Source organism: Loxodonta africana, chromosome 15 (genome assembly GCF_030014295.1).
Source record: "Loxodonta africana isolate mLoxAfr1 chromosome 15, mLoxAfr1.hap2, whole genome shotgun sequence".
In the NCBI taxonomy this organism is placed as follows: Eukaryota; Metazoa; Chordata; class Mammalia; order Proboscidea; family Elephantidae; genus Loxodonta; species Loxodonta africana.
Genome location: NC_087356.1, coordinates 63757453 through 63829541, shown reverse-complemented (window position 1 = coordinate 63829541; position 72089 = coordinate 63757453). Strand labels below are relative to the sequence as shown.

Genomic DNA, 72089 nt, shown 5'->3' with positions numbered 1-72089 from the left:
CCAACCTAGTCTCAAGTGTCCACCTGATCCAAGAAGCTCACTCCTCACCAGCATCTCTCTCCAACCCATTGTCCAGTCCAATCCATGTCTGAAGAGTTGGCTTCAGAAATGGTTCCTGTCCTGGAGCAACAGAAGGTCTGGGGGCCATGACCACCGGGGTCCCTCCAGTAGCAAGGCATATATGGGTTTTTGTGTGAGAGACTACCTTGACTTGTAAACTTTCACTTAAAGCACAATAAAAATTATTTAAAAAAAATTTATTTGATAGTTAATATTATCAATAATGATACATTTTATAAGCTATATTCTTACCAAAATGCAGAATTTGAAAATAGTATGAGGACATTTAAGACAAACCCCATCTAAGAGACATTCTACAAACATAATTGGAGAGAATTCTTTAAGAGTCAATATCATGCAAGACAAAGAAAGACAAACTAAATCAAATGGGAGAAGATTAAAAAGACATAACATCTAAATACAATGTGTGATCTTAGGTTGCCCTGTGGGTCAAAATTTTTAGTGGTTACCAGTGCTAAAAGGGAGGGGGAGAGAGGTTTAGGGGGCGTGGAGCTTCTGTTAAGGGCGTTGGAAATATTTGGAAGAAGGTAGTGGTGATGGCTGCACAGCGTGATGAATGTCTTTGATGCCACTCAATTTACTGTAAAAAGTCACTGTAAAAAATATTGAAATGACAAAGATTTTGTTTTATACATACAAAAAACCAAAAGCCAAACCAGTTACCACTGAATTAATTCCAACTCATAGTGACCCTATGGGACAACAAGAACCGTCCCAAAGATTTCCAAGAAGTCCCTGGTGGATTCGAACTGCTGACCTTTAAGTTAGCAGCCAAGCCCTTCACCACTGTGCCACCAGGATTCCTTTATACATATACTTACCAAAAAAAAATAAATAAAATAAGAAAAAAATTAGAGGCTATTATTGGGACAATTGCTGATATTTAATAAGGTTTCTTTATTAATTACTAATATTATATCAATATTCTGACTTTGATAATGGTACTGTGGTTATGTAAAAACCTGGGTGAAGACTACAGAGAAATCCTGTAAACTATTTTTTAATTTTGTTATAAAATAAAAAAAAAAAAGTTTAAAATAAAATACTGTAATGGCATTATTTTGGTACCATATTGTTGTTGTTGTTGTTGTCAGGTGCCATCTAGTTACTTCCAACTCTTATTGGTCCTATGTACAACAGAACCATATTAGAGAGTATAAAAGAAAAAGTAAACCTCAGGGTTACTTGTAGTTCAGTTATTACTTGTTTATTTATTACTTATTATCTATAATAACAAATTTATTATTATTGTAATCAAAACAAGAAAATTCTACTCAACAAGTGTTTCCTGGCCTTCCAAAATATCAGGCATTCTAAATACACAAAAGAGGAAATAAAGAAATTACAGGAAAGAGTCTCTATGCTAAAGATGTTTATTGCCTTGGTGGGCATACAAAGTTTAAGTAAGCTCACAGAATGTTTCTAGGAACACAGTTTATTAATATTAATATACATTTTTTTTGTTCCTGATAAACCTCATTGTATAAGTAAGATAATGGCTAAAGTATTTCATCTAACCTAATGTGCAGTGTTTTCCTTTAAGTTATAAATAACAAAAATTCACTATAAGAACTATATGGTCTTTTTCAAAATATTTGCTGTCATCTTAAGTAGTAATAAACACAATTCTATCACATAAACCTTCCTGCACCCTTATTGCAGTACTGAGATATATATATATAATTTCTCTAATCATCCTCTGTTAATGATGTCTTTGATAATAAAAGATGGAATTACAAGGATTCTCCTTAATATTAAATGCACTGGGTTGATAGAGGCTCTACGAAGCCAATAGCATACCACTCTCAAAAGAGAACAACGTAAGTCAGAATAATAATAGAAAGGGGGGATAAGCCAAGTAGAACAAAAGGGAAAGAACAGGAGGACTAGGTTCTATTTTAAACTGCATACACAGTTTTGATAAAGGCATTTCATTAAATCCTACTGCCTATGTTTTTATAACAGTAACAATATTGATAAGAACGAGATTGCTTTTATTGTATTGGGCAATTCAGTGTTTAGGTGAGCAAGCTGTAATGTTATTTGCCTTAGGTTACTTATGGAACTCACCATATTTGTTCAGTTTGGGAATAGACCAGAAGACAGAAGGGGAATGAAACAATAATGAAAATACTCAGTATGTATGTTCCTTTTATAAACACACTATTGATTATTTAGTAAACTTGAGACAGTTGCAGTAGGTAAAAACAAAAGAATGAGACAAGATTAGCTATAAAGGAAGTGACAAAAACAAGTCTAATAAATCATACATAACACAATCTGTAGAATCATCGTGGTTGTAAACAGTCTCCTCATGAAAAGCACCAATAAAAACTTGAGATGCTTGAATTTCTTTACATTACCACTGCTTCTAGTTAGAGTATGTTTCTCCTCTGGATTCTAATCAAGGCTTTCCTCAGGGCTGCTTTGACATTCTTGTTCCTCAAGCTGTAGATCAGAGGGTTAAACATGGGCCCCACGTTAGTATAGAAAACAGATGAAACTTTTCGCTGTTCCATAGATTCAGGAGAAAAATACATAAGATACATAAATGCGGCCGACCCAAAAAAAAGAGAAATAGCAATGATGTGGGAGCTACAGGTGCTGAAAGCTTTTGATCTTCCTTGAGTAGACTTGATATGAAGAATGCTAATGAGGATGAAAATATAAGAAATTAAGATGGTAAAACTGGGTACTGTAATATTGATACCCACCACAATGAGAACTACTACCTCGTTGACATAAGTGCTGGTACAAGAGAGTTGGAGGAGAGGGAGAATGTCACACAAGTAATGGTTGATGATATTAGCATTGCAGAAGGTTAGTCTAAGCATGCAGCCTGTGTGGGCAGTGGCTCCAGCAAATCCCATGGCATATGCAGAAAGTGTCAGCACAGAACATACTTGATGGGACATGGTGACCCTATACAGCAAAGGATTGCAAATGGCCACATAACGATCATAGGCCATCAAGGTCAGCATATAGCTTTCAGAGATGACAAAAAAGAGAAAGAAAAACAGTTGGGTCATGCACCCATCATAGGAGATGACATTCTTCTTTGATACAAAGTTCATCAGCATTTTGGGGGTGAAAACAGAAGAGAAACAGAGGTCAATGAAGGATAGATTAAAAAGGAAATAGTACATGGGGGTGTGGAGGTGAGAATTTATCCCAATAAGAACAATCAAGCAGAGATTGCCCACCATGGTGACAATGTAGATCATTAGAAACAAGTAAAACAGAGGCTGCTGGAGCTCTGGACGATCTGTTAATCCAGCAAAAATAAATTCAGTCACTAATGAGTCATTTCTTGCCAGTATTCTCATATTTGGAAATCTGTGAGGAAAACGGAAAATTTTCATTAGTAAAGGACCCAGATTTCTCTTTATACACACTCACTCATTACAAAGAGACTCAGACTGGCAGAATTTAAGTCTTCCTTTGCTTTGTGGAGTCTGAATGTACTGCCACACACATCACTCAACAATTCAATAACCCTATCTTTTGTCTGCATGAGCTAACTTGTGATGAACAATTCTTCCTGTCTTCACCAGAAGGTACAAAGACGGAGTAGCTGAGGTACAAGTTTACCCTTGAAGTTAAAAGTGTGCCAGGTATTGAGGAGAACCTTAGCAGCCTAACATTTATAACCAGTCATACACCTCAGTGTTTCTACGTGTTCTCCTTCTTTGTCCCATCCCAGCTAGACAGACGATAAGAAAGGAAGGTGGATGTGTTTTCCCAGGCTCCTGCACGAGGGCATAAAAGAGAAACACAATTAATCTGGATGCTGGTTACAGAAGTGGTCAAGTTTGTTAAAATTCATCAAGGTATACACTTATGTAAACACTTCTATATGTATATTGTACCTTGACAAATAAATTTAGGAAAGAGACACAGCTCTTCTTCCTCTGATGTTGCTTTGTACTGGATGTGCCACTTGGAACTGCTACTGTTACTGCTGTCTTACCAACTCAGAGTACACTGAGAATGGTGCAGGCCATAGAGTCAGAGCTGCATGCCTGTGAGTGTCTTGCTATGCCATATATTTCCTCCTTTTTTGGCAACATAGACAGTGAATGAGAACAATAAAAAATTTGATTAACTCACCCTTCCTCAACTGAAGACCTTAGTGTTGACTTTACATGCGTTTCCACCTCCACTGTCCTGGAAGAATTGACTTTGGAGATACCAAAGTTGACCAGATGTAGTAACAGAAACTTCTCTCTATACCGATAAGAGGATCACAGCACAGATCTCACAGCCTGAATGTTCCAAGAGTCATTCTGAGATATATATATCAAAGTTGTAATTAGAAATTTGACAAGAGGTTGTGTGCAGGGAAACCACAGACTTGACACCAGAGCCAGCATGTCATAGAGCACACGGCATTCACCTAGAGCATATAATTCTTTTGTTCTGGTTAGAAATCCAGCATAGCTGTCCCTTAGGACCCCCCACTCATGACCAGTTCTGCAGGGAAGAAATTATGGTGTTTGCGTTTACGCCCTAAATTGAAATAGTAAATGTTAACTTTTGACAAGGGATTATATAATCCTCAGGGCATAGGACCAGGGAGCCTCTGCTATCCTAGAAAAAAAGAAAAGGATGTAAATAGAATTAATTTTATTGAAAATTTCACCTAGGTAGCATAGGTAGTTTTAGAGAGGATTGATGTATATTTCAGTAAAGTTTATTTATAATGTTCTTTTCTAAAAATATTTTGAGGCCCTTTAAATAATCAGTGTTTAATTATATATTTTTTTAAACACAAAGCAAAAGGGTACTTTTTAAATGATTACAGAGTTTGCCATTCTTTTTTTACTTCATGAAAATTGAATTAATAGGCCTTTGTTTTTAACAGGTTAAAATCAAATGTATAAGAAAAATCACTGCTAACGGCTTCCATTTCAAGAAGAAGGGATTTTAGAAATTCCAGGTGTTTATGAACTTGTGTTTGTGAAAAGGCACCTACTTTGTTACTGTTGTAAGTATATACATAACAACATTTTCCAATAGAATTTCAGGTGTACAATTTGGTGCTATCAGTTACATCAATCATTTTATGCAACCATCGCCTTAATTGCTGTCAAATTTTCCATCACCAAAACAAGAAGTCACCGATTCCTAAACAATGGTTCTTCCTTTTCCCTCCCTCCACCCTTTATAGGAACTTATAGATAACCACTATAAATGTTGACTCTATAAAAAAAAAAACCCTATACATTTGCCTATTTTTATTATTTTGCGTAAGCGAGATCATACAATAGTTGTCCTACAGTGATTTACTTATTTCACTGAGCATACATAAGGTTTTCAAGTTTTATCCATGTGTAGCATGGAGCAGGACTTCATTTCTCTTTATGGCTGAATAATATTCCATTGTATGTTTGTACCACATTTTGTTTATTTATCCGTTCATGGGCACTTAAGTTGTTTTCACATTTTGACACCTATTTCTCGTAACTTTTAAATTTTTGAAATGATGATAGACTCACAGAAAGTTGCACAAACATGGAGTCATTGAACTCTTCACCGAGCTTCTTTCAATGGCAACATCTTATATAACTGCAGTACAATAGCAATGCCAGGAATTGGAATTGGTAGAGTAATGTCAACTAGACTACAGGCATTTTTTAGCTTTTAAAAGTTTTACAGGCCTTTATTTGTGTGTATGTGTGTGCATGTGTGTGCATAAAAAAAGGATCCCATGTATAGATTTGTTGTAACAGCTACCATTATCAAACACAAAGTTGTTTCAAAACCACAAAGAACTCCCAGATAACGCCTCTTTATGGTGTCATCATAAATTGGAATTAACTGGACAGCAACTATCAGCAACAAGGGTCTTACCTACCCCCTTGCACCACCATTTCTGTCCCTGGGTAGTCACTAATTTGTTCTCTATATCTATAATTCACTCATTTCCAGGATATAAATAAATGGAATCATGATATGTGAACTTAGAGTCTGGCTCTTCTCACTCAGCATGATGCGTTTAAGTTCCATCCAATTTGTTGTATATATGAGTAGTCCATTTCTTTTTATTACTGAATAATATTCTATTTTTTACAACCAAAGACCTGTCAATCTTCTGTAATAGTTTGAACATTAATAGGTTCTTGTTTTTGCACAAAACTGATTTATTTTTGGGAAATGTTTCACGGGCCAGACAATTATAGTTGAGAACGGTTCTTTTCGAAATCTTCTTTAAGCTCACCTGAGTCAAGGCTCTCATTCTTCCTCTTCCAAGAATAAAACTGGGACACCCAGAGTTTGAGAAGAGCACATAATCAGTCAAAGGCCTGGTGAACACTGCCTATGTCCCACTCTAACTCTATTGTGAAAGTGCACAATGTCATCATTATTAGTCATGAGCAAATCATCAGTGAAAAGACCTTGAGTATAACAAAACCTCAAATTATTTTCACTAGTTGTCATGCAAATCCTGATTACAATTTTAAATAACTGGGTAATAACAGACAGAAGCCAGAAGTAAAAGGCTACATAATGTGTGATTCTATTTATACGAAATTTGCAAAAGTATCAAATTTCCAGAGACAGGAAGCAGATCAGTGCTTCCCTTAAGTTGGAAGTGGGAGCAGGAAATAATTGCAAACAGGTATAAGGAAATATTTTGGGGTGATGGAAAAATTCTAAATACAGATTGTAGGGATGGTTGCCAGAATTCTACATATTTACCAAAAATCACTGAATGTACTCTTAATGTTGTAAGCTGCCGTCAAGTAGGTTCCAACCAACTCTTAGCAACCCTGTGTACAATGGAAGGAAACACAGCCTGACTTGATCCATCCTCACTATTGTTGCTGTGCTTGAGCCCATTGTTGCAGCCACAGTGTCAATCCATCTTGTTGAGAAGCTCCTTTTTTTTTCACTGACCCTCTATTTTACCAAGCATAATGTCCTGCTCCAGGGACTGGTGCCTCCTGATAACATATGAGACGAAGAAGACATGACATCCTTGTTTCTAAGGAGCATTCCAGTTGAACTTTTTCCCAGACAGATTTCGTGGGTCTTCTGACAGTCCATGGTATAGTCAATACTGTATGCCAACACCATAATTCAAAGACATCAACTCTTAGGTCTTCCTTGCTCATTGTCCATGCATATGAGGTGATTGAAAACAACACGGCTTAGGGCACGTGCACCTTGGTTGTTAAAGTGACATCTTTGCTTTTTTTTTTTTTTTAACCACCTTAAAGAGGTCTTTGCAACAGATTTACCCAGTGCAAAGAGTTGCTTCATTTCTTGACTCCTGCTTCCTTGGGTGCTGATTGTGGATCCAAGAAAAATGAAATCCTGGACACCTTCAAACTTGTCTCCACTTATCGTGATGTTGCTTATTGATCAAGTTTTGAGGATATTTATTTTCTTTATGTTGAGGTGTAATACTTAAGGCTGTAGACTTTAATCTTCATCAGTAATTGCTCTTCCTTTTCAGCAAGCAAGGCATATCGCAGGTTGTTAATGAGTCTTCCTCCAATCCTGATGACACCTTCTTCTTCATATAGTCCAGCTTCTTGGATTGTTTTCCCAGCATACAGATTGAATAAGTATGATGAAAAGATACAACCCTGATGCACACCTTTCTTCACTTTAAACCATGTAGTATCCCCTTGTTCTGTTCCAGTGATTGCCTCTTGGTCAACTTACAGGTTCCTCATGAGCACATTTAAATGTTCTGAAATTCTCATCCCTCACAATGTTATCCATAATTTCTTTTCAGCCACACAATTGAATGCCTTTGCACATTCTATAAAACACTGGTAAATATCTTTCTGATATTATCTGCTTTCAGCCAGGATCCACCTCTCATCAGCAGTGGTATCCCTCCTTTAATATCCTCCTCTGTACCTGGCTTGAATTTTTGGCATTTCTCTTTTCATCTACTGCTACAACTGCTTTTGAATCATCTTCAGCAAAATTTTATTTGTCTGTGTTATTAATGATATTGCTCAATAAATTCCCCACTCTGTTGCATTCCTTTCTTTGGGATGGGCATAAGTAGGTACCTCTTCCAGTCTGTTGGCCAGGTAGCTGTCTTTCAAATTTCTTGTCATAGACAACTAAACACCTCCAGCTCTGCCTCTGTTTGTTGAAACATCTCAATTTGCATTCCATCAATTCCTGGAGCCTTGATTTTTGCCAATGACTTCAGTGCAGCTTGGACTTCTTCCTTTGTTACATTGATTCTTGATCATATGATACTCCTGAAATGGTTGAATGTCAACAAATTGTTTTTGGTACAGTGACTCTGTGCACTACTTCCATCTTCTTTTGATGCTTCTTGTGTCCTTTAATATTTTCCCTGTAGAAACTTTCAATATTACAACTCGAGACTTGAATTTTTTCTTCGGTTCTTTCAGCTTGATAAATGCCAAGAGTGTTCTTTTGTTTTGGTTTTCTAAATACAAGTTTTGGCGTATTTCATTATGATACTTTAGTTTTTGTTCTTGAGATGCCCTTTGAAATCTCCTGTTCGGCTCTTTTACTTTATTATTTTTCCTTTTCACTTTGCCTACTCCAAGTTCAAGAGCAAGTTTCAGAGTCTTTTCTGATATTCATTTTGGTGTTTTCTTTCTTTCCTGTCTTTTTAATGACCTCTTGCTTTCTTCATGTATGATGCCCTTGATGTCATTCCACAAATCGTCTTGTCTTTGATCATTAGTGTTCAGTGAATCAAATTTATTCTTGAGATGGTCTCTATAATCAGATGAGATATACTCAAGGTCATAATTTGGCTCCTGCGGACTTGTTCTAATTTTCTTCAGCTTCAACTTGAACTCCCATATGAGCAACTGATGATTTGGTCCACAATACACCCCTGGCCTTATTCTCAGTGATGATATTGAGCTTTTCCATCATCTCTTTCCAGAGATGAAGTTGATTTGATTCCTGTGTATTTCATCTGGATAGCTCCATGTGTATAGTTGCCATTTATTTTGTTGAAAAAAAAACGTATTTGCAAGGGAGAATTTGATCTTGCAAAACTCTATCATGTAATCTTCGACATCATTTCTGTCACCAAGGCCATATTATCCAACTACCACATCCTTCTTTTGTGTTTCCAACTTTCTCCTTCCAATCACCAGCAAGTATCAATGCATCTTGTTTTCATATTTTAGCAATTTCAGGCTATAGAACTTGGTAGAAATCTTTAGTTCCTGTATCTTTGGCCTTAGTGGTTGGTGCATAAATTGTAATATGCAATGTGAACATATGTTATCATCCTATCATTGACAGTGTTGTACTTCAGGAAAGATATTGAAATGCTCTTTTTGACAATGAATGCAGAGCCATTCCTCTTCAATTTGTCATTCCTGGCATAGGAGACCTTATGATTGCCTGAATTATAGTGGCCAATACTAGTTTATTTCAGCCAACTAATGCCCAGAATATCAATCATTATGACATCCATTTCCATTTGATTATTTCCAATTTTTGTATATTCCACGTTCCTATTATTAACGTAAGTTTGCCACTGTTTCTTCTCCTTTTGAGTCATACACATCACCAAGTAACTCATCCACATCATTAAGGTCAACTACTTTGAGGAGTCATCTCTTAAGTGCCTTCCAACCTGAGATGGTCATCTTCTGGCACTACATCAGACAATATTCTACTGCTATTCATAAACTTTTCACTGGCTAATTTTTTCAGAGGTACACCGTCAGGTCCTTCTTCATAGTCTGTCTTACTCTGGAAGCTCAGCTGAAACCTTCCCACCATGGGTGACTATGCCATTGTACTTTGGGGTCCAACTAAATTGAACATAGTGTTAATTTTATTCAGTATGACCTCTGAGACCCATAATATATTTCAAGAGAAAAAGAAGAATATAGCGGAAAATATTACAAATGACAGTAAGTGCCAGATAATGTTTATTATCTATCACCTCTGCACTCATTTTCTATTGCCTTGGCCATAGAAAGCTTATATGTATGAGGCATACTGACAAACAATTTGAAACTTAAAATGAAATTGAGAAATACTCCCTCCTTCTTGCCCTACAAGAGAATGTAAGATAAGATTAAGAATCAGGAAGATTAAATAGAAAACAGAAAATTGAAGAGTTAGCTGAGCAAAAGGAAAGTAATATGTCATCAAGTGATGAGGAGAGGGACATGGCAAGGAGATAGTACTACATCAAAGGAACACAGGTGACAGAATCCCAGGAAGAATACATCCATAAAATGGAATATTTTACAGCAATACAAATTAGGCCTTTAAGGATACACAGAAAAATGGCAATGGTAGTTATCTCAGGATAATGTCTTACCTGGCCAAGGATTTAGGATGAGGCTCTAGTCAGTTTCAGTAGGGTCTGAAATATATTCAGGAATCTAAGTCTGAAGAAAAAGAGGAAGACCCTTAACAGGATATTTTGACACAATGGCTGCAACAATAGATCAAACATACAACGACTGTGAGGACGGAATAGGACCAGGCAGTGTTTCATTCTGTTATACATCAGGTCGCTATGGGTCAAAATCAACTCGACGGCACCTATTAACAACAACAAGGTTGAGATTGGGTGTGAGAACTAGGTGCAACTAGAAAGAGGAAGGGAAGATTGTGGCAGGTCAGAGAGTGCAGGTGACCAGAAAATCAGCATACACCAGCCAAACGCTCAGTTTAGGGCTGCAGGGCTAGTGTGATATCTTTGTGTGGAGGACAAGGGTATTCCAAAGTGTTCTCCATCTTGGTACTTTTACCAGCTCAAGAATGAATGCAGCTGAATCAGCACTTGATGCATCAGATTCAGCATTTTTAGAGTGGTCATCTTTTTACCTTTTATCTCAAAAGGCAAACAATGCAGCGTTGTATTCCACAAAAGACATTGCCACAACTTAATTTATTCAATTCTTTATTTCAGAAAAGCCAACAGACTACATTATACTTAATAGAGAAATGCCGAGAGATTTCACCTTGAAATTGGGAAAAAACTAAGAGTGCCCACTCTCACGACTTCTATTTGATATTGTATTAAAAGTCCTCTCCAGAGCAATAAGACAAGAACAGAAAAAGTATTCAGATAGGAAAAGAAGAAGTAAAATTATCTCTTTTCCCCAGTGATTTCATCCTATATATAGAAAATCCCAAAGAGACCACACGAAAGCTTTTAGAGTTAATAGAAGAATTTAGCAAAGTTGTAGGGTACAAAGTCAACAAACAAAAATCAGTTGTCTTTCTATACACCATCAAAGAGAAATCTGAAAGGGAAATGAGAGAAACAATTCCATTTATAATAACATCTAAGAGAATAAAATACCTAGGAATAAATCTAACCAGGCATGTGAAGGACTTACACAACGAATAACTAAAAACACTGCCGAAAGAGATTAAAGAAGACTTAAATAAGTGGAAACAATTAGTGGATTGGAAGACATAATGTTGTTAAGATGTCAAGAATACATAAAGCAGAGGTGGGGCCAAGATGGCTGACTAGGTAGAAGCTACCTCGGATCCCTCTTGCAACAAAGACTCAGAAAAATAAGTGAATCAATATCATATATGACAACCTACGAACCATGCCCATCAAACACAGATATAAAGAGTTGACCTAAGTGACAGAGACTGAGAACGAGCAATCACGGGGAAGCAACGACATTTTCGGAGCCTGGAGCCAGCGTCCCAGTCAGAAAACCTTGGCACTGGACTTTGGACTGGGCCCAGGGGGGCTGGGCATGGCATCCTGAGATGGCACAAACATGGGACGCAGCCCTAGCCCCCAGAAGTGACCTCGGGGGAAGCCCAGCCAGTGCACGCAGGCAGCGCAGTGACGCGGCTGACAGGAGGAGAAGTCACCGGGAGGTAGTGACTGGTTTTGGAGCCTGGAGTGCCGGGTCCCGGCCAGGGAACCTTGGCGCTGGGCTTTGGATTGGGAGCGGAGGAACTGATCACGGCTTCTGAGACAGCACAAGCACAGGACACGGGCCTGACCCTCGGGAGCAATCTCGACTCAGCCAATGCACACAGGCTACACAACCCTCAGGAATCTCAGATAAGACAGTCATCTCCAAGCAAGATAAGCAACTTTGTCTATATTCCCTGGTGCTACTGTCTCCTATCTATCTGACCTCTCCCCTCCCCTTCCCACGAGGCTTCATTAACATTGGAATTTTCTGAGCCAGAGAGTGAAGTGCTCTGCGGGTTTTTTTCTTTTCTTTTTTTTTTTTTTGTCTTTTCCTAATGCATTCTCCTGGCCAGAGAGACGCAGCTACAAAAAACCTAAGGACCAAAAATCCTTCCTTGGCTTCCTGAAATTGGACTAAAAATACAGAACCAGCTCCAGCCAAGCATATGAGATCCACAGTCTTGGGCTTTCATCCCTACAGGGAACAAGGTGGCTATTATAATGCAAAGGCAATTCTGATAGGGATCTGACTGTAATTGTTTTAGCGGATTACTGGAAAGACAAGTTTCCCAGGTCTGATATCTCTGCATATTAAACAGAGCCCTCACTGACCCACAACAGGGAACTGAGGGCTGAAGCTCCCCCCAGACCACCTAGCCTCCTGCCTTAGGGGTCTGAGGGTGGTGACACCTACCAATCTGTAGAGGTACATGCATTGAGTGCCTAAGGTACAGCTGCAGAGCCCACCCACCAAAGTGCTTTAGGAATAGGGACACACATACCTCACTGGCACTTGGGGGAAGCCTGTCAGCATCCTAACCGCCCTGGAGTGTGACCCCCTGCTGCTACTAGAATCTGGTGCACACAATTATCACCACTACTTCTCTAAGTGGATAGGTGACAGTCTGCACCACACACTTGACCCAAAATCAGATTCTACTCAAGAATAGTGAATGTACTCTTAGGCTTATATATCTGGTAACAGCCAAAACCAGCTGGTAATAGGACTTAAGTGATTCAAGGGCTACAACAATCAAGAGAGCGCAATCTAGTAGCCCATCCAAGTATATTGAAAGAAAACAAAATAAGATAAGATTCAGTGAGCAAATATAAAAAAAATCATTACAATATTTTATACATGGCTCGGAGACAGCAGTCAATATCAAACCATATAAAGAAGTAGACCATGATTGCTTCTACAACTCCCCAAATTAAAGAATCAAAATCTTTCCCAAATGAGGATACAACCCTGGAATTGTCAAATGCAGAATACAAAAAACTAATTTACAGAATGCTTCAAGACATCAGGGATGACCTCCGAAATGAAATATGGCAAACTGCAGAAAAAGCCAAGGAACACACTGATAAAACAGTTGAAGAAACCAAAAAGATAATTCAAGAACATAGTGGAAAAATTAATAAGTTGCAAGAATCCATAGAGAGACAGCATTCAGAAATCCAAAAGTTTAATGGTAAAATTACGGAATTAGACAACTCAATAGGAAGTCAGAGGAGCAGAATTGAGGAATTGGAATGAAGGGTGGGGGAGGGGGAGGACCAGGGAGTTGACACCAATATTTTTTTTTTTGACACCAATGTAGCTGAAAAAAATCAGAAAAAAGAAATTAAAAAAATGAAGAAACCCTAAGAATCATGTGGTACTCTATCAAGAAGAATAACTTACATGTGATTGGAGTTCCAGAACAGGGAGGGATAACAGAAAATGCAGAGAGAATAGTCGAAGATCTGTTGGCAGAAAAGTTCCCTAACATCATGAAAGACAAAAGGATATATATCCAAGAGGCTCATTGAACCCCATATAAGATTGATCCAAAAAGAAAATCACCAAGACATATTATCATCAAACTTGCCAAAACCAAAGATAAAGAGAAAATTTTAAAAGCAGCCAGGGATAAAAGAAAGGCTTCCTACAAAGGAGAATCAATAAGTTCAGACTACTCAGCAGAAACCATGCAGTCAAGAAGGCAATGGGATGACATATATAGAGCACTGAGGGAGAAAAGCTGCCAGCCAAGGATCATATATCCAGCAAAACCCTCTCTCATATATGAAGGTGAATTTAAAACATTTACAGATAAACACAAGCTTAGAGAATTGGCAAAAACCAAACCAAAGCTACAAGAAATAATAAAGGAAATTGTTTGGTCAGAAAATCACTAATATCAGATACCAACACAACACAAGGTCACAGAACAGACCATCCTGATATCAACTCAAATGGGGAAATCACAAAAACAAATTAAGATTAATTTCAAAAAGAAAAAAATGCTCAAAACAGGGAATCATTGAAGTCAATATGTAAAAGATCACAATAATAAAAAGAGGGACTAAATACAGGAGGCATAGAACTGCCATATGGAGAGGAAAACAAGGTGATATACGACGATACAAGCTAGGTTTTTACTTAGAAATATAGGGGTAAATATTAAGGTAACCATAAAGAGGTATAACAACTCCATAACTCAAAAACCAAGAAAAACGTAACAACTCAGCAAACATAAAGTCATATACTATGAAAATGAGGAACACACAATTTACAAAGAAAAACGTCTCAGCACAAAAAAGTAAGTGGAAAAATGAAATTGTCAACAACACACATAAAAAGGCATCAAAATGACAGCACTAAACACATACTTATCTATAATTACGCTGAATGTAAATGTATTAAATGCATCAATAAAGAGACAGAGTCTCAGACTGGATAAAGAAACATGATCCGTCTATATGCTGCCTACAAGAGACACACCTTAGACTTAGAGACACAAACAAACTAAAACTCAAAGGATGAAAAAATATATATCAAGCAAACAATAAGCAAAAAAGAAGAGGAGTAGCAATATTAATTTCTGACAAAATAGACTTTAAACTTAAATCCACCACAAAGGATAAAGAAGAGCACTAGATAATGATTAAAGGGACAATAAACCAGGAAGATATAACCATATTAAATATTTATGCACCCAATGACAGGGCTGCAAGATACATAAAACAAACTTTAACAGAACTGAAACGTGAGATAGACACCTCCACAATTATAGTAGGAGACTTCAACACACCACTTTTGGAGAAGGACAGGACTTCCAGTAAGAAGCTCAATAGAGACATGGAAGACCTAAATGCTACAATCAACCAACTTGACCTCATAGACTTATAAAGAACACTCCACCCAACAGCTGCAAAGTATACTTTTTTTTCTAGCGCACATGGAACATTCTCTAGGGTAGATCACATATTAGGTCATAAAACAAACCTTTGCAGAATCCAAAACATCGAAATATTACAAAGCATCTTCTCAGACCACAAGGCCATGAAAGTGGAAATCAATAACAGAAAAATTAGGGAAAAGGAATCTAGTACTTGGAAACTGAATAATACCCTGCTCAAAAAACACTGGGTTATAGAAGACATTAAGGAGGAAATAAAGAAATTCATAGAATGCAACGAGAATGAAAACACTTCCTATCAAAACCTCTGGGACACAGCAAAAGCAGTGCTCAGAGGCCAATTTATATTGATAAATGCACACATACAAAAAGAAGAAAGAGCCAAAATCAGAGAACTGTCCCTACAACTTGAACAAATAGAAAGTGAGCAACAAAAGAATCCATCAGGCACCAGAAGAAAACAAATAATAAAATTTAGAGCAGAACTAAATGAATTAGAGAACAGAAAAACAATTGAAAGAATTAACAAAGCCAAAAGCTTGTTCTTTGAAAAAATTAACACAATTGATAAGCCATTGGCCAGACTAACTAAAGAAATACAGGAAAGGAAACAAATAGCCCGAGTAAGAAACGAGATCGGCCACATTACAACAGACCCAACTGAAATTAAAAGAATCATACCAGATTATTACGAAAAATTGTACTCTAACAAATTTGCAAACCTAGAAGAAATGGACGAATTCCTAGAAAAAAACTACCTACCTAAACTAACACAGTCAGAAGTAGAACATCTAAATAGGCCCATAACAAAAAAAGAGATCAAAAAGGTAATCAAAAAACTCCCAACAAAAAAAAGCTCTGGTCCGGACTGCTTCACTGCAGAGTTCTACCAAACATTCAGAGAAGAGTTAACACCACTACTACTGAAGGTATTTTGAAGCATAGAAAATGATGGAATACTACCTAACTCATTTTATGAAGCCAGAATATCCCTGATACCAAAACCAGGTAAAGACACCACAAAAACAGAAAATTACAGACCTATTTCATCCCTCATGAACATAGATGTAAAAATCCTCAACAAAATTCTAGCCAATAGAATTCAACAACATATCAAAAAAATAATCCACCACGACCAAGTGGGATTTATATCAGGTATGCAAGGCTGGCTTAATATTAGAAAAACCTATAATGTAATCCATCATATAAATAAAAAAAAGACAAAAACCACATGACCATATCAACTGATGCAGAAAAGGCATTTGACAAACTCCAACACCCACTTATGATAAAAACTCTCAGCAAAATAGGAATTGAAGGAAAATTCCTCAGCATAATAAAGGGCATCTATACAAAGCCAACAGCCAATATCACTCTAAATGGAGAGAGCCTGAAAGCATTTCCCTTGAGAACGGGAACCAGACAAGGATGCCCTTTATCACCGCTCTTATTCAACATTGTGCTAGAGGTCCTAGCCAGAGCGATTAGGATAGACAAAGAAATAAAGAGCATTCGGATTGGCAAGGAAGAAGTAAAATTATCTCTATTTACAGATGACATGATCTTATACACAGAAAACCCTAAGGAATCCTCCAGAAGACTACTGAAACTAATAGAAGAGTTTGGCAGAGTCTCAGGTTATAAGATAAACATACAAAAATCACTTGGATTCCTCTACATCAACAAAAAGAACATCGAAGAGAAAAGCACCAAATCAATACATTCACAGTAGTCCCCAAGAAGATAAAATACTTAGGAATAAATCTTACCAAACATGTAAAAGACTTATACAAAGAAAAGTACAAAGTACTACTACAAGAAACTAAAAAGGACCTACTTAAGTGGAAAAACACACCTTGCTCATGGATAGGAAGACTTAACATAGTAAAAATGTCTATTCTACCAAAAGCCATCTATACATACAGTGCACTTCCAATCCAAATTCCAATGACATTTTTCAATGTGATGGAGAAACAAATCACCAACTTCATATGGAAGGGAAAGAAGCCCTGGATAAGTAAAGCATTACTGAAAAAGAAGAAGAAAGTGGGAGGCCTCACTCTACCTGATTTTAGAACCTATTATACAACCACAGTAGTCAAAACAGCCTGGTACTGGTACAACAACAGGCACATAGACCAATGGAACAGAATTGAGAACCCAGACATAGATCCACCCACATATGAGCAGCTGATATTTGACAAAGGCAGAGTGTCAGTTAATTGGGGAAAAGATAGTCTTTTTAACAAATGGTGCTGGCATAACTGGATATCCATTTGCAAAAAAATGAAACAGAACCCATACCTCACACCAAGCACAAAAACTAACTCCAAGTGAATCAAAGACCTAAACATAAAGACTAAAATGATAAAGACCATGGAAGAAAAAATAGGGACAACGTTAGGAGCCCTAATACAAGGCATAAACAGAATACAAAATATTACCAAAAATGACGAAGAGAAACCAGATAACTGGGAGCTCCTAAAAATCAAACACCTATGCTCATCTAAAGACTTCACCAAAAGAGTAAAAAGACCACCTACAGATTGGGAAAATATTTTCAGCTATGACATCTCTGACCAGTGCCTGATTTCTAAAATCTATATGATTCTGTTAAAACTCAACCACAAAAGGAGAAACAACCCAATCAAAAAGTGGGCAAAGGATATGAACACGCACTTCACTAAAGAAGATATTCAGGCAGCTAACAGATACATGAGAAAATTCTTTCGATCATTAGCCATTAGAGAAACGCAAATTAAAACTACAATGAGATTCCATCTCACTCCAACAAGGCTGCCATTAATCCAAAAAACACAAAATAATAAATGTTGGAGAGGCTGCTGAGAGATTGGAACTCTTATACACTGCTGGTGGGAATGTAAAATGTTACAGCCACTTTGAAAATCGATCTCGTGTTTCCTTAAAAGGTTAGAAATAGAACTACCATAAAAAAAAAAAAAAAAAGAACTACCATGCAACCCAGAAATCCCACTCCTTGGAGCATACCCTAGAGAAATAAGAGCACTTACAGGAACAGATATATGCACACCTATGTTTATTGCAGCACTGTTCACAATAGCAAAAAGCTGAAAGCAACCAAGGTGTCCGTCAATGGATGAATGGTTAAATAAATTATGGTATATTCACACAATGGAATACTATGCATCGGTAAAGAACAGTGATAAATCTGTGAAACATTTCATAACATGGAGGAACCTGGAAGGCATTATGCTGAGTGAAATTAGTCAGATGCAAAAGGACAGATATTGTATAAGACCACTATTATAAGATCTTGAGAAATAGTGTGAACTGAGAAGAACACATACTTTTGTGGTTACAAGGTGGGGAGGGAGAGAGGGTGGGAGATGGTTATTTACTGATTAGTTAGTAGATAAGAACTACTTTAGGTGAAGGGAAGGACAATGCTCAATACTGGGAAGGTCATCTCAACTGGACTGGACCAAGAGCAAAGAAGTTTCCAGGATAAACTGAATGCTTCAAAGTCAGCGGAGCAAGGGCGGGGATTTGGGGACTATGGCTTCAGGGGACATCTAAGTCAACTGGCAAAATAATTCTATTATGAAACCATTCTGCACCCCACTTTGAAGTGTGGCGTCTGGGGTCTTAAATGCTAACAAGCGGCCATCTAAGATGCATCAATTGGTCTCAAACCACGTGGATCAAAGGAGAATGAAGAACACCAAGGTCACAAGATAACTATGAGCCCGAGACAGAAAGGGCCACATGAACCAGAGACTTACATCATCCTGAGACCAGAAGAACTAGATGGTGCCGGGCCACAACCAATGGCTGCCCTGACAGGGAGCACAACAGAGAACCCCTGAGGGAGCAGGAGAACAGTGGGATTCAGACCCCAAATTCTCATAAAAAGACCAGACTTAATGGTCTGCCTGAGACTAGAAGAATCCTGGCAGTCATTGTCCCCAAACCTTCTGTTGGCCCAGGATAGGAACCATTCCCAAAGACAACTCATCAGACATGGAATGGACTGGACAATGGGTTGGAGAGAGATGCTGATGAAGAGTGAGCTACTTGTATCAGGTGGACACTTGAGACTGTGTTGGCGTCTCTTGTCTGGAGGGGAGATGGGAGGGTAAAGAGAGTTAGAAACTGGCAAAACCGTCAGGAAAGGTGATACTGGAAGGAGGGAGCGGGCTGATTCATTAGGGGGAGAGTAAGTGGGGGTATGGCGTAAGATGTATATAAGCTTGTATGTGACAAACTGACTTGACTTGTCAACTTTCACCTAAAGCACAATAAAAATTATTAAAAAAAAAGAATACACAAAGCAATCTACAAATTCTATTCGATCCTGATCAAAATTCCAAAGGCATTCTTTTTTTTTAATTTTTATTGTGCTTTTAAGTGAAAGTTTACAAATCAAGTTAGTCTCTCACATAAAACTTACATACACCTTGCTACATACTCCCAATGGCTCTCCCCCAATGAGACAGCCCGCTTCCTCCCTCCACTCTCTTTTTTCATGTCCATTTAACCAGCTTCTAACCCCCTCTGCCCTCTTATCTCCCCTCCAGGGAGGAGATGCCAACATAGTCTCAAGTGTCCACCTGATCCAAGAAGCTCACTCTTCACCAGCATCCCTCTCCAACCCATTGCCCAGTCCAATCCCTGTCTGAAGAGTTGGCTTTGGGGATGGTTCCTTTCCTGGGCCAACAGAAGGTCTGGGCCCACAGAAGCTCTGGGCCCATGATCACCGGGGTCCTGCTAGTCTCAGTCAGGCCATTAAGTCTGGTCTTTTTAGGAGAATTTGGGGTCTACATCCCACTGGTCTCCTGCTCCCTCAGGGGTTTTCTCATGTGTTCCCTGTCAGGGCAGTCGTTGGTTGTAGCAGTGCACCATCTAGTTTTCTGGCTTCAGGCTGATGTAGTCTCAGTTTGTGTGGCCTTTTCTGTCTTTTGGGCTAGTAAATAAATTGTGTCCTTGGTGTTCTGCATTCTCCTTTGCTCCAGGTGGGTTGAGACCAATTGATGCATCTAACATGGCTGCTTGCTAACCTTTAAGACCCCAGACACCACTCTCCAAAGTGGGATGCAGAATGTTTTCTAAATAGATTTTATTATGCCAGTTGACTCAGTAGTCCCCTGAAACCGTGGTCCCCAAAATCCCACCCCTGCTATGCTGGCATTCAAAGGATTCAGTTTATTCAGGAAACTGCTTTTGATTTAGTCCAGTTGTGCTAACCACTCCTGTATTGTGTGTTGTCCTTCCCTTCTCCGAAAATAGTTCCTATCCACTATCTAATTAGTGAATACCCCTCTCCCACCCTCCCTCCCTTCCCATCTCATAACCACCAAAGAACATTTTCTTCTCCATTTAACTCTTTGTTGAGTTCTTATAGTAGTGGTCTTATAAAATATTTGTACTTTTGCAACTGACTAATTTCACTCAATTTTTAATGCCTTCAGCAATCCTCCATGTTAGAAAATGTTTCACAGATTCATCACTGTTCTTTATCGATGGGCAGTATTCCATTGTGTGAATATACCATAATTTATTTATCCATTCATCCATTGATGGGCATCTTGGTTGCTTCCATCTTTTTGCTATTGAAAACAGTGCTGCAACAAACATGGATGTGCATGTATCTTTTTGTGTAAAGGCTCTATTTTTTTTCTAGGATCCAACAGCATTCTTTACAGAAATAGAAAAACAAATCCTCAGTATTATTTGGAATGACAAGAGTCCCTGCAAAGCTAAAACAAACTTGAAAGAGAAGAACAAAGTAGGAAGACTCACACTTCCTGAATTTAAAACATGCTATACAGCTATTTTTTATACAGCTATAGAACTTAAAACAGGCTGGTACTGGTAGAACAACAGATACATATGGCCAACTGATTTTTGACAAGAGTGCTAAATCCAGTCAATGAGGAAAGAAGAGTTTCTTTCATAAGCACCCAGAGTGCTGAGAAAATTGGATTTCCACATGTAGAAAATAGAAACAGGATCCATACATCTCACCTTATAAAGAAACAAATTGAAAATGGATTAAGGGCCTAAATGTGCAAACTAAAACCATAAACTACTTAGAAGAAGCAAGGGCAATGTTGTTAGGCCTAGCTTTTCAAAATGGATTATTTAACATAAAAACAAAAGCAGAAACAGCAAAAGACAAGTAAATAAATAAATGGGACCTCATAAAAATTAAAAACTTTTAGTCATCAGAAGACTTGAAAAAAAATTGAAAAGACAAGATATTGACTGAGACAGAATCTTTGGAAACCATATATCCAGCAAGAATTTAATAAGTCAAATATATATAAAACTTCAAAAACTTATCAACAAAAAGACAAATAACCCATTCATAAAATGAGCAAAGGACTGAAATAGACATTTTGCCAAAGAGATCATCCGTATATTAAACAAACACATGAAAATATGCTCAGCATCATTAGCCATCAGAGGATGACTGATGTTAAAATAAAATAAAATAATTGAAAATAACAAATATTGCTGAGAAAGTGGCAAAGTTACAACCATTATCCATTGCTGGTGGCAATGCAAATGATGCAGTCATAGTGGAAAACGGTATGAGGGTTCCTCAAAAGACTGAAAATAGACCTACCATATGACCCAGCAATTCCACTTCTAGGAATATACCCAAAAGATCTGAAAGCAGAGATTCAAAAAGAGACTTGTGCTCCAATGTTCACTGCAGCACTATTCACAACAGCCAAAAGTGGAAACAACCTAAGCTGTCATCCAAGGCACAACAATTGATCTCTATTCACATGGAGCAAGAGAAGAAGGTGAGTCAGGAACAGGAGGAAACTATGGAATGTCTGGCTAATTGGCCCCATGAACAACTGCCTTCTTTTCGTGGGACTGGAAGTACTGGATAGTGCCTGGCAACCATTATTGAATACTTTAATCAATGATTCTGTAGAAGAATACTGATCAAAAGGGGGAACATGTGGCATAGAATTTCAAATTCTCATGGACTCTAGACTTCCTGAAGCCATGGAGGGTGGACAAATTCCTAAACTTTTGCTCTGAGATATTTTTGGTTTAAACCTTCAACCAAAAATATCCCCTGGAGTCACCTTAAAACTAAAAAATACTTTAGCTTAACTACTGAAAAAATTTTGTCTTGAGCATTATGCCCTTTTAAGAACTATCTCTGTGGGATAAAATTGACAGCACATACTTGAAAGATTAGATAGGAACATTAGGGGGAAGTGAGATTATGTTAATGAGGGGAGAAAACTCAGAAAAGGAGGGGGAGAATGGTTGCACAATTAGAAAAATATAATCAATGTCACTAAATTGCACATTTATGATTTTTGTTGAATTGGTGTATGTTGTGTGGTGTATTCCCAACAACAAAATAAATAAAATTTAGGAAAAAAATAAACTTGAAAAATACTTATTTTCAATTATAATTCCTATATCAGCTGTAATTTGAGTTTTGTACAGCCTAAAATACACATGGGCATAGCACACCAATGCCACAAGAACAGGTGCAATTTAATTCTTCCCAGGTTCTCATGCTCTCTGAATTTAAAATCCCTCCAATATCAAATAACCTATGCCTTTTTCCCACTCAGAAAAATTCTGTGATCTCCATAATATTTCCAAGAGTTTCCAGAAGTGAGAGGGTAGGGACTTTCATTTTCTCATCATTTTGTTTTCTCAATTTCTGCTTCCTGACATAAGTTTCAATCAGCACTCACTATTTTATCTCCCAAAGTTGCAGTGCTCTCACTACCTGTTTCCCCACAAATTTGTCTACACCTTTTCCTCCTTCATTCCCCAAAACACTACCAACAGTCTTTGATCATTGTGTATTATAAGTTTACCAAAGCTTTTTGTATAGTGTAGGTTAATTGCAGTACTCAACAGAACAGGCTACAAAAAAGTGAAATCATTGTCTGAAACCTCTTTGACTATTCCCTACACAGGGGCCTCTTATTTGTTGGCCATGTGTCTCTTCTGTCCTGGTCTAATGACATGTTTCTGGACCTCTTTCTTTCCTATGTCCTCTATTCTCTGAAATGAAAACAGCTGCAAGTATCTCACATTCATTTCATTTTATTTTTCAGAAAAAAAGTCAGTATCTTTTTGGGTCATTCATCTCCCAACTCTATTTGCCCAATCAGCATCCTCTTCCCACCAAAAAGAACCATCAGAGTTTTCCTAAAGAAAAGAAAGAAACAAACAAAATGTACTACCTGCCCTGAGAGAAAGTTATGTTCTCCTCCTGGAATAAAACAAAATCAACATTCACTAAAACAGAAATGTTTTCTCATATTTTGTGCTCATTGAAATAAATAAATAAAATGAAGTAGAAACAAAGTAGATTTGAAATCAGTAGGCTAAGGCTTTACTTTTGGCTTTTTTCATTAAGAAGCTTTGTGACTGTAAGTAAATCATTAACCCCTCTGAGCTTAAGTTTCCCATCCATGCAATAATTATAGATACAGAATCAATTAGGTGTTAGTAATGGTGTAGGAAGGTATATAAGTAAACACTTTGCCAAAAGAAGGTTAGTGCATAGTGTTTATAGCTACCGAGTGAGATATACTTGAGAGTGTCCATGGAACATTTTATCTCTACGAAGTGGTGACATATGAAGGACACGTGTTGCTGCCCTGTGGAGGATGGAAAAACAGGAAAAGAATGATTATCTGACTCATGCATCCAGTGAAACATTACAACTTCTAAATAAGAGCCCTTCACTACAATGGTATAATGTCACACTAAAATTGCTTTATTGGATCATTCACAGATTTATAAATATTTTTCCAAGAGAAAAAAAACCTTTCAACTTTACACTAAAAATGCAGTGATAATAAATTCCTTCCTTAACGTTATTCTTATATATGAGGAAAAGTGAGATTAAGAAGGAATTATGCAAATGTTGAGTGAGTGAAAATTAATCCCCACCAAAAGCAGAAATAATATTAAATAAAAGACAAATACCACTCACCACGGTAAGAAAGAAAAAAAAAAAAAAAGAAGTAGGGTAAAAATAATGCCATCAAAAATACTAAAACTAAACCTGCAGAGCCTCCCTGTCCTCTAACTACTTGCACAGAGAGATTCTGTTTTTGATCAAAACCTTTCGCTAACCAGGGATTTCCTCAAGGAAAGTTTAATATCTCTATTTCTCAAGCTATAGATTAAGGGGTTCATCATGGGAACCACACTGGTGTAAAACACAGAAGAGATTTTTCCCTCACTCATAGACCCTACGGCAGATGGTTTGAGATACATGAATGCACCTGATCCAAAGAAAAGAGAAACAGTAATTATGTGGGAACTGCAGGTGCTAAACGCTTTAGACCCGCCCTCAGTGGGATTGATGCAGAGGATGCTAGAGAGAATGGAACCGTAAGAGATAAAAATGGTAAGACTGGGCAAAATAATGTTGATGCCTGCCACAATAAAATCCACAAGCTCATTGACATGAGTGGTGGCACAAGAGAGCTGGAGCAGAGGGAGAAGGCCACACAAGTAATGGTTGAGGGCGTTGGCATCACAGGTCAGTCTCATGCACTCAGTGGGAGCCATAGCACCAGAAAAGGCCATCAAACATAAACCAAAAATAAGGTTGAAACACACTTTAGGGGACATGGCAATGTTATACAAAATTGGATTACAGATGGACACATAGAGATCATAGGCCATCGATGTCAACACATAGCATTCAGAAATGACAAAAAAAAAAAAAAGAAAAAGTAGACCTGGGTCATGCACCCCTTGTAGGAGATATTATTCTTTGATTTGAAGTTCATTAGCATTTTTAGTGTAAACACAGAAGAATAACAGGTCTATGAAGGACAAGTTAAAGAGGAAAAAGTACATGGGGATGTGAAGGTGAGAAATAAGCCCAATTAGAGTTATCAAGCCCAAGTTTTCCAATACAGTGACCATATACATTACTAGAAACAGGGAGAACAAAGGGAATTGGAGATGCCATTGGTCTGTTAGTCCCATCAGAATGAATTCAGTCACAAAAGAACCATTCCCAGTAGCCATTTTTCTGTAGGATTACCTTTGGGGACAAGAGAAAGGAGTTGCATTAGATGGCAATCCAGAATTTCCCACAATATCTCCTCCCCCAAGACTGGGTTATATGCTGTGAATGTTTGAGACTAACCCAACCTGGGCCCATATAATCAGCCTTTACCACTTCCAAGATATACTGTGACATTCTCCTCCCATTTTTAGAGTCTTTATAAGCTAAAAATTCCAAAGATTACCTCCAACTTTGTCTACATACAGAATGTCAGTGTTGCCTTATGTAACATGACAGCAGGAAAAACCAAGGGATAAAGGAAAGAAAGATGGCCAGGACAGAATTGCCTCTCTCTTCTCCTTATTTCTTAACTAACTGAGCCCTCCCCTTACCAGTAAAATTGGAGGTGGAGGCTCTAGGATCATGGTGCTGGCTTCTGATGCAGATTAGGCCTTCCAAGATGGGAGCCATGAACATTGTTTCTATTTCAAAACTAAGGAACTAGAATCTAGGAGAGGTTCTGAAAATGTTCCACGTCACAGATTCTTTCATCTACATTTAGACTGCACATAATGGGTAAGAAAGGATAAATCATAGATCCCAGGACTTTCTTTCAAAACAAGAAGGACATTAATATGGAAGGAATTCAGGAACTCACTTCCTTAGAACAGAAAAATTGTGTGATTCTGTATCAATTTTTTTTTTTTTTACTCCTGTGTTCCTGGAAATGAAATTTCAAGCTCTGATGTTTTCCTTCCTCTGATTCTAACAGTATGCTGCCCAGGATTATTTTCTGAAATGTCCTGAAAATATTTTTGAGCAACAGATGATATTTTCTGATTGTAATATTGAGCATTCTCAAGCAACAGGGAAAAAAATCATTATTATTGTCACCATTTCCACTCGATGAAACACAGATGATTTCATGTGAGTTAAGTGATGTAGTGCACTTGATTATAAACAGGTTAGAAATGGCTCAGGCTCTTCCCCAGGGAAGAGATTCTGCAAGTAAAAGGGAAGTGAGTGGGTTGTATTTACACCCTGGACCATGATCTGTCTTTAGTTCCTGAGGGATCAGTGTTTAGTTTTCAACTCACTCAAGGGATTCAGCATCCCTCAGCACAGAGGCAAAAAGAAACTCCCCAAATCCCTATCATCTTCTCTCTGAAAGGAAAGCTATTGTATTGTTTTCTTTCCTCTTCTTCCCAAATTCTAAAGGGAGATTTTGTCTCATGGTCTCTTCCTTAAGGCTTTTTTATTTCATAATTAATGTTAAATGTACAGGTTTGCAGTACCTGCCTTCAGTTGTTGTCTCTCCTGGGATGTCCTCAAATCAGTTTTTAGTTTGTTGCCTCCCTTGTAAAGTGTTTAATTGAAACACTGGAAATTTCTACATCAAAGTCCTGCTGGGTCCTTCACAATTCAGTGACTGAGTTCCTCAGTCTATCCTCATCATCATTGTACTTAAGAATGCGGGCTACAGAGTGAGAGGGAACATGTGTGATCCCATCTCCATATGAACTAATTATCACACCTTGGGCAGGTGACTTAAACTCTCTGTGCCTCAGGTTCATCATTAATAAAATAGGGCTGGTAATAACAGCATCTCTCTCGCTGGGTTGTTGTGACAATTAAATGAGCTGGTATAAGCAAAATGCTTAGAACAGTGCCTGCCTTATGCTAAATAGTCAATAAATGTCGGCAGTCATTCTTTATTTTCTCATAGCTCCTGGTAGAGCCCCATCATAACACTCATCAGACATATTTCTCCTTTTCTGTCTATTTCCGTGTTCCTTTGGAAACTATAAACTCTATAGGGACAAAGACCAGTCTGTCTTGTTTACTACTTTGCTTTGGGGGCTAAGAACAGTGCAGATTATACAGTAGGCACTCAATAAATATTAGTGAGAATTAAATTGTTTTCAGGATAAAGGCTTCAAAATATTTTCTGCAATTCTTATCTGCCAGGTAAGAGAATCTCCCACCACAATGCACTCCCTCCTTTTCCCACAGCCACTACTCACATTCAGGCACTTTTTCAGTTTAAACTGAAACACACTACAGAACGGTGTAGTCCCTGTTATTTAGCATATCCCAATATACCTCTCTAGTTTAGCCACCTCTGCTGTTGCCAAAATAATCTCTGAAAGCACAACTCTGTCTCCCCCAGCTCAATAATTTTCAAAGGTTCTCCTTTTTCTTTGGGAATATGAATCTATGCAATAAACATATAAGTCCCCAAAACTGTACTTCAGCCTTGGCAATAATTAAAAGTCAAATCAAATCTAAGTTCAGTTTGATGAGAAGCCAGGAAACAAATGTTCTGATTTAAGTATTTTTAGTAAATTAAATATTGTGCAAACTCTTACTGTCCCTGCTAAACACGTATTTGAGCCACCTGCCTCAAGGCCAATACTGAGATGCGGTGAGGTAAACAGCAAGAGGGCTTTATGGTATACTGGTATACAAGAAATAGAGGTGAATGGGCTTCTCCACAGTCTGTCTGTCTGCTGGAGACTGGCTGGAGGGTTTTATAGGGTTAGGGCTTAGGTTAAAGGATCTGGAGAAAGGCAGGTCCCCTTTGCAGGGGGTGGGGGCATGTTGATCACATCTCAGACATGTTGACCTTCTATGGGCATTCTTTAGAGGTCCTCTAAGCCCATCCTGGTTTCAGTCACAAGATAGACCTCCCCCTTCTGGTTGTCTCGTCCCAGATCTCATTGATTGTTATTCCATTTGCTCAAGAGGAACACAGGTTAATTTTAAACTTTATAGAATCATGGAGAAAGGGAGAGGGAAGGGAGGAAACAAACTGCAAATCACAAAATCACTGGAGTATGTAAAAGCTAACCATGCAAGACATGCAGAAACAATGCTCCAATACCCAGGGCTTTAGGTCCCTACAATCTCTTTCTCACACTGCCCCTTTCATTACCCTTCTCAGAAAATATAAGAGAGGGAATGTTGGAGAATGTTTACAATTCAAGAACCAAAAAGGGTATAATGAACAAAGAGCACTAGCCATGTAAACCAAACATTACATTTAAAATTGAAATCTGCACAAGCTCTGCACAAGCTCTCCTTAACTAATTAACAGTAAATTGCAGTTCCACACTTCAATGTTCACTGAAAAGAAACAAGTATCTCCCCATGATATTTGTCTGTTAAAATCATGTGTTTTTCATTTAATATTGCAGGAATGTAACCTACACCTATATTATCATTTAGTAAGTTCCTAGCTTCAAGTTATAGAACGCTGAATTAAAAGTCTACTTAAAATAAGGACTTAGTTTTCTCACATAACAATAAATCTAGAGGTAGTGTCTGAGGGCTGGTTCAATAACTCAGCATTCTCCATTCTCATCTAGAACCCAGGCTCTTTGATCCCATTGTGCTCATTCTTTGATTTTAGTTTTCAGGTTTGTCACCAGTTGTCACCAAATAGCTACCATAGCTCCAAGAATCACATTTTCACACAACTCTATGGAAATAAGAATTCGAGAGAACAAGGCAAAAGAACCCCCTTGCATGTTCCTCTCTTACAATGCAACAAATTTTCTCCAAAAGCTGATACATGACTTCCCATATGTCTCTTCAGTCAGAACCATAACACATGGCAAACCTAAACCTCAACATAAACTGGCCGAACACACAACTCCCATTTCAGTCTCTATCTCGAGATTTTTCTAGCATATGGGAAAAAGGGGGAAGGAATGTATATTGAGTAGGGCAACAGCATTGTCTGCCACAATCAAGAAGCTTGTGAAAAATGTTCGTATGGCATAATATAGTTCATGAAGTTAAGCTCTACATCCTAGTTTGGTGAGCAGTGTCTGGGGTCTTAAAAGCTTGCAAGCGGCCATCTAAGATACAGCTAAGAGATTATTGATCTCTACTTGTCTGGAGCAAAAAATAAAAAAAGACAAAGACTCAGAGAAGAAACTAGCCTACAGAACAATCTACAAGAACCATGGCCTCATCTACCCTGAGACCAGAAGAACTAGGTGGTGACTGGCTACCACTACCAACTGTCCTAATCAGGTCCACAATAGATGGACCCTGATGGAATGGGAGAAAAATGTGGAACAGAGCCTCAAATTCCTAAAAAAAAAAAAAAAAGCAGACATACTGGATTGGTTGAGACTGGATGACTCCCAGAGACTCTTGTCCTAAGATAATCTTCAAACTTTGAACTGACACTAACCCCTGAGATCACATTTTGCCTTTCAGCTAAATAATAAATTGGCTAAAAAAAAATGATGAATATCCGCTGTAAGTACTGTGCTGCTTCGAAAAGTCACCTTTATGAGACCAAACAGTAAACTATTACTTTAAATAACGAGAATGTAAGGGGGCAGGGAAACTGGTTTAATGGAAATGGAACAACCAGAAAAAAAATAATGAGAATGTTTACATGCTGCTAAGAATATAACCAATGTCACTGAAAGCCTTTTGTAGATACTGTTGAATGGGAACCTAAACTGCTGTGTAAACCTTTCCCCAAAACACAATAAAATAGTATTAAAAAAAAAAAGTTTCTTATAGAAAAGGGTTTTTTTTTTTACTTTACCTACAAAAGATATATTTTTTAATTTTTTTAAATTGATTTTTTATCTCCTTTAAGCTTAAATAAGATTAAATCAACTCTACTGCCTTTGGATAAACAATCCATTATGTAAATATATTCATGAGTGTTTGAAAAATCAATGTGTGTGTGTGTGTGTGTGTATATATATATATACACAGTACATATATATAACGGAGGGTTTAGTACTGTATTATGCTATGCTTAGAGTGGTTCTTTTGTTAGTCCAAAAGCATCAGACTCCTAGTCTTTTTGTTTAGCTTTCTTTGTTTTTTTCTTTTTTTTCTTGTACTTTGGATGAAGGTTTGCAGAACAAACTAGTTTCTCAACAAACAGTACACACATTGCTCTATGACATTGGTAAACAACTCCACGACATGTCAACACTCTCTCTTCTGAACTCTGGTTTTCCTGTTCCATCATGCCTTCCAGTCCCTGCCCCATGGCTGGTATGCCCCATCAGTCTTCTTTTGTTACATGGGCCTGTTAAAACATTGGCAGAAGGGTGAACCTCAGGAATGACCTCATTAATGAGCTGAACGGTGTCCAGGGGCCATACTCTCAGGTTTTCTTCAGTTTCTGATATGCCAGCAAGTCTGGCCTTTCTTTTTGAGTTAGGATTTTGTTCTATGTTTTTCTCCAGCTCTGTCTGGGATCCTCTATTGTGATCCCTGTCAGAGGAGTCATTGGCAGTACCTGGGCTCCATCTAGTTGTACTAGACTCAGTCTGGTGGAAGCCCTGGTAGATGTGGTCTCTTAGTCCTTTGGACTAATCTTTCCCTTGTATCTTAAGTTTTCTTCATTCTCTCCTGTTCCTGAAAGTGTGAGACCAATGGAGTATCCTAGATGGCCACTCACAGGCTTTTAAGACTCTAGAGAGCACTGAAAAGAGAAATAATTCCACAATAACAACAGAAGATTTCAACACACCACTCTTGGTAAAGGACAGAACATATAGAAAGAAGCTCACAAAAGATACAGAAGATCTAAAGGCCACAATTACCCAACTTTACCTCATAGACGTATACAGAACAGTCCACCCAACAGCAGTAAAGAATATATTCATTTACAATGCACATGGAACATTCTCCAGAATAGACTACATTTTAGGCCACAAAGCAACCCCCAATAAACTCCAAAACATCAAAATAAAACAAAGCATTCTTTTTGATGACAATGTGATAAAAGTAGACATCGATAACAGGAAGAGCAAGGAAAAAAGTCATATACATGGAAACTGACTACCACCTTGCATAAAAAAAAAAAAAAAGTGATAGGAGAAATATAGGATAATAGAAGAAATCAAAGAGGTAATCAAAAAGTTCCTAGAATCAGATGAGAATGAAAACACATTATACCAAATCCACTGGTACATGATGAAGGCAGTGCTCAGAGGTCAATTTAGAGCAATAAATGCACACATCAAAAAAGAAGACTGGGCAAAAATCAAAATGTTAGCTCTACAATTCAAAGAAATACAAACAGAACAGCAGAAGAAGATCACAGTCACAAAAAAGAAAGGAAATATAAAGATTAGAGTAGAACAAATGAAACAGACCAAAGAGAAACAATAGAAAGAATCAACAAGACGAAAAGTTGGTTCTTTGAAAAGATCAACAAAATCAAAAAACCATCTGCCAAACTGACAGAAGAAAAACAGGAATGGAAGCAAATAATTCATATAAGAAATGAGAAGGGAGGCATTACAACAGACCCAACTAAAATAAAAAAGGATCATAACAGAATACTACGAAAAATTGTACTCCAACAAATTTGAGAACCTAGAGGAAATGAACAAATTTCTGGAAACACTAACTTTCTAAACTAACACAAACTAAAATAGAAAATCTGAACAGACTGATAAAAAGAGAAGGCCTTGAAGAAGTAATAATAGCAGTAATGAAACTCCCAACAACAACAAAGATCTGGCCCAGACAGCTTCACTGGATAATTCTACCAAATATTCAGAGAAGAGCTCACGGCAGTACTACTCAAACTATTTCAAAGCATAGAAAATGAAAGAATACACAAGAATTCATTCTATGAAGCCAGCATAACCCTGATACCAAAGTCAAAGACAGTACAGAAAAAGAATATTACAGACCAAAAATTCTCATGAATATAGATGCAAAAATTCTCAACAAATTTCTAGTCAATAAAATTAAACATCATATAATAATAATACACCATAAAAAAAAATTTTTTTTTTTTTTAACTAAGTGGGATTCATTTCAGGTATGCAAAAATGATTAAACTTTAGAAAATCAGTCAACACAATCTGCCACATAAATAGAACAAAAGAAATGAATCACATGATCATTTCAATCAATGCAGAAAAAGCACTTGATGAAGTCTAACATCCATTCTTGTTAAAAACTCTCAATAAAATAGGAGTAAAACGGAAATTCCTCAACATAATAAAGGGCATCTAGCTGACAACATTCTCAACAGAGAGAGGCTGAAGGCATTTCCCCTGAGAGAGGGAAAGACAAGGATGCCCTTTATCACCACTCCTATTTAACATTGTGTTGGAGGTCCTAGCTAGAGAAATAAAGCAAGTAAAAGAAATAATGGGCATCCACATTGAAAAGGAAGATGTAAAACTATCCCTATTTGTGGATGATATGATACTATACATAGAAAGTCCCAAAGATTCCTCAAGAAAACTATTGGAACTAATTGAAAGATTAGGAGAGTGGCAGGATACAAGATCAACATAAAAAACTCAGTTGGATTCCTATATGCCACTGAAGAGAATTTTGAAAAAAGGAAATCAGGAAACAATACAGTTTATAATAGCCCCTGAAAAGATAAATTACACAGGAATAAACCTAAGTAGAGACATAAAAACCAGACCCACTGCTGTCAAGTGAACTTCAACTCATAAGGACCCCCTAGGGTTTCCAAGCTGTAAATCTTCATAGAAGCAGACTGCCATATTTTTCTCCTGTGGAGCAGATGGTGTGTTCCAACCACCAAAATTTCCCTTAGTAGTCCATCACTTTAACCACTGTGCCACCAGGGATCCTTAGAGATATAAAAGACCTATACAGAGAAAACTACAAAACACTATTACTAGAAACCAAAAGAGATCTCCATAAATGGAAAAACACACCATGCTCATGAATAGGAAGACTCAACATTGTGAAAATGTCGTTTCTACCCAAAGGGATCTAAAGATATCCAGCAATTCTGATCCAAATACCAACAGCATTCTTTAAAGAGATGGAAAAAACTAATCACCAGCTTTATATGGAAAGGAAAGAAGTCTCGGATAAGCAAAGCATTACTGAAGAAAAAAAAAAAAACAAAGTAGGTGGCCTTACACTACTTGATATCACAAGCTATTATATAGCCACAGTAGTCATAACAGCCTGGTACTGGTAGAAAAAAAAAACAACAGACATATAGACCAATGGAAAAGAATTGATAACCCTGTTGTAAATCCATCTGTCTATGATCACCTGATCTTTGACAAAGGACCAAAATCCATTAAATGGGGAAAAGGAAGTCTTTTTAACAAACGGTTGGGGGCAAAATTGGATGTCCATCTCTAAAAAGTCAAACAAGACCCATACCTCACACCATACACAAAAACTAACTCAAAATGAATCAAAGACCTAAATATAAAACCTAAAATGATAAAGATCATGGAAGAAATAGAGAAAAGACTAGGGGCCCTAATACCCGATATAAATACATTACAAACCGTAACTAACAATGTAGAAACACCAGAAGATAAACTAGTTAACTCGGAGCTCCTAAAAATTAAACACTTATGCTCACCAAAGAGTAAAAAGAGAACCTTCAGACTGGGAAGAAAATTTTGGCTATGATATATCCAACAAGGGTTTAATCTCTAAAATCTATAGGCTACTTCCACACCTAAACAACAAAATTACAAATAATCCAATTAAAAAAAATGGGCAAAGGATATGAACAGATACTTCACCAAAGAAAACCTTCAGGCAGCTAACAGTACATGAGGAAATCCTCGCTATCATTATCCATTAACCCATTATAAATCAAAACTACAATGAGATATCATCTCACACCAACATTACTGGCAGGATTAAATAAAAAAAAAAAAAAAACAGAAAATAACAAATACTGGAGAGATTGAGGGGAGATTGGAACTCTTATGCACTGTTGGTTGGAATGTAAAATGGCACAACCACTATGGAAAACAATATGGCACCTCCTTAAAGAGCTGGAAATAAAAATACCATACAATCTAGCAATCCCACTCCTAAAAGAATACATGCTAGAGAAATAAGAGCCATCACAGAAATAAACATACGCACCCCCACATTCACTGCAGCATTGTTCACAGTAGCAAAAAGATGGAAACAACCTAAATGCCCACCAACAGATGACTGGATAAATAAACAACGGTACATACACACAATGGAATACTACACAATATAAAGAAAATTGATGAATCCACAAAACAAGAGTCTGAGGGCATTAGGCTGAGTGAAATAATTCAATCACAAAAGAGACAAATATTATATGAGACCTCTATTATAAATACCCAAGAAAAAGTTTAAACAAAGAAAAAAAAATCTTTGATGATTACAAGGGAGGGCTAGGTTGGGAAGAGAATATCACTAAGTAGATATTTGTTTTAATAGTTAGGTACCGTTGAGCCATTTCCTATTCATAGGAAACCTAGGTACAACAGAAAGAAACATGGCTCCGTCTTGCATCTTCCTCATGATCATTGTTAGACTTGAGTCTATTGTTGTGGCCACTGTGTCAATCCATCTCACTGAAGGTCTTTGATCTTCACCAGTAACTGTTTCTAGCCCTCTTTACTTTCAACAAGCAAGGTTGTGTCATCTGCATATGGCAGGTTGTTAATGAGTCTTCCTCCAATCCTGAAGCCCCATTCTTCATACAGTCCAGTTTCTCGGATTATCTGCTCTGCATACAGACTGAACAAGTACAGTGAAAGGATATGACCACGAAACACAACTTCCTTGACTTTAAACCAGGCAGTATCCCCTTGTTCAGTTTGAAGGACTACTTCTTGGTCTGCACACAGATTCCTCATGAGCAGAACTAAGTGTTCTGGAATTCCCATTCTTCACAATTTTATCCATAATTTGTTATTATTTGCACAGTCAAATGCTTTCACATAGTCAATAAAACACAAGTTAACAACTTTCTGGTATTCTCTGCCTTCAGCCAGGATCCATCTGACATCAGCAATGATATCCTTCGTTCCACATCCTCTTCTGAATCCGACTTGAAGTTCTGGCAGTTCCCTGTTGATGGACTGCTGCAACCACTTTTCAATCAGCTTCAGCAAAATATTACTTGCATGTGATATTAATGATATTGTTGAAAAATTTACACATTACATTGGATCACCTTTCTTTGGAGTAAGCACACTGCAGTCAGTTGGCCAGGTAGCTGTCTTTCAAATTTCTTGGCATAAATGAGTACTGCCAGTGGTGCATCTGTTTATCAAAACTTCTCAGTTGGTATTCAACCAATTCCTGGAGACTTTTTTTTCACCAGTGTCTTCAGTGCAGCTTGGACTTCTTCCTTCAGTACTGTTGATTTTTGATCATATGCTACCTCCTGAAATGATTGAATTTTAATCAGTTCTTTTTGGTACAGTGACTCTGTATTTCTTCCATCATCTTTTTTTTTTAAATAATTTTTATTGTGCTTTAAGTGAAAATTTACAAATCAAGTCAGTCTCTCCCATATAAACTTATATACCCTTATCACCTACTCCCATTTACTCTCCCCCTAATGAGTCAGCCCCCTCCCTCCTTCCAGTCTCTCCTTTTGTGGCTGTTTTGCCAGTTTCTAACCCTCTCTACCCTCCCATCTCCCCTCCAGACAGGAGATGTCAACACAGTCTCAAGTGTCCACCTAATACAAGTAGCTCACTCCTCAGCATCTCTCTCCAACCCATTGTCCAGTCCATTCCATGTCTGATGAATTGTCTTCAGGAATGGTTCCTATCCTGGGCCAACAGAAGGTTTGGGGACCATGATCACTGGGATTCTTCTAGTTTCAGTCAGACCATTAAGTCTGGTCTTTTTATGAGAATTTGGGGTCTGAATCCCACTGTTCTCCTGCTCCCTCAGGGGTTCTCTGTTGTGCTCCCTGTCAGGGCAGGCATCGGTTGTGGCCGGGCACCATCTAGTTCTTCTGGTCTCAGGATGATGTAAGTCTCTAGTTCATGTGGCCCTTTCTGTCTCTTGGGCTTATAATTATCTTGTGGCCTTGGTGTCCTTCCTTCTCCTTTGATCCAGGTGGGTTGAGACCAATTGATGCATCTTAGATGGCCGCTTGTTAGCATTTAAGACCACAGACGCCACACTTCAAAGTGGGATGCAGAATGGTTTCATAATAGAATTATTTTGCCAACTGACTTAGGTGTACCCTGAAGCCATAGTCCCCAAACCCCTGCCCTTGTTCCGCTGACCTTTGAAGCATTCAGTTTATCATGGAAACTTCATTGCTCTTGGTCCAGTCCAGTGGAGCTGATCTTCCGTGTATTGAGTATTGTCCTTCCCTTCACCTGAAGTAGTTCTTATCTACTATCTAATCAGTAAATAACCCTATCCCGCCATCCCTCCCTCCCCCGTCTCATAACCACAAAAGTATGTGTTTTTCTCAGTTTATACTATTTCTCAAGATCTTATAATAGTGGTCTTATTGGTCCTTTTGCATCTGACTAATTTCACTCAGCATAATGCCTTCCAGGTTCTTCCATGTTATGAAATGTTTCACAGATTCGTCACTGTTGGTTATCGATGTGTAGTATTCCATTGTGTGAATATACCATAATTTATTTATTCATTCATCTGTTGATGGACACCTCGGTTGCTTCCAGCTTTTTGCTATTGTAAACAGTGCTGCAATAAACATGGGTGTGCATATATCTGTATATGTAAAGGCTCATTTCTCTAGGATATATTCTGAGAAGTGGGATTTCTGGGTTGTATGGTAGTTCTATCACTAACTTTTTAAGGAAATGCCAGATAGATTTCCAAAGTGGTTGTACCATTTTACATTCCCACCAGCAGTGTATAAGAGTTGCAATCTCTCCACAGCTCCTCCAACATTTGTTATTTTATTTTTTTTTTTGGATTAATGCCAACCTTGTTGGAGTGAGATGGAATCTTACTGTAGTTTTAATTTGCATTTCTCTAATGGCTGATGATCGAGAGCATTTTCTCATGTATCTGTTAGCCACCTGAATATCTTCTTTAGTGAAGTGCCTGTTCATATCCTTTGCCCAGTTTTTAATTGGGTTGTTTGTCTTTTTGTGGTTGAGTTTTGACAGAATCATATAGATTTTAGAGATCAGGCGCTGGTCGGAGATGTCATAGCTGAAAATTCTTTCCCAATCTGTAGGTGGTCTTTTTACTCTTTTGGTGAAGTCTTTAGATGAGCATAGGTGTCTGATTTTCAGGAGCTCCCAGTTATTGATTTGGTGATTTCCTCTTCGATGTTCTTTTTGTTGATGTAGAGGAATCCAAGTGATTTTTGTATGTTTATCTTGTAAACTGAGACTCTGCCAAACTCTTCTATTAGTTTGAGTAGTCTTCTGGAGGATTCCTTAGGGTTTTCTGTGTATAAGATCATGTCATCTGTAAATAGAGATAATTTTACTTCTTCCTTGCCAATCTGGATGCCCTTTATTTCTTTGTCTAGCCTAATCGCTCTGGCTAGGACCTCTAGCCCAATGTTGAATAAGAGCGGTGATAAAGGGCATCCTTGTCTGGTTCCTGTTCTCAAGAGAAATGCTTTCAGGCTCTCTCCATTTAGAGTGATGTTGGATGTTGGCTTTGTATAGATGCCCTTTATTATGTTGAGGAATTTTACTTCAATTCCTATTTTGCTGAGAGTTTTTGTCATGAATGGGTGTTGGACATTGTCAAGCACCTTTTCTGTATCAATTGATAAGATCATGTGGTTTTTGTCTTTTGTTTTATTTATATGGTAGATTACATTATTGGTTTTTCTAATATTGAACCAACCTTGCATACCTGGTATAAATCCCACTTGGTCCTGGTGGATTGCTTTTTTGATATGCTGTTGAATTCTATTGGCTAGAATTTTGTTGAGGATTTTTGCATCTATGTTCATGAGGGATGAAACAGGTCTGTAATTTTCTGTTTTTGTGGTGTCTTTACCTGGTTTTGGTATCAGGGAGATGGTGGCTTCATAGAATGAGTTAGGTAGTATTCCATCATTTTCTATGCTTTGAAATACCTTTAGTAGTAGTGGTGTTAACTCTTCTCTGAAAGTTTGGTAGAACTCGGCAGTGAAGCCATCCAGGCCAGGGCTTTTTTTTGTTGGGAGTTTTTTTGATTACCTTTTTGATCTCTTTTTTTGTTATGGGCCTATTTAGTTGTTCTACTTCTGACTGTGTTAGTTTAGGTAGGTAGTGTTTTTCTAGGAATTCATCCATTTCTTCTAGGTTTGCAAATTCGTTAGAGTACAATTTTTCATAATAACCTGATTCTTTTAATTTCAGTTGGGTCTGTTGTGATATGGCCCATCTCATTTCTTATTCTGGTTATTTGTTTCCTTTCCTGTATTTCTTTAGTCAGTCTGGCCAATGGTTTATCAATTGTGTTAATTTTTTCAAAGAACCAGCCTTTGGCTTTGTTGATTCTTTCAATTGTTTTTCTGTTCTCTAATTCATTTAGTTCAGCTCTAATTTTTATTATTTGTTTTCTTCTGGTGCCTGATGGATTCTTTTGTTGCTCAGTTTCTATTTCTTCAAGTTGTGGGGACAGTTCTCTGATTTGGGCTCTTTCTTCTTTTTGTATGTGTGCATTTATCGATATAAACTGACCTCTGAGCACTGCTTTTGCTGTGTCCCAGAGGTTTTGATAGGAAGTGTTTTCATTCTGGTTGCATTCTATGAATTTCTTTATTTCCTCCTTAATGTCTCCTATAACCCATTCTTTTTTGAGCAGGGTATTGTTCAGTTTCCAAGTATTTGATTTCTTTTCCCTGATTTTTCTGTTATTGATTTCTACTTTTATGGCCTTGTGGTCTGAGAAGATGCTTTGTAATATTTTGATGTTTTGGATTCTGCAAAGTTTTGTTTTGTGACCTAATATGTGATCTATGCTAGAGAATATTCCATATGCACTAGAAAAAAAAAGTATACTTTGTAGCTGTTGGATGGAGTGTTCTATTTAAGTCTATGAGGTCAAGTTGGTTGATTGTAGCAGTTAGATCTTCCGTGTCTCTATTGAGCTTCTTACTGGAAGTCCTGTCCTTCTCCAAAAGTGGTGTGTTGAAGTCTCCTACTATAATTGTGGAGGTGTCTATCTCACTTTTCAGTTCTGTTAAAGTTTGTTTTATATATCTTGCAGCCCTGTCATTGGGTGCAAAAATATTTAATATGGTTATGTCTTGCTGATCAATTGTCCCTTTAATCATTATGTAGTGTCCTTCTTTATCCTTTGTGGTGGATTTAACTTTAAAGTCTGTTTTGTCAGAAATTAATATTGCCACTCCTGCTCTTTTTTGCTTGTTGTTTGCTTGATATATTTTTTCCATCCTTTGAGTTTTAGTTTGTTTGTGTCTCTAAGTCTAAGGTGTGTTTTTGTAGGTAGCATAAAGACAAATTGTGTTTCTTTATCCAGTCCGAGACTCTCTGTCTCTTTATTGGTGCATTTAGTCCATTTACATTCAGCGTAGTTATAGATAAGTATGAGTTTAGTGCTGTCATTTTGATGGCTTTTTGTGTGTGTTGTTGACAATTTCATTTTTCCACTTACTTTTTTGTGCTGAGACGTTTTCCTTTTTAAATTGTGTTTTCCTCATTTTCATAGTAGTTGAATTTCTGTTTGCTGAATCCTTATGTTTTTCTTGGTTTTTATTTTGAGTTATGGAATTGTTAGACCTCTTTGTGGTTACCTTAATATTTACCCCTATTTTTCTAAGTAAAAACCTAACTTCTTTCGTCCTATATCACTTGGATTTCTTCTCCATATGGAAGATCTATGTCTCCTGTATTTAGTCCCTCTTTTTGATTATTGTGATCTTTTACATATCGACTTCAATGATTCCCTGTTTTGAGCATTTTTTTCTTTTTGAAATTAATCTTAATTTGTTTTTGTGATTTCCCCATTTGAGTTGATATCAGGACGTTCTATTCTGTGACCTTGTGTTGTGTTGGCATCTGATATTATTGATTTTCTGACCAATTTCCTTTAGTAATTCTTGTAGCTTTGGTTTGGTTTTTGCAAATTCTTTAAGCTTGTGTTTATCTGTAAATATTTTTACTTCGCCTTCATATTTGAGAGAGAGTTTTGCTGGATATATGATCCTTGGATGGCAGTTTTTCTCCTTCAGTGCTCTATATATGTCATCCCATTGACTTCTTGCCTGCATGGTTTCTGCTGAGTAGTCTGAACTTACTCTTATTGATTCTCCTTTGTAGGAGACCTTTCTTTTATCCCTGGCTGCTTTTAAAATTCTCTCTTTATCTTTGGTTTTGGCAAGTTCGATGATAATATGTCTTGGTGATTTTCTTTTTGGATCAATCTTATATGGGGTTTGATGAGCATCTTGGATAAATATCCTTTTGTCTTTCTTCATGTCAGGGAAGTTTTCTGCCAACAGGTCTTCAACTATTCTCTCTGTATTTTCTGTTATCCCTCCTTGTTCTGGAACTCCAATCACACACAAGTTATTCTTCTTGATAGAGTACCACATGATTCTTAGGGTTTCTTCATTTTTTTTATCCTTTTATCTGATTTTTCTTCAACTATATTGGTGTCAATTGCCTTATCCTCCACCTCCTCCACTCTGCATTCCAATTGCTTGATTCTGCTCCTCTGACTTATATTGAGTTTTCTAATTCTGTAATTTTACTGTTAAACTTTTGGATTTCTGAATGCTGTCTCTCTATGGATTCTTGCAACTTATTAATTTTTCCACTATGTTCTTGAATAATCTTTTTGATTTCTTCCACTGCTTTATCAGTGTGTTCCTTGGCTTTTTCCATCATCTTTTGATGCTTCCTGCATTTTTCAGTGTTTTTGCCATCACACACCACTATCATCATCATCATCGTTCAGTTTTTTGGCCATAGAATCCTTCAAAATTGCAACTCAAGACTTGAATTTTTTCTCCACTTCTTTCAGCTTGAGAAATGTCGAGCATGTTCTTCCCTTTTGGTTTTCCAACTCTAGTTCTTTGCACATGTCATTATAATACTTTACTTTGTCTTCCTGAGTTGCCCTTTGAAATCTTCTGTTCAACTCTTTTACTTTATCATTGCTTTTGTTCTCTTTAGCTTCTCTACACTCAAGAGCAACTTGCAGAGTCTATTTTGACACCCATTTTGGTCTTTTTTTCTTTCTCGTCTTTTTAATGAAACCTTGCTTTCTTCATGTATTATGTCTTTGATGTCATTTCACAACTCATCTATCTTTCATTCCTTAGCGTTCAATGCCTCAAAACTGTTCTTGAGATAGTCTCTAAATTCAGATGGGATGTGATCAAGATCCTACTTTGGCTCTCCTGGACTTTTTTTTAATTTTCTTCAGTTTTAAATTGAACTTGCATTTGCACTACAAATGATCTGTTCTGAAGTCAGCCCCTGGCCTTGTCCTGACTGATGATATCAAGATTATCAATTTGATAGTCAATTTGATTCTTTTGTGTTCCATCTGGTGAGGTTCAAGTATATCCTAGCCGTTTAAGTTGATTAAGAAGGTATTTGCAATGAAGAAGTCCTTGGTCTTGCAAAATTCTATCATGCCATCTCTGGCATGGTTTCTTGTACCAAGGTCATCTTTTCAGCTACTGATCCTTCTTATATATTTCTACTTTGGCCTTCCACACAAGTAATTATCAATGTGTCTTGATTGCAATGCTTGATCAATTTCGGACTGTAGAAGTTGGCAAAAATCTTCAATTTCTTTATCTTTTGCCTTAGTTGTTGGTGCTGTAAAATTGAATAATAGTTGTATTGAGTCATCATCCTTGTAGGATGGATATTATCTTATCACTGACAGGGTTGTACTTCAGGATATTTCTTGAAATGTTCTTTTTGACAGTGAAAGGGATACCATCCCTCTTCAATTGGTCTTCCCAGAATAGTAGACAGTATGATTTTCCTATTCAAAACGGACAATACTAGTCCATTTCAGGCCACTAATACCTATGATACAGGTGTTTATGCCTTTCCATTTCATTTCTGGCGATTTCTAGTTTTACTAGATTCACAATTCATACATTCCATGCTCCCATTATTAATGGATGTTTTCAGGTATTTCTTCTCATTTTGAGTCATGCCACATCAGCAAACATAGTCTCCTAAAGCTTTACTTCATCCATGTCCTTAAGGTTGACTATACTTTGAGGGGGCAGCTCTTTGCCAGTTGATTTTTAGTACCTTCCAACCTGAGGGGCTCATCTTCTTTCACTATATCAGACGATGTTCCCCTGCTATTCATAAGCCAGTTTTTCTGGAAGTAGGCCAGTAGGTCCTTTTTCATAATGTGTCTTATTCTGGAATCTCAGCTGAAGCCTGCCCACCATGGGTGACCCTGCTGGTATTTGTATGCTCGTGACATAGCTTCCAGCATCACAGCAATATGCAAGCCACCACAGTACGAGAAACTGACAGATGCATGTGGAAGTAGATAGTAGACAAGTGTTAACTTTGGTGAAGGGATAGACAACAAACACATAATATAGAAAAAGTCAGCACATCTTGGCCAAGGCAAAGTCACAGAAGCTTCCTAGACACACCCAAACATCTTGAGGGTCTGAATTGCTAAGGCTGATGTCTGGGGACCATGGTCTCAGGGAACATCTAGCTCAATTGGTATAAATATTTCATAAAGAAAATGTTCTATATCCTACTTTGGTGAGAGGCATTCAGGCTCTTAAAACTCTTCAAATGGTCATCTAAGATGAATCTATTGGCCCCATCCTACCTGGAGCAAAGATGAATGAAGAAAAGTAAAGAAATAAGGAAAGTATTAGTCCAAAGGACTAATGAACCACATGAGCCAGAGCCTCCATCAGTCTAAGCCAAGAAGAACTAGATGGTGCCCAGCTACAACCACTGACTGCTCTAACAGGGATCACAATAGAGAATCCCTGACAGAGCAGGATAAAAATGTAGAACAAAATTCAAATTCGAACACACATATGCACAAAGACCAGATTTACTGGTCTGACACAGACTAAAGGAACTCCTAAGACTAGGGCTCCAGACACGCTGCTGACTCGGAACTGAAGCCAATCCGGAAGTCCACATTCCAGTTAAGGTTAGACAGGCTTCAGAAGCAAGCAATAACACATGTGAGAAACATACTTCTTAGTTAAATCAAGTATACAAGACCAAATGAGTAACAAAGACAAGAAGGCAGGAAGGGACCTGAAAAATAGACAAAATGGATATGGAGAACCAAGAGTGGAAAGGGAAAGTGGGAGTTGCTGACACATTTGAAGGATTGCAATTAATGCCACAAAACATTTTGCATATAAATATATGAAAGATAAACTATTTTTTGCTGTGTACTTTCATCTAAAGGAAAGCCAGTGCCATCTAAAACATAATAAATTAAAAAAAGATATATGAATTTTTAAACCAAGTACTTTAGAGAAAATGTCAAACCAAACAATTTTAAACTTTATTTAACCAGGCACTTTAATGAATGTAGACAAAAGTAGAATAGAAACAGATAGGAGGCATTCAGATTCTGCTTGGGAAATAAAGTTTTTAACAAAATTATGACCACAAGATAAATATTAAACAAACATACATACCTGATATTTTGCTCTCATAGTATTAATTTTAATCAAATCTAAGTAAAGTTCTTAACTGGCATAATTATATTCTAAAACTGTTCTTATAAAACAATGTTTACAACTTTTCAAAACTCATATATCTTTTGATAAACATAAAAAAAAACCAGAGATTCTTAATTACATTCCCTGACTCAGATATGTCTTCTGGACATAATGACCTCATGGAAAATAGTTACGTACAGTGCACAGTTTGTCTTCTGTGTAACACACAAACAATATTTTGTAGAGCTCTATTTTCTATTGTTTTTGTAATGAATAACTCTTTTTCTGTTTCTAAGTTTTAAATGATAACATAATATCTAGTAGACTTTTTAAAGTGTATATAAAGTCAAGAACCAAATCCGTTGCCGTCAAGTCAAAACCAACTCATAGTGACCTTACAGAACAGATTAGAACTGCCCCATCGTGTTTGCAAGGCTGAAGTCTTTATGGAAAGAGACCGCCACATTTTTCCCTTGAAGTGACTGGTAGGTTCAAACTGCCCACTTCTTGGTTAGCAGTGAAGAACTTAAATATACTTTTATACTATACTATATGGATAGCACTGGTTGGGTGGGTTATATGGAAATTATGACATACCTCCTCAGGGAGTCCTGCCCCCAAGCTCCTTAATCTCACCATCACAGGAAATGATCACTATAATTAAAATATATATAAAACATATATTTATATATAAAACATATATATAAATAGGTGAAATATTTTTTTTCAAATCAATCTAGGGCTATGTGCATTTCTCTAGTTTTAAATCAAAGCCTCATTGGATGATCTATCTGCTACAGGCATCTTGGCCGAGAACATAATTTCCATGACCACCTCTATTCCTTTTTTTTTTTTTTTTTAATATTTATTGTGTTTTTGGTGAAAGTTTACACAGGAAAATAAGTTCTCATTTAATAATTTTTATATACATTGTTCAGTGACATTGGTTACACTTTTTACAATATAACAGCATTCTCCTTATTTCTGTTTTGGTTGTTCTGTTTCCGGTAATCTAGCTTCCCTGTTCTCCCTTGCCTTCTCATCTTTGATCTAAAATAAATGTTAACCATTTGGTTTCGTCTAGATGAATAGTTTGAGGAGCACAGTAATTACAGGTGGTATTATTTATTTTATGGACCAATCTGTCAATTGGCTGAAAGGTGACCCCTGGGAGTGGTTTTAGTTCCAAGTTTAAAAAAGCATCTCAGGGAAATAGCCTTGGGGGTTCATCTAGTCTCCTCTAGTCAGTAAGACTGGCCTTTTTTTTAGGAATTTCAATTTGGTTCTACATTTTTCACCCATTCTGTTGGGAGCATCTATTGAGTCCCCGGCCGAAACAGTTAATAGTGGTAGCTGAGCACCATCTAGTTCTTCTGGCCTCCAGAGAGGGATATTGTGTACACTATTTTTTCTGTAGTTTCCTCTTTGAGCCTTTGGTTTCTTTCACTCTCCTTAGTTCCAGACAAGTAGGGACCAATAGTTGTATCTTAGATGGCTGCTCACAAGCTCTTAAGACCCAGAATATTGTCTTTATATTATGTCAATTGGCTGAGTTGCCCCACAAGATGGTGGTCCTAAACTCTCAATCTCAGTAGTGAAGTGTTTGTGTCTTGGACGTATCTGTAACTGTGCCCCTGTGTGTTTTATTTTGTTCTTAAAATGCACGCAGCACATATAAATGTGTATATACATACACCTACAGTTACTCATACATGACTTCCTGTACATACTTATGCATACTTATATATCTATGTAACCAAACACATATTTTTTAGTTGTTATGTTAGTTATCTGGTGCTCTTATTACAGAAATACCACAAGTGAATGCCTTTAACAAAGAGAAATTCATTCTCTCTCAGTCTAGTAGGCTAGATGTCCAAATTCAGGGCTCCAGATCCATGGAAAGGCTTTCTCTCTCTGTCGGTTCTAGGGGAAGTTCCTTGTCATCAATCCCTTGCTGTTGAGGAGCTTCTCAGTGCAGGGACCCTGGGTTCAAAGGACAGGCTATTCTCCTGGCTCTTGTTTCTTGGTGGTTTGAGGACTTCACGTCTCTTAGCTCCCTTCTTTTATATCTCGAAGAGATTGACTTAAGACACAACCAGATATTGTAGATTAAGTTCAGGCTCATTTACATAATTACCACTAATCCTACCTCATTAACATAGAACAGGTAGGATTTACAAAATATTGGAAAATCACATCAAATGACAAAATGGTGGACAATCACACAGTACCGGGAATCACGGAATAGCGAAACTGACACACTTTTTTGGGGGATACACAATTCAGTCCATAAAAGTTGTTATTATATACCCTCCAATGAATTTTTTTCAACAAATTTCCACATAAATTGCTCATGAACATTAGTTACATTTAACTTAATACGTCAGTGTTCTCTTAAATTGTGTCTATAGCCTATTTGTGCTCAAACACTTGTCTTTACTATGGTTGTGTTCTGCTCACTACTTACAAACTCTGACCCACATTTCCAATCCAAAAGTAACAAGTATCTAAATTCTAAAGCATACTTACTCCTATACCCCTCTTCCCTCTGATAACCACCAACTAATATGGACCTCTCTCTATTTATTTGTTCTCCTTTTCTTATAAAAGTGGGTTACAAGAGACCAGCAGAGGCAGCAGCCGGAGCAGCCGCCGCCTGCGCCCTCTCCCGCCCGCCCGCCCTCCACCGCCCTCCACCCGCCCCGGGGTCTCTTTCCCCCTTCCTTCTCCTCCTCCTCCACCCCCCCTTCCTCCTCCGCCCGCCCGCGGGGCCCCCCTTGTCTTCCTGCCCACCCCTATTGTTCCGCCCCCGGCCTCCCGCCCTTCCCCTTCCCGCCCGCTCCCCTTTTACCCCTCAGTCTCCTCGCGCCTGCAGTTTTTGGCTTTCCCCCACCAGTGACCAAAGACTTGACCACTCAAAAGTCCATCTCCCCAGAACACTGCTCGACATGGACACCGGTGTGATTGAAGGTGGATTAAATGTCACTCTTACCATCCGGCTACTTATGCATGGAAAGGAAGTTGGCAGTATCATCGGAAAGAAAGGAGAATCAGTTAAGAAGATGCGCGAAGAGAGTGGTGCACGTATCAACATCTCAGAAGGGAATTGTCCTGAGAGAATTATCACTTTGGCTGGACCCACTAATGCCATCTTTAAAGCCTTTGCCATGATCATTGACAAACTGGAAGAGGACATCAGCAGCTCTATGACCAATAGCACAGCTGCCAGTAGACCCCCAGTCACCCTGAGGCTGGTGGTCCCTGCTAGTCAGTGTGGCTCTCTCATTGGGAAAGGTGGTTGCAAGATCAAGGAAATACGAGAGAGTACAGGGGCTCAGGTCCAGGTGGCCGGAGATATGCTCCCCAACTCAACTGAGCGGGCCATCACTATTGCTGGCATTCCGCAATCCATCATTGAGTGTGTCAAACAGATCTGCGTGGTCATGTTGGAGTCCCCCCCGAAGGGCGTGACCATCCCGTACCGGCCCAAGCCGTCCAGTTCTCCGGTCATCTTTGCAGGTGGTCAGGACAGGTACAGCACAGGCAGAGACAGTGCGAGCTTTCCCCACACCACCCCGTCCATGTGCCTCAACCCTGACCTGGAGGGACCACCTCTAGAGGCCTATACCATTCAAGGACAGTATGCCATTCCACAGCCAGATTTGACCAAGCTGCACCAGCTGGCAATGCAACAGTCTCATTTCCTTATGACGCATGGCAACACCGGATTCAGTGGCATTGAATCCAGCTCTCCAGAGGTGAAAGGCTATTGGGCAGGTTTGGATGCATCTGCTCAGACTACTTCTCATGAACTCACCATTCCAAATGATTTGATTGGCTGCATAATCGGGCGTCAAGGCACCAAAATCAATGAGATCCGTCAGATGTCTGGGGCGCAGATCAAAATTGCGAACCCAGTGGAAGGATCTACTGATAGGCAGGTTACCATCACTGGATCTGCTGCCAGCATTAGCCTGGCTCAATATCTAATCAATGTCAGGCTTTCCTCGGAGACAGGTGGCATGGAGAGCAGCTAGAACAATGCAGATTCATCCATAATCCCTTTCTGCTGTTCACCACCACCCATGACCCATCTGTGTCGTTTCTGAACAGTCAGCGATTCCAGGTTTTAAATAGTTTGTAAATTTTCGGTTTCTACACTTTATCATTCACTCGTGATTTTTTAATTAAAGCGTTTTAATTCCTTTCTTTGTTCAGCTGTTAATGCTGAGATCCATATTTAGTTTTATAAGCTTCTCCCTGTTTTTTTTTGGCTCATGAATTTTTTTTTCTGTTTGTCATGGATATGTAAGAGTGGAATATTAATACATTTCAGTTTAGTTCTGTAATGTCAGGAATTTTTCAAAAAAATTAAAAGATGGACTGGAAAAAAAAAAAAGTGGGTTACAATACTTGTCCTTACATACTTGACCTATTTTACTTAGCATTATGCCCTCCAACCACCTCCACATTCAAGCTCATTCTTTCACACTTCCCTTTTTCTTTTCTGCTTTTCCTTCCTGGAATAAACAATGGATTCAAACGCTGGGCTCTGCAACTTTAGCTGTGTGTGACCTTGAGCCACTCACATAACCACTTCCTCATGTGGACCACAGGATAAGACGTAAGTTTCCATAGGATTGGTAAAGAATGCAGGACATGAAGAGACCAGAGATTTAATTTTTTATTCTAGGAGCAAAAGGGAAAAATCTGTTTACATACTGAAAGAATAAATCCCAATATGATAAGGTTTTTGCCATAATATTTTTGTTTGTTTTCTAAAAAGAGGAAACAGACTTTGACATTACACGTGGCAATCCATTCCATAGCCAAGAATGTTGCTGTGCAATTTTAATCACAATCTGCATGAATCCAAGAATACTTGTGCAGAACAAGAAAAACATAAATGTGGGAAATAACATTTGTTCCACTGATACAAGTGCAATCAGTGACATTTTCAATCCTATTAAAGACAACACATTTGACCAATGCAATAAAATAGAGGCATTCAAAAGAACTTCCTATAATTTTCTGCAGAGGTGTGGTTTGTGCAAGGTGTGCAGAGTGGTGACACTCAGCTATCTTCACACATCCTCAGGGATAATAGAATCATGATTCAACAAGGTATTCGGTAACTTACAGATGTGAGGTTGAAAATCCAGAACAAAAACTATTTCTCAAAGAACCTTGAAAAATTCTGGAATTTTTTATATCTGCACCATGTATACATTTGTCATCTCCTTCTCTGTTTTAATGCAATCATATATAATAAATCCCTTGAAACAAGAAAGGCAATACAATTATTTCAGAGAAAGCAAGAGAGAGAGAGATTAGTCACACAGCATCTCACTCTGAAGTTCGCCTTGGGTGGGAAAGACACACACATACACACATAAATGATAGGCACTATCTTCTTCCCACAGAATGGAAATCAGTCAAGTGTCTCCATCTGATATGAGGAAAAACGATCAGGTTGGGTCACAATAGGACTGGAATGGCCCTGGAGTCCTAGAAAATGTCCTCATAGTTACAGTGCATGATGAGAAAATAAAAGATACTAGAGAATAATCTCTCAAACAATACTTTAGAAATATGAAGAGAAGAAAAAGAAGAAGAGGAAAAAAGGGATGAGGAGAAGAAGAAGAAGACATAGCAATGGAGTCAGGCACTAAAGGAGCACTTCTGCTTGTGCTCTGTAATTCTCTTCAGAGTTTTCTTCAGAGCAAGTTTGACATCCTTGTTTCTCAGGCTATAGTTAAAGGGATTCAGCATGGGTACCACATTGGTATAAAATACTGAGAAAAATTTTCCCTGTTCCACAAACCCAGTAGATGATGGTTTAACATGAGTGAACATTCCAAATCCAAAGAATAGACCAACGGTTATTATGTGGGAGCCACAGGTGCTGAAGGCTTTGGACCAACACTTAGATGATGATATGTGAAGAATATAGAAAAGAATCAAAGCATAAGAGAGAAAGATAATGAGGCTAGATGTTATGACAACTGTAACTACATTGATGGAAACGATAAGCTCATTGACATAGATGCTGCTGCAGGAGAGCTGGAGGAGGCGGAAGATGTCACATACATAATGGTTGATGATGTTGTTGTCACAAAAGATAAACCTGGTCATACACCTCGTGTGTGCCATGGCACCAGCAAATCCCATCATATGTGAACCAGACATCAACAGGAAACAGACCTTAGGGGACATGGTGACTGCGTACAGCAGGGGCTTGCAGATGGCCACATAGCGATCATAGGCCATGGCTGTCAACACATTGCATTCAGAGTTGACAAAGCAGAAGAAAAATACCTGAGTCATGCATCCCACAGAGGAGATAATGTTCCTCTCTGAAATAAAGCTCATCAACATTTTGGGAGTAAAGACAAATGAATAGCAGAAATCAATGAAGGTCAGATTGAAGAAGAAAAAGTACATGAGAGTGTGAAGGTGGGAATTCAGGTAAATCACGTTAATTAAGCTTAAATTCCCCACCACTAAATTCCCCACCACAGTGACCACATAGTTCACCAACAACAGAAAAACAGGGTCAGTTGGAGCTCAGGATGATCTGTTAATCCCAAAAGGATAAACTCAATCACTGAAGAGTCATTTGTCATAGCCATTCACTTCACCAGTGTGACCTGTGGGAACAGAGGTAGAAGGGGACATTAGCAAAGAACTCTTTGTATCCATAGAGAGAGTTGGAGCTGCAGGTTTACAAGCTCAGAATTATCTGAAGACCCAGAGTAAGGCATCTAAGAAGCCTGATTCCTATGGTGATTCCTGTGGGTTCCCCATTTTCCCCTTCTTTTTATCCATACTGTGTGTCTCTGTAGCACAAAGAATGCTGGTACACTCCCAAAGCCTCTGCACATCATTTCTTCCTTTCTCCCCAGTAGTATGCCCTAGCTCCTTCCTCCTAAGAATTAGGAGTGAAAGAAGTAACAAATAGTAGTGTTTCCCAGAACATTTGATTCATGTAATTGAGGATTTGATAGGAAATTATCAAGGCAGACTTGATTCAATACTCTCCTTCCTATTTGAGGCTTCACTGTTCCTGGACTTTCCTCAACACTGCCTTGGGGGAACAAAATTTGATGATAAAGCAGGAAATAACCATCAGCACAGTCCTCAGCCTTTGACATGCTAGAAGAGTGATTTTAGGTATTCTCCATGATTTCTATTTGAGAACTGGCCCAGAAGGTGCTCTTCCTTTACAAGGAGAAAAACAACAACCTTGTATGAGCCTCCAAAACAATCATCTGGCTTGAATGGGACTATATTTCATGCCCTGTAGTTCTGGAGAAATGGACAAGAAATGCAGAAATTATTCTCTCCTCATGATTTCCTCCCAAGTTTGATGAGCCTCTTGAGGATAGAAATTACCGAGCCTTTCTTTGCATCTTATGTCATAAAACTAATATTGGATCCATTGAGACTCAGTGTTCTACTCAGCTTATAATTTACAACCAGGAATTCTGAAACCCTGGAACAGGGGAATGAGTGGCCTCCTTTGTCATTCCCCTGATTATCCTCTGAGTCTATGTACAGCTCTTAAAAAGGAAGGTCCAGGGGGATAGTCATTTGCCTTTCAAGTGCTTTCCTATAAGTCTGGAGGATTTCAGTAGTGAAATATTAAATGATTGCTTTAACACTGTACGTGCTGTGGATTGCACCTGAATAAAGAGATGTTGTAGCAAAGTGGTTAAGAAAGTGAGCCCTCAAGTCAAAAAATTAAAGCCAGACTTCTCCACTTCCTAAATGTGATATTTTTGACAAATGATTTAACTTGTCTGACCTTTGTGTCTTAATTTTGTGTTAAATGGATTAATCATTTAAAGGATTAGAATTGTGTCTGGAACATACAAAAACAAACAAACAAAAAACCCATTGCCTTTGAGTCAATTCTGACTCATAGTGATCCTAAACAACAGAGTAGAACTTCCACATTGGGTTTCAAAAGAGTGCTGGCGTATTTGAACTGCCAACCTTTTGGTTCACAGCCGAGCACTTAACCACTGTGTCACCAGGGTTCCAGCACATACAAAGAGCCTGCTAAGTCTTAGCCTCTTCCGTTTCTCCTTATGTATATCTTAGGTTTCTCAACCTTGCCACAATTGTCACTTTGGACCTGATAATTCTTTGTTGTGGGGAGCTGGCTTCTGTATTAAAGGATGGACAGCATCCCTGGCCTCTAGTCATTATATACCAGTAGCACCCCTCTCCCAGTTGTGACAGCCAACTATATTCTCACCTCAGGTCGCATCCTCCACTATAAAAAGTGAATATTAAAAGTGAATAATCTTGTATCACACTCACCGCAACTCCTTTTAGGGAGATTTTTTCTCGTTACTGTTTTTCGTGGACATTCTTAAATGTCTTTCACCTTGCACCCACATTCAGAAGACCCATTCATAAATCATCTCAGGATTTCTGTTCCTTCAGTGGGCATATACAAACCCAGACAGAGCCATAAGTGCCAGCAAGAGAAGCAATGCTGCTGAAACAGTGTTGTATGACTTTTGTGTATGGGCTACATTCTCATGCAGCCTACTGGTGCTTTCTTTTTATGTCGGAATTGAATCCAGAGGTATTATTTCCATCTAGGGTGCCATGTAACTTGTGACATGGAGATCAGGTAGAACCCAGTTCCCAATAAGCAGTCCAGATATGTCAAATAATGTCTCCAGGGGCCTGTATAGTGATTCCCTCACTAAGGCTTGCCATAAACTCCACATTCCATCTTTTCCCACCACAAACAACTTCAATAGCACAAAGCCTGCTGGATTTTATGGCCCTAGTGCAGGGCTGCAGAGTTTCCTGCTGCAGAGGCTTTTTCTGCTCTGAGTCCCACTTGTATGAACTGACTTCTATGTTACAAGTATGTGAGTATTCCTAAGAGTGGAGTATGTTGCCTTCCTAACTCTTCTTTGAGACAGAGGATGGAACAGCTTCTCTTTTACTTTGGAAAGGATATCCCAGCATTGCCTTTGAGCACAGGACACATACAAGTTTAATTGAAGTGGCGGGTTCCTAAATCTTTGTAGGTTTTACTTTCCATTTCTTGGAGTGCATGTGTCTCATCATTGCCTCCAACTTACTAGCCGTCTCTTGCTTGTATTACCTAATATGACATCAGTGCAAAAGGTTAATATTATGTTTGGTAGGATGCCAAGATGGTTTAGATGTCTTCAAAATATCTCATGACAGAGGAAGAAGAGATAGCATAGCCTAAGAAAAAGCTGTAAATATCTAATATTACCCCTTCTGCTTGAATGCAAACTCGTTATGATCCTCTTTTCTGATCAAAATAAAAAAGAATGCATTTATCAAATGATTGAGGGCATAATGTATATCTAGATCCTTATTAATCTGTTCTAGAAATGACAACACATACACTACAGCAGCTGTTCACCATGCACTTACTATCATGTTCATAAGTAGCAGTGAGTTTCTGTTCATGGGAATGGAAAATATGGCAATGGATATTGGTGATGGTCACACAACATGATTGATGGTTTCATTGAATTATACAGGTGAAAAATGTTGTATTGGCTAATGTTGTATTACCCATGTTTTTACAACAATAAAAATATATTTTTAGGTTAACATCATCAATAATGATACACTTTATAAACTAAGAAGATCACAACATCACTTCTTTGATATTCTTACCAAAACGATGCATTTGAAACTAGCAATGAGGAAAACAGACAAATCCAATCTAACAGACATTCTACAAACAAAATTGGTGAGAATTCTTTAAAAGATTAAATATCATGCAAGAGAAGGGCCGACAAACAATAACAATTGGGAGGAGACTAAAAAGACATAACATCTAAATACAATGTTTGATTTTGGGTTGCTGTGTGGATCAAATTTTTTAGTGGTTACTAGAGTAGCAGGGAGGTAGAGAGAGGGAGTCTGGCTTAGACGGTGCTGAGCTTTTGTTAAGCAGGAAGGAAATATTAGGAAGCAGGTAGTGGTGATGGCTGCACAACATGATGAATGTCATTGATGTCACTGAATTTACTACAAAGATGCCACTGTAAAAAATACTGAGAAGGGAAACATTTTGTTTTATATATATATACATATATATATATATATATATATATAAAACCAAAAAACAAACTAGTTGCAGTTGAGTCAATTCCAACTTATAGGGAACCTGTAAGAAAGAGTAAAACTGCCTCATGGTTTCCAAGGAGTGGCTTGAACTGCCAACCTGTTGGTTAGCAGCTGAGCTCTTAACCACTGCACACCACCAGGGCTCTTTTATACATATACTTACTGCAATAAAAACAATGAAAAAAAAATTTAAGGCTATTATTGGATAATTGATAATATTTAATAAGGCTTATATATTAATTACTGGTGATATTCTGATTTTGATAATAGTATTGTGTTTATGTAAGAAGCTGGATAAAAAGTTTTAGAGAAATTCTGTACTTTTAATTTTTTCTATAAAATAAAACTAAAAATATGCAATGACATTATTTTGGTACCGTATTAGAGAGCATAAAAGAAAAAGCAAACCTCAATGTTATTTGAGATTCATTTACTATTGTTATTTATTTATTCATTATTATCTATAACAATAAATTTATTATTATCACTATTGATACAGGAAAATTCTACTCGACAAATGTTTCTTGACCTTCCAGTGTATCAGATACTCTAAATATACAAAAGGGAAAATAAGGGAATTACAGGAAAGAGTCTCTGTGCTAAAGACGTTTATTGTCTTACTGGCGATACAAGATATAAGTAAGTTCACAAAACATTTTTAGTAACATATTAGTACTAATATACATTATTATTTGTCTATGAACAGCCTTATTGGATAAGTAAAACAACAGCTAAACTATTTCATCTAACCTAGTGTACAGTGTTTTCCTTTAAGTGATAAATAACAAAAATTCACGATAAGAAAAGTATGCCCTTTTTTCAAAATATTTGCTGCCATTGCAGGTGAGAGTAAATACAATTTTTATCATATAAAACATTCTGCACCCCCACTGGAATACTGAGTTAAAACCAAAAAAAAAAAAAAGAAAAAGAAAAAAACCACTGCCATCAAGTCAATTCGGACTCATAGCTACCCTACAGGACACAGTAGAACTGCCCCACAGGATTTCCAAGGAGCACCTGGCAGATTCGAACTGCTGGCCTTTTGGTTAGCAGCCGTAGCAGTTAACCACTACACTACCAGGGTTTCCAGTACAGAGATACATACATATTATTTCTCTCATCATCCTCTGTTAATGATGTCTTTGACAATAAAAGAGTTACAAAGATTATCCTTAATATCAAATGTGCTGGGCTGATAGACCCTCTCAGAAGCTGAGGAAATGTGGTACAGATTTTGCCGCTTTCAAAAGAGAATAAGATAAGTCAGAATAATAATAAGAAGAGGCACAGGTTAAATATAACAATAGGAGGATTAGGTCCTATTTTAAACTGCATACACAATTTGAAATGAAAGCATATCACTAAATCCTACTGCCCTGGTGCTGGAGTGGTTAAGCTGCTAACCAAAAGGGCAGTTCTACTATGGGGCAGTTCTACTCTGTCCTATAGGACCTATGAGTCAGAATCTACTTGACAGCAACGAGTTTCATTTGGGGTTTTATAACAGTGACAGTATTAATAAGAATGAGAATGATTTTATTATATTTGGCACTTCCCTGTTTAGGTGAGCAAGCTGTAGCATAATGTTTACCTTAGGTGATTTATGAAACTCACTAGATTCATTCAGATTAAGAATAGACCAGAAGACAGAAGGGACATGAAACAATACTGAAAATAGTTGGTGTAGATGTTCCTTTTATGAACACACTTTTAGTTATTCTTTAAGCTTTTGAGAGTTGCAGTAGAGAAAGTAGCAAAGAATGAGACAAGATTAGCTATAAGAGAAGTGATAAAAACGAGTCTATTAAATCATACATAACACAATCCGTAGAGCCAACATGGTTATAAAAAAAAAATCTCATGAAAAATACCAATAAAAATTTAAAATGCTTGAATTTCTTTACAGTACCACTGCTTCTAGTTAGAATATGTTTCTCCTCTGGATTTTAATCAAGGCTTTCCTGGGCTACTTTGACATTCTTGTTCTTCAAATGTAGATCAGAGGGTTAAGCATGGGCCCCAGATTAGTGCAGAAAATAGATGAAACTTTACCCTGGCCCATAGATTCAGGAGAAGAATACTTAAGATACATAAGTGCTGCCAACCCCAAAAAGAAGAGAAATAGCAATGATGTGAGAGCTACAGCTGCTGAAGTCTTTTGATCATCCTTGAGTAGACTTGATATGACGAATGCTAATAGGATGAAAATATAAGAAATTAGGGTGGTAAAACAGAGTACTGTAATACTGATACCCACCTCAATGAGAACTACTACCTTGTTAACATGGGTGCTGGTACAAGAGAGTTGGAGGAAAGGGAGGATGTCACACAAGTAATGGTTGATGATATTAGCATTGCAGACACTTAGTCTAAGCATGCAGCCTGCGTGGGCAGTGGCTCCAGCAAATCCCATGGCATATGCAGCAAGTGTCAGCACAGAACACACCTGATGGGACATGGTGACCCATTGCAAATGTCCACATAGTGATCATAGGCCATCAAGGTCAACAGATAGCATTCAGGAATGACAAAAAAAGAAAGAAAGAAAAACAGTTGGATGATGCACCCAACATAGGAGATGCTATTCTTGTGTGCTACAAAGTTCATAAGCATTTTGGGGATGAAAACAGAAGAGTAACAGAGATCAATGATGGGTAGATTGAACAATAAATAGTACACGTGGGTGTGAAGGTGAGAATTTATCCCGATAAGGAATATCATGCCAAGATTGCCCACCATGGTGACAATGTAGCTCATTAGAAACAAATAAAGAGAGTTTGCTGGAGTTCTGGATAATCTGTTAATCCAGCAAAAATAAATTCAGGCACTAAGGAGTCATTTCTAGCAAGCATTCTCAGTTTTGGACATCTGTGAGGAAAACAGAAAATTTCGTTAGTAGAGAACCCAGCTCTCTCCTGACCCATACACACTCATTACAAAGGGACTCTTATTGGTGGAATTCAAGTTTTCCTTTGCTTCATGGAGTCTGAATGTACTGCCAAGCACATCACTCAACAGTTCAATTATGCTATATTTTGTTTTCATGAGCTAACTTGTGGTGAACAATTGCTTCTGTCTTTACTAGAAAATATAAGGATGGGGTCGCTGAGGTACAAGTCTACCTCATGATGAGCATGGAGAGTTGGAAAGCCTCTCCTATCTGTCCCTCTCATTCATCTGGCCCTTTACTTCCTGCTTCCTACTCATGTTTCCATCACTATACTCAACACCGCAGTTTCTCTGTGATGACCATCAATGAGAACAGAACTTCACTACAGAGGAGATCATATTGATATTCTCCTTCCTGGAAAGAAGTCCCTTCACTGTCTATAGGATGTTTAGGTGTCTTTCTAAAACAATTCTTGAAGTCAAAAAAGGGTGAGAAGCATTGTGGAGATCCTTAGTAGCCTAATATTTATAATCGAACATATACCTCGGTGTTTCTACACATTCTCCTTCTTTGTTCCATCCCAGCTGGACAGACAATGAAGAAAGGAAGGTGGATGTGCTTTCCCAGCATCTGTATGAGGGCATGAAAGAGAAACAATTAATCTGGGTGCCGGTTACATTAGTAGTCAAGTTTGTTAAAATTCTTCAAGTTATACACTTACGGTATGTAAATACTTCTATGTAAATATTAGACTTCAATAAATAAATTTAGTAAATTTAGTTCTTCTTCCTCTGATGTTGCTTTGTACTGGATGTGCCACTTGGAACTGCTCTCACTGTCTTATTATGGGAGTGAGGATGAAGCCAACACAGAGTAAGTTGAGAAGGGTGCAAGCAGTAGAGGCAGCGTTGCATGCCTATGAGTGTCTTGCTATGAAAGAAATTTCTCCTTTTTCAGCAACATAGAGAGTGAGTAAGGGTAATAAAACTTGATTAATTCACCCTTCCTTCATGGAAGACCTTAGTCCTGACTCTTTATGTGGATTTCACCTCCACTATCCTGGAGGAAGAATTGGCTTTGGAGACACCAATTCTAACCACATGTAGTCACAGGATCTTCTTCTCCCTTTACTGGTAAGAGGATTGTAGCACAGATCTCACAGCCTGAATGTGCCAAGAGTCATTCTGAGATATATATGAAATTTGTAGTTATAAATATGACAATATGGTGTGTGCAGGGAAACCACAGACTTGACAACAGAGTTAGCATGTCATAGAGCACATGGCATTCACCTAGAGCTTTTAATTCTTTTGGCCTGGTTAGAAATCCAGCATAGCTCTCCCTTAGGACCTTCCCCTCACGATGACCTCTGCAGGGAAGGTCCTAAGGGAGAGCTATGTTTACACCCTGAATTGAAATAGTAAATGTAAACTTTCCACAAGGGATTATATAATTCTCAGGGCACAGGACAAAGGAGCCTCTGCTGTCCTTGACAAGGACATAAATAGAAATAATGTTATTGAAAATTACACCTAGGTAACATAGGTAGTTTTAGAAAGGCTTGATGTATATTTCAATAAAGTTTATTTATAATGTTCCTTTTTAAAAATATTTTGAGTCCTTTTAAATAATCAGTGTTTATGCATATTTATAGACAGAAAGCAAAATGATACTTTCTCATTGATTACAGAGTTTATCATTCCTTTAAAAGTTATTTAATACAATAATGTTCCTTTATTTCATGAAAATTTATTGTTTTGGGTTGTTCTGACTTAATAAGCCTTTGCTTTTAATAGGTTAAAATCAAATGTGTAAGAAAAATCACTGTATATGTCTTCCAGTTCAAGAAAATATGCCAAATTTCCCATCACTATAAATGTACACTCACTGCTTCCTAAACAATTTTTCCACCTTCCCCCTTTCTCCCATCCCTTATAGGAACTTGTAATAACCACTATAAACTTTGGTTCTATATATTTGCCTATTTTTATTATATAAGTGAGATTATACAATAGTTGTCCTGTGATTTACTTATTTCACTGAGCATACCTAAGGTTTTCAAGTTTATCCATGTGTAGCATGGATCAGGGCTTCATTCCTCTCTATGGCTGAGTAGTATTCCATTGTATGTTTGTGCCACCTTTTGTTTATCCTTTTAACCATTGATGAACACTTAGGTTGTTTTCACCTTTTGGCACTTACTTTTCAAAGAGTTTAAATTTTGAAATGATGACAGACTTATGGGAAGTAGCAAAAACATGGGTACCTTGAACTCTTTACCCAGGTTCCTTCAATGTCAGCGTCTTACATAACTGCAGTACAATAGAACTGCCAGGAATTGGTATTGGTATAATAATGTCAACTAGACTTAAGGCTTTATTTAGCTTTTACAAGATTTACAGGCCCTTATTTTTGTGTATGAGTGTGTGTGTGCATAACCCAAAACCAGCCAGTGCCTTCGAGTCAAATCAGACTCATAGTGACCCTATAGAACAGAGTAGAACTACCCCATAGATTTTCCAAGGAGTGTCTGGCGGATTTGAACTGCCGACTCTTTGTGCATAGTTTTATATAATTTGATCTCATGTTAAATATATTTGTTGCAACAGCCACCATAATCAGTCACTAAGTTGTTTCAAAGCCAAAAAACGCCCTCTTAATACCTTATTTTGGGGTCACCATGAATTGGAATACACTGGATAACGACTATCAGCAACAGTATTCTCACCTACCACCTTCCACCACCATCAGTGTCCCTAATTTGCTTTCCATCTCTACAACTGGGTCATCTCCAAGATAAAAAAAAAGAATCATACAGTATATAAACATCGAGTCCAGTTCTTCTCACTCAGCATAATGCCTTTAAGTTCCATCTAATTTGTTGTATATATGCATAGTTCATTTCTTTCTATTACTGAATAAAATTATATTGTTTACAATCTAAGTTCTGTCAATCTTCTGAGACAGTTTAAACATTGATAGGTCCTTGTTTCAGCAAGAAATTGATTTATTTTGGGGAAATGTTTCATGGGCTACATGAAGTTAAGTCCTGTTTTTGGAATTTTCTTTAAGATAACCTGAGTCAAGGCTCTCATTCTTCTTCCTCCAAGAATAAAACTGGGACACTCAGAGTTTGAGAAGGTTGCATAATCACTCAAAGACCTGGTTAACACTGCCTATGTCCCACTCTAACTCTATTGTGAAAGTGCACATCACCATTATTTGACATGAGGAAATTGTCAGTGAAAAGCCCTTGAGTATAACAAAACTGCAAATTATTTTCACTTGTCGTCATGCAAAACACTGACTGCAATTGCAAAAGATTGGGTAATAACAGATATTCTGCTAAGTGAAAGAATTCAGAGGCCAAAGGCTATATAATATGTGATTCTATTTATATGACATGTGTCAAAGTGTCAAATTTCTAGAGAATGAAAGCAAAGCAGTGCTTCCCTTAAGTTGGGAGTGGGAGCAGGAATCAAAATGCAAATGGGCATAAGGAAATATTTGGTGGTTATTTAAAAATTATAAACATAGATTGTAGGGATAGTTGTACAAATCTACATATTTACTAAAAATCATTGAATGTGCAGTTTAGTTTGTTAGGTGCCATCAAGTAAGTTCCCGCCCGTAGCGACTCTGTGTACAAAAGAACAATACACTGCTTGAGCTGGGCCACAACACATTCGTTGCTGTGCCTCCGGTGTCCTTTTTTTTCCCTGTAGAACACTTCAACATTGAAACTCAAGGCTTGAATTTTTTCTTCAGATTTTTTAGTTTGAGAAATGCCACACACGTTCTTTCCTTTTGGTTTTCTAAATACAAGTTTTGGCATATTTCATTATAATTTTTTATTTTGTGTTCTTGTGCCACTCTTTGAAATTTTCCATTCAACTCTTGTATTCATCATTTCTCCTTTTCACTTTGCCTACTCTAAGTTCAAGAGCAAGTTTCAGAGTCTCTTCTGACATCCGTTCTGGTCTTCTCTTTCTTTCCTGTCTTTTTAATGACCTCTTGTTTTCCTCATGTATGATGCTGTTGATGTCATTCCACAATTCCGTCTGGTCTTCGATCATTAGTGTTCAACGCGTCAAATCTATTCTTGAGATGGTCTCTATATTCAAGTGAGATACACTTCAAGGTCATACTTTGACTTTTGCAAACTTGTTCTAATTTTCTTTGGTTTCAACTTGAACTTGCATGTGAGCAAATGAAGGTCTGTTCCACAATATGCCCCTGGTCATATCTTTGTCATTAGTGCTTGGTGCATAAATTGGAATAATTGTCATATTAACTGGTCTTCCTTGTGGACATACATTATTCTATCATTGACAGTGTTGTACTTCAGGAAAAATATTGAAATGCTCTTCTTCACAATGGCTGCAGTGACATTCGTCTTCAATTTGTCATTCCCAGGATAGTCGACCTTATGATTATCTGAATTAAAATGGCCAATACCAGTTCATTTCAGCTCACTAACGCATAGGATATCAATCATTAGCAGTCCATTTCCTTTTTGATGAGTTCCAATTTTCCTATTTTCATACATCGTACATTCCATGTTCCTATTGTTTATGAATGTTTGCAGCTGTTTCTTTGCAATTTGTGTCATGCCACATTACAAATGAAGAACCCTAAATCATAACTCCATCAACATTATTAAGGTCAACTCCACTTTGTGGAAGCAGATCTTCCCCAGTCAATTTGGAGGCCTTTCCAACTTGAGGGGCTCATCTTTAGGCACTATATCAAACAATGTTCCAATTCTATTCATAAACTTTTACTGGCTAATTTTTCTTCAGAAGTAAACTGTTAGGTCCTTCTTCCTAGTTTGTCTTACCCTGGAAGCTCAGCTGATACCTGCCAAACATGGGTGATTACGCCATGGCATTTTGGTGTCCAGCTAAATTCAACATAGTGTTAATTTTGCTAAGTATGACCTCTGAATCCCCTAGTATTTTCAAGATAAAATGAATAATAAAGGGAAAATATTAAACATGACAGGAAGAGCTAGATTTAAAAAAAAATTTATTGTGCTTTAAGTGAAAGTTTACAAATCAAGACAGTATCTCACATAAAAACTCATATACACCTTGCTACATACTCCCAATTACTCTCCCCCTAATGAGACAGCCCGCGCTCTCCCTCCACTCTCTCTTTTCATGACCATATCGCCAGCTTCTAAGCCCCTATACCCTCTCAACTACTCTTGGGGCAGGAGATGCCTACAAAGTCTCAAGTGTCCACCTGACCCAAGAAGCTCACTCCTCACCTGCATTGCTCTGCAACCCATTGTCCTGTCCAATCTATGTCTGAAGAGTTGGCTTCGGGAATGGTTCCTGTCCTGGGCCAGCAGAGGGTCTGGGGGCCATTAACACTTGGGTCCTTCCAGTCTCAGTCAGGTTATTAATTCTGGTGTTTTTATGACAATTTGGGGTCTGCATCCCACTGTTCTCCTGCTCCCTCAGGGGTTCTCTGTAGTGTTCCCTGTCACGGCAGTCATTGGTTTAGCCGGACACCATCTAGTCCTCCTGGTCTCAAGATAATGTAGCCTCTGGTTCATGTGTCCCTTTCTGTCTCTTGGGCTCATAATTACCTTGTGTCCTTGGTGTTCTTCATTCTCCTTTGATCCAGGTGGGTTGAGACCAATTGATGCATCTTAGATGGCTGCTTGCTAGCATTTAGGACTCCAGATGCCACTCTTCAAAGTGGTATGCAGAATGTTTTCTTAAGAGATTTTATTATGCCAATTGACTTACATGTCCCCTGAAATCATGGCCCCCAAACCCCTGCCGCTGGTACGCTGGCCTTTGAAGCATTCATTTTATTCAGGAAACTCATTTGCTTTGGTTTAGTCCGGTTGTGTTGTCTTTCCCTTCACCTAAAGTAGTTCTTATCTACCATCTAATCACTGAATACCACTTTCCCACCCTCCGTCCCACCCTCTTCTTGTAACCACAAAAGAATGTTTTCTTCTCAGTTTAAACTATTTATCAAGTTCTTATAATAGTGGTCTTATACAATATTTGTCCTTTTGCAACTGACTAATTTCACTCAGCATAATACCTTCCAGGTTCCTTCATGTTATGAAATATCTTACAGATTCCTCAGTGTTCTTTATCAATGGGTAGTATTCCATTGCGTGAATATACCATAATTTATTTTTCTATTCATCCATTGATGGGCACCTTGGTTGCTCACATCTTTTTGCTAATGTAAACAGTGCTGCAATAAACATGGGTGTGCATATATCTGTTTGTGTAAAGGCTCTTATCTCTCTAGGATATATTCCGAGAAGTGTGATTGCTGGATCGTATGATGGTTCTATTTCTAGCTTTTTAAGGAAGTGCCAAATTGATTTCCAAAATTCTTGCACCATTTGATATTCCCACCAGCAGTGCATAAGTGTTCCAATCTCTCTGCAGCCCCTCCAACATTTATTATTTTGTGTTTTTTGGATTAATGCGAGCCTTGTTGGAGTGAGATGAAATGTCATTGTAGTTTTGATCTGCATTTCTCTAATGGCTAATGATCGTGAACATTTCCTCATATATCTGTTAGCTACCTGAATGTCTTCCTTAGTGAAGTGTCTATTCATATCCTTTGCCCATTTTTTAATTGGGTTATTTGTCTTTTTGTAGTTGAGTTTTTACAGTATTACGTAGATTTTAGAGATGAGACGCTAATCGGAAACGTCATACCTAAAAACTTTTTCCCAGTCTGTAGGTAGTCTTTTTACTCCTTTGGTGAAGCCTTTGGATGAGCATAGGTGTTTGATTTTTAGGAGTTCCCAGTTATCTAGTTTTTCTTCTGCATTCTTAATAATGTTTTGTATAATATTTATGCCATGTATTAGGGCTCCTAATGTTGTCTCTAATTTTTCTTCCATGATCTTTATCATTTAGATCTTATCTTTAGGTCTTTGATCTATTTCGAGCTCGTTTTTGTGTATGCTGTGAGGTATGGGTCTTGTTTCATTTTTTTGGAAGATGGATATTCAGTTATGCCAGCACCATATGTTAAAAAGACTGTCTTTTCCCCGTTTAACTGTTTTGGGGCCTTTGTCAAATATCAGCTGCTCATACGTAGATGGATTTATGTCTGGATTCTCAATTCTGTTCCATTGGTCTATGTAGCTGATGTACCAGTAGTAGGCTGTTTTGACTACTGTGGCGGTATAATAGGTTCTAAACTCAGGTAAAGTAAGGTCTCCAACTCTGTTCTTCTTTTTCAGTATTGTCATATTTATCCGGGGCCTCTTTCCCTTCCATATGAAGTTGGTGATTTTTTTCTCCATCTCCTTAAAGAATGTCCTTGGGATTTGGATCGGAATTGCATTAAATGTGTAGATCGCTTTTGGTAGAAGAGACATTTTTATAATGTTAAGTCTTCCTATCCATGAGCAAGGTATGTTTTTCCACTTATGTAAGTCTCTTTTTTCTTTTTTTAAGTCTCCTGGTTTCTTGCAGAAGTGTACTGTAGTTTTCTTTGTATAAGTCTTTTACATCTCTGGTAAGATTTATTCCTAAGTATTTTATCTTCTTGGGGGCTACTGTAAATGGCATTGATTTGGTGATTTCCTCTTCGATGTTCTTGCTGGTGTAGAGGAATCCAACTGATTTTTGTATGTTTATCTTGTATCCCTATACTCTGCTGAACTCTTCTATTAGTTTCAGTAGTTTTCTTAGGGTTTTCTGTGTATAAAATCATGTTATCTGCAAATAGAGATACTTTGACTTCTTCCTTGCCAATCTAGATGCCCTTTATCTCTTTATCTAGCCTAATTGCTCTGGCTAGGACTTCCAGCACAATGTTGAATAAGAGTGGTTATAAAGGGCATCCTTGTCTGGTTCCCGATCTCAATGGGAATGCTTTCAGGCTCTCTCCATTTAGGGTGATGTTGGCTGTTGGCTTTGTATGAATGCCCTTTATTATGTTGAGGAATTTGCCTTCTATTCCTATTTTGCTGGGAGTTTTTATCAAGAATGAGTGTTGAACTTTGTCAAATGCCTTTTCTGCATTAATTCATAAAATCATATGATTCTTGTCTTTTGTTTTATTTATGGGGTGGATTACATTAATTGTCTTTCTAATGTTGAACCATCCCTGCATACCTGGTATGAATCCCACTTGGTCATGGTGAATTATTTTTTTGATATGTTGTTGAATTCTATTAGCTAGAATTTTGTTGAGGATTTTTGCATCTACGTTCATGGGGGATATAGGTCTATAATTTTCTTTTCTTGTGGTGTCTTTACCTGATTTGGGTATCAGGGATATGGTGGCTTCATAGAATGAGTTTGGTAGTATTCCGTCCTTTTCTATACTCTGAAATACCTTTAGAAGTACTGGTGTTAACTATTCTCTGAAAGTTTGGTAGAACTCTGGAGTGAAGCTGTCTGGGTCAGGGCTTTTTTTTTTGTTGGGAATTTTTTTATTACCTTTTCAATCTCTTCTTTTGTTATGGGTCTATTTAGCTGTTCTACCTCTGTTTGTGTTAGTTTAGGTAGATAGTGTGTTTCTAGGAATTCATCCATTTCTTCTAGGTTTTCAAATTTATTGGAGTACAATTTTTTATTGTAGTCTGATATGATTCTTTTAACTTCAGTTGGGTCTGTTGTAATATCGCCCGTCTCATTTCTTATTTGGGTTATTTGCTTCCTCTCCTGGTTTTCTTTTGTCAGTTTGGCCAGTGGTTTATGAATTTTGTTGATTTTTTTCAAAGAACCAGCTTTTGGTCTTGTTAATTCTTTCAACTGTTTTTCTGTTTTCTATTTCATTTAGTTCAGCTCTAAGTTTTATTTTCTTGTTTTCTTCTCCTGCCTATGGGTTCCTTTTGTTGCTCTCTATTTGTTCAATTTGTAGGGATAATTCTTTGATTTTGGCCCTTTCTTCATTTTGGATGTGTGCATTTACTGATATAAATTGGTCTCTGAGCACTGCCTTTGCTGTGTCCAAAGGTTCTGAGAGGATGTGTGTTCGTTCTCATTGGATTATATGAATTTCTTTATTCTATCTGCAACGTATTCTATAATGAAGTCTTTTTTCAGCAGGGTATTGTTCAGTTTCCAAGTGTTTGATTTCTTTTCCCTGATTTTCCTATTATTGATTTCCACTTTTATGGTCTTATGGTCAGAAAAGATGCTTTGTAATATTTCAATGTTTTGGATTCTGCTAAGGCTTGCTTTATGACCTAATTTGTGGTCTAGTCTAGAGAATGTTCCATGTGGACTAGAAAAGAAAATATACTTGGTTGCTGTTGGGTGGAGTGTTCTGTATATGTCTATGAGGTCAAGTTGGTTGGTTGATTGTGGCATTTAGATCTTCCATGTCTTTATTGAGCTTCTTTCTGGATGTCCTGTCCTTCACCGAAAGTGGTGTGTTGAACTCTCCTACTAGTATTGTGGAGCCGTCTATCTCATTATTCAATGCTGATAGAGTTTGTTTTATGTATTGTATCTTGCAGCCCTGTCATTGGGTGCATAATTATTTAACACGGTTATATCTTCTTGGTGTTTTGGGCCTTTGGTCATTATATAGTGCCCTTCCTTATCCTTTCTGTTAGAATTAACTTTAAAGCCTATTTTGTCAGAAATTGATATTGCCACTCCTTCTCTTTTTTGGTTGTTCTTTGCTTAATATATTTTTTCCATCCTTTGCATTTTAGTTTGTTTGTGTCTCTAAGTCTAAGGTGTGTCTCTTTTAGGCAGCATATAGTCAGATCTTGTTTTTCAATCCATTCTGCCACTCTCTGTCTCTTTATTGGTGCATTTAGTCCATTTACAGTCAGGGTAATTATGGATAGGTATGAATTTAGTGCTATCATTTTGATGTCTTTTTTTGTGTGTTGCTGACAGTTTCTTTTTCCCACTTAATTTTATGTGCTGAGTAGATTATCTTTATATACTGTCCTTTCCTCATATTTGTGGTTGTTGATTTTGTTCTGCTGAGTCTCTATTTGTTTCTTGTATTGTATTTAGATGAGTAGAATAGTTTGTTTCCTTTGTGGTTACCTTATTACTTACCCCTATTTTTCTAACAATAACCTAACGTTTATTTCTTTGTATCGCTGTATCTTCCTCTCCATCTAGAAGGTGTATGATTACATTTCTTAGTCCCTCTTTATTATTCTAATGTTGTCTTCTTTTATATAATAACATACCCTGTTTTGAGCTTTTATTTTTTTGTAATCTTGCTCTATTTTTTTTTGGATTTCCCTGTCTGGGTTGACTTCTGGTTGCTCTGCCCAGTGTTCTAGTTTGGGTTGATACCTGATATTATTGATTTTCTAGCCAAAGAATTCCCTTTAGTATTTCTTGTAGTTTTGGTTTGGTTTTTATGAATTCCCTCAACTTGTGTTTACCTGGAAATGTCTTAATTTCACCTTCAGATTTAAGGGACAGTTTTGCTGGATATATGATTCTTGGCAGGTAATTTTTTTCCTTCAGTTTTTTAAATATGTCATCTCCTTCCCTTCTTGCGTGCATGGTTTCTGCCTAGTAGTCCAAGCTTATTTTTATTGCCTCTCCTTTGTAGGTGACTTTTCATTTATCCCTCACTACTCTTATAATTCTCTCTCTATCTTTGGTTTTGGCAAGTTTGATTATAATATGTCTTGGTGAATTTCTTTTAAGATCTACCTTGCGTGGAGTTGGATGAGCATCTTGGATAGATACCTTCTCATCTTTCACAATTTCAGGTTAGTATTCTGCCAACAAATCTTCAACAATTCTCTCTGTATTTTCTGTTAACCCTCCCTGTTCTGGTATTCCAGTCACTCGTAGGTTATTTCTCTTGATAGAGTCCCACATGATTCTTAAGGTTTCTTCATTTGTTTTAACTTCTTTTATCTGATTTTTCTTTAACTATATTAGTGCCAAATGATTTGAGTTCAAAAATTTTAGCTTCTACTTGCTCAATTCTGCTCCTCTGATCTTCTACTGAGTTGTCTACTTCTGTAATTTTATTGTTAATCTTCTGAATTTCTGATTGCTGCCTGTCTATGGATTTTTCCAGCTTATTAAATTTTTCATTATGTTCCTGAATAACCTTTCCAATTTCTTCAATTGCTTTATCTGTGTGTTCCTTGGCTTGTTCTGTGTATTGTCTCATTTCCTTCTTGATGTTTTGACGGGTTCTGTATACTAAACTTTTGTATTCTGCATCTGGTAATTCCAGGAATGCACTTTCATCTAGAAGATCCCAGGATTCTCTGTTTTGAGAGCCTGTTGAGGTGATCATGGTCTGTGTCTTTATGTGTCTTGATATCGACTGTTGCCTCTGAGCCATCTCTAAGTTATTGCCTTAGTTTATGTTTTCTTACTGTGTCATAGCTGCTTGTTTTGTTTTGGTATACCCCTATGGGTTGCTTGAGTGAGCTAGCTTGATTATTTTCACCTTTGGAGCTCTGATGTCCTGTCCCCAGATGGCTAGAGCTCTTATCAGGTGTATCAATCTAGGAGTCCATTCAGTTTTCTTGTATGAATTCAGCTCATGTTTCCAGGTAGCTGATCATCAAGCGTGTGATACACTCTGTTTCCTACAGTCTTAGAGGGGCAGGGGTGATTGGCATATATACTGGTATCTGATTGCAGCAGGGGGTCATGCTCTGAACAAGGCAGGGGCTGAGAACTGACCCCCAAGTGTCTCTGAAGAAAGCATGTCTCTGTTTCCTAGAGCGTGCAGGTGGGTGGTTTCTGAAGATGGATCATGGGCACCCAAAATTTTTGGTTTAAGGACTGGGAGGTACCAGTTATCTCTGGGCCCCTGTTGTGGGTGGCTGGGTGACCTGAGTGGAGATACCAGTCCTTAGGTCCCTGATGTGGGTAGGTGAGGACCTTGTTTAATAGGCAAAGCAATGTCAAACTTCAAATTCCCACCTCTCCACCACACAGCTGAAATGGTTGGAGTCTGCCAACAAGGACTTATTCTCCAGAAATAGGCCCACACAGGTCCATGCAAAAGGGAAAGGTACTCAAAGTCCATGGACGGTTTATGCCTGGACAGGAGCTGCTTCTGTCCTGAGCTCACCTGTTTAGTGGATCTAGCAAATTACCTTTTCCCCCAAATGCAAATTTTTTCTTCCCCAAGGCCGGGAGGATGGCTCTAGGTGCTTAACGGGGCCTATCTCAGGCCCAGGGAATTCAGCTGCTGAAGCCAGTTTGCAGGTGTGGGATGCGTTAAAATATACACAAATACTTAGCTTTTGCCGAAAGCACTGTTCTCCTCAGGTTCCGGAGGTGTGAGTAGGCTCTGTGGCCGGCTGCTTCTCCCTGAGGAAACTGCGGCAGAATGCTAGTAGCAGCCCGCTGCCACCACCATTCCAGGAATGGTGCCTAAGGGCTCCCCAGGATTCAGGTCCGGTAACTCTTCTCTGCTTCTGAACGGTCTGTTCCTCCCTATACCCCTCAGTTCATTTTCTAAGCTTGCCTTTGAAGCTCAGGGCTCCCAGCTTGTCACAAATATACTTGTTTCACTTGTTTTTTTGGGTCTTTGTTGTATAGAGGGCTCTCTGGAAGCGTCTGTGTATTCCTCCATCTTGGCTCCACCCGCCAGATAATGTTTATTATCTCTCATCTCTACACTCATTTTCTAGGGTCTTGGCCATAGAACGCATATTGACAAATAATTTGCAACTCAAAATGAAAAGAATAAATACTCCCTCCTTCTTTCTGTTCCTTTGGAATGTAAGATAACCTTAAGTACTATGCAGACATAATAGAGGCAGTAATGTGTAAACAGAAGATTGAAGTTTTCTGAGCAAATGGAAAGCAATATATCATCAGTTGAGGAGAAGAAGAAAATGGCAGGGAGAATGTACTATATAAAAAGCATATAGGTGACAGCATTCTAGGAAGAGTTTATCCATAAAATAGAATATTACACAAAAATTACAAACTAGGATTTTAAGGAAACACAGCAAAATGACAATGGTAGTTATCTCAGGGTGATATCTGAGTTCTAGCCAATGATTTTGGGTAAGGATCTAGTCAGTTCCAGTAGGGAATGAAATATATTCAGGAATCTAAGACTGAAGAAAAATAGGAAGACCCTGAACAAGATGAACTGACACCTTGGCTGCCACAATGGGCTGAAACATAGCGTTGATTGTGAAGATGGCCCAGGACCAGGCAGAGTTTTGTTCTGTTATACACAGGGTTGCTATGGATTAAAACCAACTTAACAGCACCAAACAACAACAAGATTGAGACTGGGCATAAGAATTGGGTACAAATAAAAAGGGGAAGGGCAGATTGTGGCAGGACAGAGAGTGTATGCACCCAGAAAATCAGCCCCCACCCACCAAACACTGAATTTAGGGCTACAGGGCTAGTGTGAGATCTCTGTGGTATTTTTTGAACTACAGAATGAATGTGGCTGAATAAGCACTTAATACATCAGATTAAGCATTTTTAGAGTAGTCATCTTTTTATCCTTTTTCTCAAAAGACAAATAATTCAATTTTGTATTCCACAAAAGTTACTGCCACAATTTAGTTTACTCATCAAATCTTTATTTCACAAAAGCCATCAGACAACATTATACTTAATAGAGAAATACTGAGAGATTTCACCGTTAAATTGGGAACAAAACAAGGGCGCCCACTCTCACCACTTCTATTTCATATTGTATTAAAAGTCCTCCCCAGAGCAATAAAACAAAAAAAGAAATAAAAAGTATTCAGATAGGAAAAGAGGAAGTAAAATTATCTCTTTTCCCCAATAATTTCATCCTATATATAGAAAATCCCAAAGAGACCACAGGAAAACTTCTAGAGGTAATAGAGGAATTTAGTAAAGCTTCAGAGTACAAGGTCAACAAACAAAAATCAATTGTCTTTCTATACACCAGCAATGAGAAATCTGAAAGGGAAATAAGAGAAAATATTCCATTTATAATAACATCTAAGAGAATAAAATACCTAGGAATAAATCTAACCAGAGGTGTGAAGAACTTATGCAATGGAAGCCAAAATACTGCTGAAAGAGATTAAAGAAGACAAATAAGTGGAAACGTGTGCCACGTTCAGGGACTGGAAGACTTAATGTTGTTAAGATGTCAACACTACTCAAAGCAATCTATAAATTCAAAGCAATCCTGATCAAAATTCCAACAGCATTCTTTACAGATATAGAAAAACAAATCCTCAGTATTATTTGGAATGACAAGAGTCCCTGCAAAGCTAAAACAAACTTGAAAGAGAAGAACAAAGTAGGAAGGCTCACACTTCCTGAATTTAAAACATGCTATACAGCGACAGAACTTAAAACGGTCTGGTACTGGTATAACAACAGACACATAGACCAACGGAATAAAGTTGAGACTCCAGAAAGAAACCCACATATCTATGACTAACTGATTTTTGACAAGGATGCTAAATCCATTCTATAAGGAAAGAAGAGTTTCTTCCATAAACGATGTTGGGAAAATTAGATTTCCACATGTAGAAAAAAGAAACAGGAGCCATGCTTCACACCTTACACAAAAACAAATTCAAAATGGATTAAGGGCCTAAATGTGCAAACTAAACCATAAAATACTTAGAACAAGCAATAGCAATGATGTCAGGCCTAGCTTTTAAAAATACATTATCTAATATAAAAACAAAAGCACAAACAGCAAAACACAAAATAAATAAATGGGACCTCATAAAAATGAAAAACTTTTAGTCATCAAAAGTCTTCAACAAAAAATCAAAAAGACAAGATATTGACTGGGAGAATATCTCTGGAAACTGTATATCCAATAAGAATTTAATAACTCAAATAAATATAAAATTTCTAAAACTTAACAACAAAAAGAGAAATCACCCATTCATAAACTGAGCAAAGGACTGAAATAGACATTTTGCCAAAGAGAACACCCATATATTCAACAAACACATGAAAATATGCTTAGCATCATTAGCCATTAGAGCTGCCAACCAAAACCACAATGGAATAGCACTTCGCTCCCACTAGGATGGCAAAGGTTTTTAAAAAAAAAAAAACCTAATTGAAAATAACAAATATTAGCAAGGATGTGGTGAACTTACAACATTTATCCATTGCTGGTGGCAATGCAAATGATGCAGTCATAGTGGAGAACAGTGTGGCTGTTCCTCAAATGAATAAAAATAGAACTACCATAAGACCCAGCAATTCCACTCCTAGGTGTATACACAAAAGATCTGAAAACAGATTCAAAAACATTGTTCTCCAATGTTCATTGCAGCACTATACACAGTAGCCAAAAAGTGGAAACAACCTAAATGTCCATAAAAAATGAATGGATAAACAAGATGTGGTATATACATACAATGGAATACACTCAGCCAGTTAGGAGAAAGGAAGTCTTGATACAAGTTAAGGTAAGGATGGAGCTGAAGACAGTATGCTGAGTGAAATCAATCAATCACAAAAGGACAAATTTTGTATGATCTCATTTGTATAAAAAGACAAGAAAAGAAAGATATACAGAGACCAAAATTTATTAGTGGATAGCAGAAGAGGGGAAGGTAGGGAGAAAGGGGC

At 37.8% G+C, this 72089-nt stretch overlaps 2 protein-coding genes and 2 pseudogenes across 2 annotated transcripts; 1 reads left to right on the top strand and 3 right to left on the bottom strand.

Annotated features, from left to right (window-relative positions):
- Positions 1 to 1931: 1931 nt before the first annotated feature.
- Positions 1932 to 4527, bottom strand: LOC100676845 (olfactory receptor 8B3-like). The gene has a single exon (XM_023541202.2). It carries the CDS (start codon positions 3441 to 3443, stop codon positions 2457 to 2459), a length of 987 nt encoding a protein of 328 aa, XP_023396970.1. The 5' UTR covers positions 3444 to 4527; the 3' UTR covers positions 1932 to 2456.
- Positions 4528 to 24217: 19690 nt separating this feature from the next.
- LOC100677124 (olfactory receptor 8B3-like) lies at positions 24218 to 25518 on the bottom strand (annotated as a pseudogene).
- A 20847-nt stretch (positions 25519 to 46365) lies between these two features.
- LOC100665749 (poly(rC)-binding protein 2-like) lies at positions 46366 to 47893 on the top strand. The gene has a single exon (XM_064268918.1). The coding sequence runs from the start codon at positions 46493 to 46495 to the stop codon at positions 47579 to 47581; it is 1089 nt and encodes a 362-aa protein (XP_064124988.1). The 5' UTR covers positions 46366 to 46492; the 3' UTR covers positions 47582 to 47893.
- Positions 47894 to 49205: 1312 nt separating this feature from the next.
- LOC135227694 (olfactory receptor 143-like) lies at positions 49206 to 50179 on the bottom strand (annotated as a pseudogene).
- Positions 50180 to 72089: the final 21910 nt, after the last annotated feature.

Coding starts and splice junctions, on each gene's coding strand:
- LOC100665749 (XM_064268918.1), top strand. CDS start 46,493: ATGGACACCGGTGTGATTGAAGGTGGATTAAATGTCACTCTTACCATC.
- LOC100676845 (XM_023541202.2), bottom strand. CDS start 3,443: ATGAAAATTTTCCGTTTTCCTCACAGATTTCCAAATATGAGAATACTG.